Genomic DNA, 72089 nt, shown 5'->3' on the forward strand with positions numbered 1-72089 from the left:
GGGAATTACATTCCATGTTATTAGTTTTGTTTAGGAGCTAAGTTTAGCAGCTTAAATTGCTAAGTTGTAACAGTGGTTTTGTAGGCTTTCAAGATCTCACACGTAACATTTTCAGGCTATTTTATAGAGAGACCTGTTAATAAATATCTGTACTTTGAATCATTTCATCTGATTTTCCTTGTATACAATGGAGAAAGCTACAAAGCAGAGCAACTTAAGAATGAAAACATCACCGACGGTATGTAGGATTTCCGTGTTTGTCCATGCATGAGCGGAAATCCTAAAGCCGCTATCAGTTTCACCGTGTAGCGATGACAGAAATTGATAGTTTTTTTGCCGCTACATTTGCAAAATCTGAACTGGTGCCTAATATAGTCATGGTATGTAATGCGATCTCACAGAGTCAGCAGGTTTAAACCATTTGGTATTTTTATGCAATTGTTTACAGCATAATGACATGAAGCATGGAACAACACACAGTCTGATTGGTGACTATATCCATTTGTCAACTGGCTTGACTTTGCTGGAATAGTATTGATGGAGCCATGGCAATGCATGTAATGGTGTCCCTCAACACCTAATAGATTGATGGAACTCTATCACTATAGACGTACTATCTTGGGCGATGTTACTTTGGATAAAGAATGTGTGACCAGAACAAGTCACTGTTAAAGGGGGATATAATTAATAACATGTTCATGGTCTGAGTCACTGAGTGAAGAACTCTTGTGCCCTTCAGTCTAACTCGCCAAAGTACTAGTATTACACATTTTTGGAACTTTGTATTCCCGCAGCAGTAATCACTCCGGCAAGAATCTCATGACAAACCCAAATCACATTAAGAAACTGATTCACCAGAGCTTCTGGGGAAGTTCCTAAACAGAAGAAGGAATGCATGAAACATGAACAGTCATCTGACATACTCATCAAACGTGCCATTTCCTGGAAAATAAGAATCTCAGCCATTGCAAGGGTTTCACTGGTGGCTCCTCTGACTGTCCTTGTAACTTCACTGTTTAAGTCAAACACTCAGCACTTGGGCAGCAGCTGGTAAAGCTAATGTTTCACAGTGCCTGAGACCTGGGTTCGATCCTGACCTTGGGTTTTGTCTGTGTGTAGTATGCCCGTTTTCCCTGTGCCCATGTGGATCTTCTCCAGATGGTCTGGTTTCCACCCACATCCTGAAGATGTGTGGGTTTGTAGGCTAACTGGCCTCTGCAAATTGGCCCCTGGTGTGCGGGGAGTGACTGAATGAGAAAGCGGGATAACAGAACTAGTGCGAATGGGTGATTGAATTGTTGGCAGGAACTTGGTGGGCTGAAGGGTCTGTTTCCATGCTGTATCTCTACACTAAACTCACACATAGGTCAATGATAAATGGAGCAGAATGACAGAACAAGAAGAAAGAAAAAAGAAACAAGGAATGGAGCAAGAGATTGGGAAGTGAACGGTGAAAAGAGGATGATGGACAAAGAGACATAGAAAGACTGAGTCAAAAAGCTAAAATAAGATGGAAAAAGGAGGACAATGTCTGAGAAAGAAAGAAGAGATGGTTGTGGCATTCAAAGGGAAAGTGAAATTTAGCAAGCTTAGTGAGAATGGGAGGGATAGTCAAGAACCAGAAAGTTGGCAAAAATTAGGAGAGATTTGATCTATTTGAATTTTCTGAGCTCGATAGCTGCTGGGGGATTCTGGAGCGGATGTTTTCCTATAAAGTACAGGGATTTTGCCAGCTACTAGTGGGTTTAGTCATCCAGTATTATGCAGTTTGTCCACTGCACCCTGATCAGTGAGATGAGTGGCCTCAGAGCAGCCAATCAACAGAGGGCAGACACCCAAACCTTTTGGATGAAACCAATATTTTACAGCTGTGTGGACTGGGACTAGTTTTTACCTCACAGGGAGGCAAACAGGATACTGATTTTGGATGATCAGCCATGATCATATTTAATGGTGGTGCTGGCTCGAAGGGCCGAATGGCATATTCCTGCTCCTATTGTCTATGTTTCTATATTTCTAACAGACAGAAGGAGAAATAAGGGGCGAGACCAAGAGATGTTGAGAAGGAACATGTGAGTAGTAGGGGCATGCTTTACTGTAGATTACTTGGCTGGTGTACAAGACGTGCAGGTGCAGGTGAATCAAGGGGAGTTGATGAACATGTGTGAGAGAGAATACATTGCAGTGATACAGGGGAACGGGGAGTGATGGAAGGGACTAGGAGATGGCATGGTTCCAAGGCACTGAAAGGCCCCCTTCTCTGTTGTTGAAACATAAAGAAAGTTAAAGTTGACAACAGTGAAACCGAAGGGGTAGAGGAACGGGCGGGCAGGACAACGAGGAGAAAGAGCAGGAAAGAGACTTGTATCTTGGAAAAAATTCCTCTTCTCAGTTTTCCAGCGCATTGTGAGCAGGCGTGTCATGTTGCTCGGCTGGCTTGGGAACTGCTCAGTACTGGCCTGTCACTCACAGCCTTCAGTTCTTTGCCTGAACAATGACTCTTGAACTCTGCTCTGACCAGACGATAGCTTCGCATTCACCCCATCGGCTCGGTGAAAAGCGGGGGGCGGATCGCAGCAAAAGCGAGTTGTGTAGCATCACCCTGATTGTTCTGAACTATACATGCGCTTCTCAGATCACAGTGAGACTCTTTCAGGAGTTTTTCATGTGCACTGCCCCTCAGAGATGCTCTCGTTCTTCTTGAGGAGGTGGAGGGTGAACTTATTTGCAAAAGCATTCTACGGAGTCAGGACTATTCTCTGGAAGCAGCCTTCCGTTTGACAGCTGGATGTGTCCTGTGAATTCCCAGAGCATGCATTGCTAACAAAGTTTGCGGGCAAATGAAAAGCAGTTAAATGTCAGCCTCACCCCCTCCACAAGTTGCAAGACAAAGGAAACATTTCAGCAGCTTGAAATGCAAGCAATGCATGCTAGGAGCAAGGGCCCAACAGAAAGAAAGGGAGGTTCAGGGATACAGAAAGGCAGTGAAATTGAAACTGCCTGGTAGCTGGATTGCAGCTATTTTCCCATCTCTATAACATGGATGGATTTAGTTCTCAGGTACCCTGCAAAAAAGTCATGCAAATGTCCACAATCCAAGTTAAGATGGCATTAGGGTAATTTACACCCAGTACAAGCAGTAAAACAGAACCTTGCGTGATTTCTAATAAGACCTCAGGCAGTTTTTCAGGTCTCCTAACTTGCCATTGCACAGCATTTAGAAATGGTTCACAGCCCTTACATTTAAGGCTGCTTTGTGCTATATATTTGCTGGATCTGCATTCCAGTCAAGTAGTGAGTATTCCATTGCATTCCTGACATGCCCTCTGTGCATAATTGAAAGGATTTCGATGTCAGGAAGCGAGTTATTTGCTTCGGGATACCTGGCCTCTGGCGTGATCTTGCAACCAAGGTACTTATGTGGCTGTTTCAGTTGAGTTTCTAGGTGACTCTTCGGTCCCTGGGGTGGGTGATAAGAAGCTCTTTGTTTGGGGATGCTCATTGCATGGATGTTACTTGTCACTAATAGAAGAATAGAATAGAATGCTATTTATTGTCATTCAAACCTGGGTTTGAACAAAATTCCATTTCTACAGTTTTTTACATTACAAACACAATCCAAGACCCACACTTAACACAGTTTACATAAACATCCATCACAGTGAGTCTCCAACATCTCCTCACTGTGATGGAAGGCAAAGTCTTTATCTCTTCCCTTTGTTCCTTCTCCCGCGGTCCAGCAGTCCAACTGCAGTGTCGAGGCGAACTGGGGCTCTGATGTTAAAGCCCCCGGCGGGCGATGGTATGTCCTGAGGCCGCCTAAGCCACACCGGGCGATGTTAGGCCTCGGCTCCATGTCCTGAAACCAGCGATTCCAGCGGGAGAAGTCGCCGTTGCGGAGCTCGGAAAAGCTGTCTCCCACCAGGGACCTGCGAGCTCCCGATGTTCCCGTCCACCGGGTCTGCGGCCGGTGCCGCCGAACTCCAAAAGTCGGGTCGCAGCTGCGCGCCACCACAGCTCTTCCCGCTCCGAAGTTGGCCAGCTCCGCGATCTCAGTTCCGCAGGCTCTGCAACTGGAGCCCTCAGGTTAGTCCCGGCCGGAGGTTGCCGCCGGCTCCACGATGTTAGGCCCAATGACATCCGAGACCTGACAGGGAATATTCGGGTCCCCGCACAGGGAAGAGATTAACAGATTCCCTCACAACCCCCCCCATAATTAGCCCATGCCTGAATATTGTCTAAGTATTGCTGCTTTCAGGCATGGGCTGCCTCATTTGTCGAGAAGTTGAGGATGTAATTGGCTATTGAGCAATCATCCTTAAACATCACTTCTGGTCTTATGATGGATGGAAGGGTCATCGATGAAGCAGCTGAAGATGGTCATGTCTATAACACTGCTCTGGTGAACCTGCACGTCTGAAGAAGGGTCTCAGCCCGAAACGTCACCCATTCCTTTTCTCCAGAGATGCTGCCTGTCCCGCTGCGTTACTCCAGCATTTTGTGTCTATCTTCGACTTTAAACCAGCATCTGCAGTTCTTTCCTGGGGCAGGTTCAGACCTTGACATCAGCAGAGAGAACAATCCAAGGATGAGAGTGTTGCAGAAAGTTACAGTGATGTCAGCACCCCAATGCCTGAGGTTGTGAATACATTTGAATAGTCCCTAAGTCTACCTTGGTGAACAACCTTGGCGATTGGCTTATCCAACCTAAGTGAACAGCCTTGAACTCCTCCAGAAATAGATCAAGAATAGAAAATACCAGAAACACTCAGCGGGTCCAACAGCAAATGTGGAAAGAGAAACATGGCTCACATTTCAGGTTTGAAACCCTCTGATAGACCAGGAAGAGGAAAGGAATGTTGTCAGTGGCATCATCATTGGGGCCCCAGTAATTAAGTGCAGCAAAAATAACACTCAATGATTGTTTTAGTGTAATCTGTGGATTTCTTGCAAATCATTTCATGTCTTGCTTCAATTTTAGGTTTTTATTGTTCTAGTTTTAGAGATACATTGCAGAAATAGACCCTTCATCCCACCGAGTCCACGCCAACCATCGATCCCCACACATAAACACTATCCTACACACACTGGGGATAATATACATTTTTTACCAAGCCATGTAGCCTTTGTCTTTGGAGTGTAGGAGGAAACCGAAGATCTCGGAGAAAACCCATGCCGTCACGGGGACAACGTACAAACACCGTACAGACAGCACCCGTAGTCAGGATCGAACCATCAGTCTTTGGTGCTCTAAGTGCTGTAACGCAGCAACTCTACCTCTGTGCCACCGTGCCACCCTTTGTGCCACCGTGCTGCCCTATCTCTAATTATATCAAGCTCAAGTGAGACCATATCTGGAATACAATGTCTAGGGCTGGTCTCACTACCTAGGGAAGGAAGGTTCACTAGACTGATTCCTGTGATTATTTATTTGCTGGAATGAGGGATGAAGCAAACTAGGTCTGTACCTCCCAGAGTTTAGTGAGTGAGAGATGATCTCATTAAATGTGTGCAAAATGCTTAAGAGACTTGACGGACTGGTTGAGGATTTACTGCTGCCTCTGGTCAAAATGGGGTCTTTCACTCAGGATAGAGACTTCTTCACTCAGAAGCATAGTAACTCTATGGAATACACGATCTTGGTCTATTTCCAATGACAGTTCTTTAAATATCAAGGGAATCAAGGGATCTGTAAGAACTGTGGGAAAGTGGCATTTTTGCAAAAGGTCAGCTATAAACATAGTGAAGGGTGGAGCTGGTGTACTGGGTCAAATGGCCTATTTATATTTCTAACCCTTACATTGTTAAACAGCTTGCAGTCAGTTCCGAAACTTCCCAGTCAGCCTCCCCACCATGTCAGACAAATGCCCGTCATAATAGCAATGTAAGCAACAAGCTGATGCAATGTGCTTCTTGATCCACTGCAATTTTTCCACATGATCATGGACTAAAGCTTTGTGCTTATGTTGGCATGGGTGGAACCATAACTTTCAATAATACGGGCATCATTTGGTCTGTGTCTGCCAGGGAGAAATTATCAGGCACACTAACATAAACAGTGCTGGGAGGTTGGACCAGTTGAATTTCCCATTTGGTGCAATGTCACCTGGAATTGTTCTCCAGTTCGACCTACCCTGAGCAGTCAAGATTGAAGCCTAGAACATGATCAATGTTTTTGTCGATCCAGTTATGTTACAAATCCAGTAGGATAAATACAAAAACACCTGTGAAATAGTAATGTCACAATTGAGAATATAAATGATAGAGTGAGTGAATCATAAGCTAAAAAGACTGAATGTTGAGACAGCAAATGGTCAGAAGACATACCATAAAATGGAATTACATAGAAGTGTAGAAAGAGCAAGAGAGGTAGGAAGATAGACACAAAAAGCTGGAGTAACTCTGCGGGACAGGCAGCATCTTTGAAGAGAAGGAATGGGTGACATTTTAGGTTGAGACCCTTCTTCATACTCAAGAGGTAGGAAGGTCAGTTTTACGAATAAATCTCTAAACATGTGTTACAGCCCCTAACTGCTTTGACAAAATATTCTACCACCTATGGAGACACAAGAAACTGCAGATGCTGATTTTCAAAATAAGACACTGAAGACCGAGGAAGGGTCCCATCCCGAAACGTTACATATCACGGCTCTCTACAGATGCTGCCTGACCCACTGAGTTACTCAAGCACTTTGTGTCCTTTTATTGGGCAAACATCTTTTCCAAGTTCATGTCACAGAGGCATCATGTACTTCAGTTATTACCAATTTAGAAGTAATGGAAAATACATGGTCATGCCATCCGCCATTGTTATGCTGTCTCAAAACATTTCTTACCCAAGGTTTAATTAGTCTGCCTCATCCAAAGCAACCCAGCATGCACTATGATCTGAATGTTAATCGTTCTTGTAAATACAGATCATCGACAGGAATGAATAGGCTGCAATATGTCATCAAACTGCTGAAATGGAGATGATTACAGCCTTCGTCTGTTAGAAACATAGAAACATAGAAAATAGGTGCAGGAGTAGGCCATTCGGCCCTTCGAACCTGCACCGCCGTTCAGTATGATCATGGCTGATCATCCAACTCAGTATCCTGTACCTGCCTTCTCTCCATACCCCCTGATCCCTTTAGCCACAAGGGCCACATCTAACTCCCTCTTAAATATAGCTAATGAACTGGCCTCAACTACCTTCTGTGGCAGAGAATTCCAGAGATTCACCACTCTCTGTGTGAAAAATGTTTTTCTCATCTCGGTCCTAAAAGATTTCCCCCTTATCCTTAAACTGTGACCCCTTGTTCTGGACTTCCCCAACATCGGGAACAATCTTCCTGCATCTAAGCCTGTCCAACCCCTTAAGATTTTTTAAAGTTTCTATAAGATCCCCCCTCAATCTTCTAAATTCTAGCGAGTACATGCCGAGTCTATCGAGTCTTTCTTCAAATGAAAGTCCTGACATCCCAGGAATCAGTCTGTTAATATTAATATGTTAATTAATAATGTTAATATTAGGTTCTAACTCCCTCATTGTCTCCCATGCCCATGAGGCCATTGGAACCCAAATAATATTACCTGACCACCACACACTTGTTTAACTAATCTATATTATGCTCTGAATTCTGTTACTTTTAAAAAAAACGCACACGCATTCTCAGAAAATTGGGCGCATGGGTTAATTGCAACAACAATCTTGCTGACCTGACAAAATATAAATCATTGTCCTTCTTTTACACAAATGTTAGCGGAAGTCCAGCGTGATTTGGCCATAAAGAATCGATTCCGGTGTGGCTGCAGTCATTCTCTTAAATGATATGTGGTGAGAATCTCCGAGATCAGCAAATGATTCAAAAAGAAATGAATAATAAATAAAGCAGGAAGCAATTTAGAGGTTAAATGGTCAAGAAGATTGACTCCCCCAGACGATACAGCAGCGGTGCAGAGAATTCTCTGGTGCACAGCTGGGCACGTGGGATATTTTACTCATTCCACAGAGGAATCATCCGCACAGTATTCTCATGTCATCGTTCAGCTGTATTTACACAGGCAGTGGGCCTACATGTCTGTATATAGCAACTTGACAGGCAGGAATTCACAAATTAATAGGGTAAATATTTACTGATCAGAACCCTTTGATGGTTGGCTGCTTCATTGTGCTTGCCAATCGATCATTTCCTGTCCGGAGATTATCTTCCATCGCCTCTGCTTGCTGTGACATCATCAGTGTTCTTTACGCACCCTTTGAAGTAACTCGGCATCAAACTAGCCTTTCCTGACACTGCCTGGGGGAGAACTTGGGATTTCCTGTAACCTTCAGAATATGAATGGTATCCTTTACTCAGAACACCAGACTTGTTCACAATTCTTTTCTTGGAGCCGTCAGTAGTGTAGTATAAAACTATATATTTAGGAGATCTGGCATATTTACCTGATAACATAGCATACAATCTTAACCCTTAAGGCCCTGTCCCACTTACGTGTCCTTGGCACGCAGATTACGCGACCTCGTCGTCGCGTAGAGGCGCACGGGCATCGTGTGGCCGCGTGGGGGCGGTCCCACTGAGAAGCGCGGAGGGGTTTGTAGTTGTGTGCGGTATCGCGCGGAACTCCAAAATTTTGTAGAGAACAAAATCTTCGCGCGCCACCGGCCTGTCGCATAACTGACGGCCAAAGTGGGACAGGCCCAAGACCCTGGCGCGATGCAACGTCTCACCTCCAACAGCAGCAGAAGCAGGCAAGCCATTGTCGAACTCAGCCTGGGGCTCACGGCCGTTGCGGTCCGGATCCGCCCCCACTTCTACTCCCAGAGCGGGGCCAAGAAAATTGAAGATAGACACAAAATGCAGGAGTAACTCAGCGGGACCGGCAGCATCTCTGGAGATAAGCAATGGATGACGTTTCGGGTCAAGACCCTTCTTTCAGACTGAAGAATGGTCTCGACCCGAAACATCACGCATTGCTTTTCTCCAGAGATGCTGCCTGTCCTGCTGAGTTACTACTGCATTTTCAAATCTTCAAATGATGTCCATCTCCAGATGGCTGTGCGTACGCATGAAGTGGTGCTCGATCTTCGCGGGACCGTCGCGGCCCAATGCGACCACGTAAGTGGGACAGGGGCTTTAGACTCTGATGTGACTTTAGGCCTACGGAATAAAAAGTTAAAACACAAAATGCTGAAGTAACCCATCGGGTCAGGCAGCATCTCTGGAGAAAAGTAATAGGTGACGTTTCGGGTCGAGACCTTCAGACTGAGATTCAGGGGAAAGGGGAAGGAGAGATATAGACGGTGATATGGAGAGATATCGAACAAATGAATGAAAGATATGCAAAAAAGTAAGGATGATAAAGGAAACAGTCAGGCAGCATCTCTGAGATAAGGAATAGGTGACATATCGAGACTCCACTTGTCTCTTATCCTCTGGACCCTGCTCTGGGTTTTCTGATCTGGTCCTTCGTAATTAATGTCGTAAATTTGATACATCTGATTACTTCTTGTAATTTTCTTACCTGATTTTCTGCCGTTTGGGGGTCGGTGTCCCGGTGAGAGGACACAGCTCGGGCTGTGGGCGAACTGCCACTCGTCGCCGTAGCGGCCCATCGGGGAGCGGCTTCTGGTGGTCCTGATGTCTCTGGGATCTCCGTGCTTGCAGTGGGCCTGGGGGTCGGTGTCCCGTTGGTCCTGACGTCTCCGGTGACTGGTAATGTATGCTGGCATCGCCGACGGGAAGACAGTGCAAAGCCCCCGCGCCTCAGGCAGCATCTCTGAGATAAGGGATAGGTGACATATCGAGACCCCACTTGTCTCTTATACTCTGGACCCTGCTCTGGGTTTTCTGATCTGGCCCTTCATAATTAATGTCGTAAATTTGATACATCTGATTACTTCTTGTAATTTTCTTACCTGATTTTCTGCCATTACGTCTGGTGCCACAGGATGTTGTTATCCATATTTCGAGCAATTGCCTCAAAACAGGCAAAGTTATTTTTATTTTAACCGGTCTAATTTGCTTAACCTCTGTCTCAATTTTACTGGTTGTTTTTTCATACTTGTTTGAGGCCCAGGGTTACTTGACACATGGGAGAGGGCAAAAATAATTTAAACGACACTAGCAACAACTTTAATGCTATCAATTTAATGCATATTTCTGCCCTGATGTTGATAATTTTGTAGTCACTTTTGTGCTTTTGCCTTGGCTATTTGCTGTGAGGTTTGCCATCATGGCAGTATTTCACACAAGTTTACAAAAATTCTCACCGACAGCTGTTACTTTTGGAAAGTAACTATGCTCTCAGGCAATGGAAGGGTAGCACACCATTTATACTTGTGCTCCCAAACCAGGCTCCTGAGATCTGCTGAGCCTGTGTGGAAGATTACTTGATTTACTTCAACCTTCTTTAAAATTCAGTTGCAGGGCAGGGACAGAGAATCAGAGCAGGATGGAATTGATTGAATTAATTGAAAGATACAGCATGGGCACAGGCCCTTTGACCCATCGAGTCCATGCCAGCCATCAATTACCTGTTCACAGTAGTTCTATATTATCCACTTTCGCATCCACTCCCCACACACTAGGGGCAATTTTACAGAGGTTAATGAACCTATAAACCTGAACATCTTTGGGATGAGCACCCAGAGGAAACCCACACAGTCATCCGGAGAATGTTCAAATTCCCCTCCCGGTGCACAAAGGTGGACGGACGGGCGAGGCGAGGACGTTGGTTCGCTGGTCGATCCGCACATCGAAGGAGAGCGACAGCTTGAGGCCCGCAATAGCCTAGAGTTTGCCTGGATCAGTCACCTGGAGCGTGGACTGGACTGTGAAAATGACACCAAAGCATGGCACCTCTTTCCGTACAATCTGTAGACCATTTCTGCTGACTATTTCTGTACAATCTACTATCGAGGGATGTGCTTAGGTATGGCAATTACTAGACTGTTTGTAAGAAAAAAAATCACTATACATTTGCACACGTGACAATAAAAGCACCATTGACTACCATTGACCGAATATGTTGGCTGAGGAGTGGAAGGCATAGACCAGGGAAACCCTAGTTCTAGGAGGATGAGAAAGAATAAGAGCAGAAGTGTATGAAATGGAATGGCCATGATAAAGTAACGATTAAGCATGTTGAAGCGGAATGCTCATTTGGGGGAAAAAGAAGGCACATCACAAGCACTGGTGTGGAGAGCAGCATCATCAGAACATATGTAATTGAAACAGAGGGACAGTGAGAAAGGATTGTAATCAACAAATTAGTTAATTTGGAGTTCCAGTGCATCTGAGTCACAAGCCTATCCCCCCCAGAAAATTAGTTTTAGGAGGAGATCTTTGTGGAAGTGAATGAAATATTTGTTTTAATTTAGAGTGCTTTACCTAAGCCCACATTTAATCTCAGCGCAATGGCAATCACTCCAAACCCCAGTGCTCAGTCTCCGCTAACTCTGATTCCCCAACCCTGACCACAAGCCTTATTCCATTTCCTGGCCATCATATTCCTTCACCAGAGGGCTCATGTGCTGCTGGCATTAGCCCATTTTTGCAGTCCTCTTGGCCAGCAGCTTGCAGTGACCGATGGCCCAGCTGTAGGTGACAAAACCTTGGGGAGGTTTTAGATCAGTCTCTGCTTCTGGGCAGTGCAGGAAGCATTTGTGTGAGAGTCATAGCAACAGGTACAATGTAATTCTGGCAGATAGTAGCAGACAGTTTCACAACCTCCTCTCCAACTGCCCCCTCTCCGTGATCCCCCTGCCCTCCTCTCCTCCTCTCAAGACTATACATGCTCTCTGACTGCAGTTCTTTTACTGGTAGGAAGGAACTAAAAGGTGAAGTAACTCAGCGGGTAAGGCAGCATCTCTAGAGACAAATAGTTGATGCTTTGGGTTGTAATGCTTCTTCAGACTGAGTGAAGTCCCCCTCCTCTACTTTCAGTCTGAAAAAGTAGTTCCAACCTGAAACGTCACCTGTTCTTTCTCATCAGAGATGCTTCCCGACCCGCTGAGTTACCACACCTTTTCGTGTCGAATCTGCAGCTCTTTTTTTGTCATTCTCCAATGTTCATCCCAGAGTTTAAACATTCTCGGTGTGAGCAGCTCTTAGTGATGCTATTGTTTGTGTCAAATATTCCTTCATGCAAGGCCCGGTATCCATTGAGTCAGCCATCTGCTCCATGGCTAACAGAATGTAATTGTATATACTGGAAGCTATACCCACGTTATTAGTTGACTCCTCTGCTGTCTGGGATGTTGTAATGTATCTTATTGAGTGCTGATACACAGGAAGTATATTTAGTTTAAAGGATGGGTTATTGATGTCTGGATTAGGATGCAAATGGTGAACTATGGCCTGGAGTGTCCTTCATGCCCTTTCTTGCCCTTGATGATCATTTGGTTTCACAGCTCATTATTTATAATAGGCACATGGCAATTTCAGCTCTCGTGCAGGGGAGGTTTGAATAAATGACAGGGCACCTTCACATCCACTGCATCCACTTTTCACACAGAGAGTGGTGAATCTCTGGAACTCTCTGCCACGGAGGGTAGTTGAGGCCAGTTCATTGGCTATATTTAAGAGGGAGTTAGATGTGACCCTTCTGGCTAAGGGGATCAGGTATGATTATGTGAAAGTTGGATGATCACATGATCGAGATTGAATGGTGGTGGATAGCCGAAGGGTCCTGCACCTATCTATACAATGTATGATTTGTGAAATCAATTAGCCAGGGTCACAAAAAGACAATTAGTCACAAAAGTTTGGAAACGCGATATATTACCAGGCATGCGAGTGAAAAGTTATTTGATGGAGAAAAAACACTGAAAGACCCTACAGTATATGGTTTGCAGTCTTGTCATCTCTGACTGTGAGCGATCCCCCTCAGTCAACAGGGGCCTTGATATGGTCATATGTTGGAGTGACTGGGCCGGGCTGTTCAAGAAGGCAGCTTATTGCTACGTTCTCTAGGGCATGTCCAGGATGGGCAAGAAATGCTCAACTTGACAGTGAATTTAAGGCCCTACAAAGTAGTAAAGAAAATGCATGCTGCAAGGAAATTGGCAACACAAGATTGGGAGGCCATTCAGTCTTGTGCACATTCTCCACTTCAATAAGACCACGGCTGATATTTTCCCTCACTAACCAGATTTCCCTCAGCACCATTCCTGCACTAACCACATCGTAGACTTTAGGAGAGCTCCCCCACCCCTCCACCCACTCACCATCAACAACACCAAAGCCACATCTGTGGAGTCCTTTAAGTTCCTTGGAACTATCATCTTCAGGACCTTAAATGGGAGGCCACCATTGACTCCACAGTCAAAAAGGCCCAGCAGATGATGTACTTCCTGCGGCAGCTGAGGAAACACAATCTGCCACAGGCAATGATGGTCCAATTCTATACGGCCACTGTAGAGTCTGTCCTCACCTTATCCATCATGGTCTGGTTTGGCTCAGCCTCCAAGCACGACATCCAGAGGCTGCAGCGAATCATTCGATCAGCTGAGAAGGTTGTTGGCTGCAACCTTCCTCCAATTGACGAACTATAGACTGCAAGGGCCAGGAAGCGAGCGGGTAAGATCAACTTTGATCCCTCTCACCCTGACCACAAATCTTTGAAGCACTTCCCTCTGGAAGGCAACTCTGAACTGTCAAAGCTGCCACAACCAGACATAAAAACAGCTTTTTTTCCACGAGCAGTAGCTCTACTCAATAACCAAACATCTGTAGCCTCCTTGTGCTCTGGTATATTATTTCATTCACATGTTTAAACTATAATGTTTTATTTTTAATGTTTTAATGTTTTATGTTTAATTCTTAATTCTTTACTGTATGTTGTGTTGTTACTTGCGAGCGGAGCACCAATGCATATTCCTTGTATGTGTACATACTTGGCCAATAAACTTATTCATTCATTCATTCATTACTTCACTCTTTAAGTCTATTAAACTGACTTGAATATTTTCAGTGCTGAGCCTCTACTGCATTCTCAAATTAAAATATTACCTTGTTGAAGACACTGGAAGTTTTTGTTTGCAAGAAACATTTGAATTTGAAGCAAAGATTGGTTAATGTTCTTTCAGAGATCTCCGGATGGGCTGGGCAGCGAGGCAAACTGAGCACGGTGAAGGATCTTTGAAAAACAAGTTCTCTTTTTCTGCATCTTGACTGGCCTGCTAAACCCGGTTTAATTTTCTGCATTGCCACTAGTTCTTGGAAGAGTCTCCATCCTTGCCCCATCACAGTTCCCGACCAGTCTTACTGTCTCCGACAACATTTTATCTCTGTTTGCTTCGTGGTTAACTTCTCCAGCTAACAATGACCTATTCTACATTTTCCTTGATCTCCATTCCCTTTGCCCTGTTTTCACACCTTTGCACTTCCTTAGCTATCTATCTCCATCCCCCCCTGACGTCAGTCTGAGGAAGGTCTCGACCTGAAATGTCACCCAGTCCTTCTCTCCAGAGATGCTGCCTGTCCCGCTGAGTTTCTCCAGCATTCTGTGTCTACCTTTTGTTTATGTTTGGTTACCTCTTCCCATTGTGGATGATGGGGTTGCCTATACCCTTCCGACCATCAATGGTGAAGAAATCGTCTTATTAATTACTTGTTACTGAAGTAAATTAATAGCAAATAAATCCAAATTTGGTCCTCATCATTTTGTCATCAGAATACAGAAGTATTTGTTACAGTATCAACCATTTGCAATATATGGTTTAACTTAAATAATGGCATCTAGAATTCCACCCCATCCATTGGTGTGCTGCATAAAGGGTGGACAGTTATTACCAATAGCTTGCTCGGCGTGTTACAATATAAAAACGTCACTAATTTACTTGTGCAGGAATATTATCTACTATCATGGTGATATGCAAAAATTGACATCTTTGTCTTCGATATTTCTTATGTCAGGCAATTTTAAGCCATTTCTAAATTTAATTAATTTTGCTCTATTTAGAGTATGAAATTATTTTTAGCCCATGCTTTCCTCCAGTAACCTTTCTGATTGTTCTTGCAATTTTGCCAGGCATTATCTGTGAAGCTCAGCATCATTTCAAAAATAACTTCCTTTGCCCATATAATCAATTTAGTAACCACATTCCTTTAGTTTTATATTTAGACCTGGCTTCCTGCCTCTGATACTTCATAGAAATTGTCTCTTAAAATAATCTCACTGAATTCTTTTTTTTAATCTACTCTGGTGAGCTGTTGAGTCAGAAGTAGTAATACAGTCGTGTGTTCCCATCAAAACCATCTGGGTGTTCCACCGGATAAGCCAGGAGGTCCAAAATCTTCTAAGAACCAGATATCAGGGATTCTAGTCCTTGGAGATGATGGTTCCCAGGAACTTAAAATACTCCACAGATGTAATTTATGATTGCCACATGTATCAAGGTAAAATGAAAAGCTTTTGTTTGCATGCTATCCAGTCAAAGAAAAACAACTATACTTCAAGATAATCAAACCATCTACAGTGCACAGATAAGGATAAAGGGTACAATATTTAATGCACGATAAAGTCCAATAAAGACAGTTCAAAGGTCTCCAATAAGGTTGGTGGGAGGTCAGGACTGCACTCCAGCTCTAAAGTCTAGTTAGTAAAGTAAAGGTTCAGGAAGATGTCTCCATACCACCTACTCACGACTTTCCAACCATATCTTTGAATGGGTGAAAAAGGAACAAAGAACCAAACCAGAGACTTATTGAGAGGAGATATTTGTCTTCAAAGTAACTTATTGAATTTGATTCCTGGTTTAGTTGAATGTACCTGGACTGGTGAAATGGCACTCCAGTTGGTTTTGTTGTATGATGAAGTATAGGAACCAGGGCTGTATGTGCATTTGTTTCAAAGCAAATGTATATTAGCACTTGATGAAGACAAAAATAGCTTCTACAGTTGACTAGCTATCTGACACAATGCTTAAATGTTAGAATTAGTTGTTCATGGAGGTAAATGCTTGGACGTATCCATAAGTATACATATTAATTACTGCCTTTAAGATTAAAGGAGAAGGAAATGCTTATTCCTCATTCAGATTTTCTGCTGAAGGGGTTAAATATTTTCTACAAGGCACTAGTGCAATACTTGGTACTTTTATTGATTTATTTTAATATTCCCACTGCTGAGAGGCTTGAAATTTAATCTGGAGTTATGCACATCATGGATGCAAGACTGGGCTATCTGTGACGGTATAGATAGATGAGCCAAAGTACATACATAATGTTCCTGTGCCTTTTGTGTTCATCCACGGGGAACAAAATAACTCTCCTCCATCCACTCACGATGTTTAATGATCCATACATAGAATTTGTAGATTGAATAGGTGGAATGATGATAGCAAAAGGGAAGATTATGCATATTGTATGAAAGGACAGGTAAGAAAGGACAGCTTAATGCTTTGCTCTATATGTACCTAACAAAAGCTTTGTTTTGTTTCAATCTACACACAGACACTGCGCGACTCCGTAATTTATGTAGACTCGTACTTACATAAACAATTCTGCACTCAGTTCCTAGTGTAATCAAGGCAGTTTGTAATTTCCATAACACTGTATAATCACTCAAATGTACATTGGAAACAAGCTGGCAATGGTAGCAGTACTTACCCAGAATGCCAGTGAGCTGCAGAATGTGCTCCAATGGCGAGTTGGAATCAAGTCAATAATGGCGGCGGTTCTTAACCAGAAGGCGCAGAAAGTGCCCCTACACTTTTTTAAAATTTCAAAGTAGACTTTATTCAATTAATAAATATATACAATACATGAACCGTGCAAAAAAATCATCCGACATTTTCGGAGGCTATACAAACATTCAATACTGTTTACACACATTGCTCAAATTTCACAAATTTCTCCCCCATCCTCGCCATTCATGTGGCCCACTGGCGTGGAATCCCTTCTCTTATTTTGAGGGGCACCTCTGCCACACCCTGCCCCCCATGTCCAGCAGCTGAAAGACATTAGACTGTGGTCCTCCCCCACAGAGCTTTGGCTTTGGCTGCACCAAGCTTCAGTGCATCCCTCAGCACCACGTACTCCTGCAGTCTGTAGTGGGACAGTCGGCAACATTCTCCGACAGACACCCTGGGAGGTCAACAAAGCTCGGGCAGCCCCAACATCGGAAGTCAGTGATTCAAACGCGTAAAATCTGACTCAAGTTCATAAATTGGGAAGTGCCTGTATTCCTTTGGTGGACACAATTGGATCAATGTTGGATTACAGAGATGGGTTGAATAAGTTAGGTCTTTATTCTCTGGAGCGCAGAAGGTTAAGGGGGGACTTGATAGAGGTCTTTAAAATGATGAGAGGGATAGACAGAGTTGATGGGGACAAGCTTTTCCCTTTGAGAATAGGGAAGATTCAAACAAGAGGACATGACTTCAGAATTAAGGGACAGAAGTTTAGGGGTAACATGAGGGGGAACTTCTTTACTCAGAGAGTGGTAGCGGTGTGGAATGAGCTTCCAGTGGAAGTGGTGGAGGCAGGTTCATTGGTATAATTTAAAAATAAATTGGATAGGCATATGGATGAGAAGGGAATGGAGGGTTATGGAATGAGTGCAGGCAGGTGGGACTAAGGGGAAAAAAAGTTGTTCGGCACGGACTTGTAGGGCCGAGATGGCCTGTTTCCGTGCTGTAATTGTTATATGGTTTATATGTTATAATGTGAGTAGTACATGAATATCCTGTGGAGGATCTCACATTCTAGACTCATGAGTACTACATATTTCAATTCAAATGCATTAAAGATGAAAGTACAGAGTCTGCTTATCTGCCATTGAACAGCTGGGTCAAGGGCATTTCAGAGCTGACTACAAAACAGCTCACAAATTTTAATTAAACAAGAAATAATTCAGTCTTTTAATGGTAAGCCCAGTAAACTGCTCATGTAAGTTTGCAAACTGGTTTTCTCAAGAGGGTGTTCCATTATTGACAATACAACCAAGCACAAGTCGTCTCTCTCTCTCTCCGTCCCCTCCCCCTTCCAAGTTCTCCCACCAGTCTTACTGTCTCCAACTACATTTTATCTCTGTACCGCCCACTCCCCTGACACCAGTCTGAAGAAGGGTCTCGACCTGAAACGTCGCCCATTCCTTCTCTCCAGGGGAGGTATGGGCAAGGTTTAATTTTGTTCTTTCAACTTTGTTGCTCTTTCTGCATATCTTCACCTGATGAATTATTCTGCATTTCTTCTCCTGATTAATTAGTAGTTATATAACTTGCTGTTATAATTTCATAATTTCAGCATCCGTAATATTTTGGTTTGTCAGTATCTTTACTTCTACTGTAGCCATATTGAAAAACATTATGAAAGAGAACTATTGTGCAAAATGGAAATCATTTCTAGGCAGTTGCTTTATTAAAGAATATTCTAAGAAATTGTAGAGTCAGGTATAAACTGCATCCAATCAACATTGTATGTGATTTAGTAGCATTGGATCTGACAACATAGAGGTCATTTATATTACGGCTAAACTTCTACCTAACCTGTAGTGGGTGAAGCTTTCCAGCACCTTCTATTATCATAAATGGATTCTTTTTTTTCCTGCAAATATCCCCTTCTTCAACATAGGAGTTGTTAATTTGATCAGTACTGAAATTCACAGATTGCTTCAATAAAAAGTGTAACCAATTGGATCTAAGCCAAAAGTAAATTAAGAAACTGTCATGAATATAATAACATATAAAATATCATTCACTGTGTAATTTTAACGAGTCATTTGGATCAGTTAATATTGGTTTGGTTATTCTTCCGCCCAGTCTAGCAACTCTGAGTTTAGTTGCAGAACTTTACAACAACTTACAGTATATTTAAATAAAACATTTAGGGTAAGAAAAGTCCCAAGGTTTATTATAAGGATTATCATCAAGTAAAAATTGACATTGAAGTGGATAAAGATATATTAGGGAATGTGAGCAAAAACGTGGTCACTGAGGAATACTTTGAAGAAATGCCTTCCTTTCGGAAAGCAAGATAGAGTGGTAGTGGTTTTGAAATGATTTCTAAACTTTAGGCATTGAAGATGAAGGTATGGTGTAAAAAGCGACACTGAGGAGACACATAATTAGTTTGTGGAGTTAACACACTGAGGAGACATGATTAGTTTGTGACAATAGGTTTCTCTTCTCAATATTCGTTTGGTGGAAATGGAAATGGACATCAAACAATCTGACAGTTTAGAAACAAAGGCCGAGGTGGAAATAAGCCAGAGGGCCAGTACTCTGCTCTAGTAAGGAAATGGTCATTGCTAATACACCAATCCACTGGTAAGGAATTTAAAGTATTTTCAACTCTGAACAGAGGGATCAAGAAAATTTCTGGTGGAGTAGAACTGATACAATTTCTTGCATATCCATGGGACATATAAAGTATCCTAAACTGTTATCTAAGTGACATGAGACAAAATTGGATATCGAATCAGAGGAGTCTTGGAATGGTGTTAGAAATGGTAGTGAGTGCCCCAGCGGAGACTACCTCTGCAATGAGGGATCAAACCTGCATCCTGCTCTGGGTAAATAGCTCAGTTTCAAGAGTTCTTATTTCATTCATAATATGTTTTCTTCCCTGCTGGGCACTGTTGAACCTTTTACTGAAAGCAAATGTATTGGTGCCAGGAGTTTATCATTTACTGACTGCTGTTGGCCCTGTCTGGCCCATTTATCTCAGACACCAGCGAGTTAATCACAGCATCATTTCCTGTGAACCTCCACATTCCTTCCCACCACCCCCACACGAACCTGATTCACATCGATGAATGCAGATGACCACTCAGCCAGTTATACTCAGCCCAGATCAAACATGCCCACAGGATCAAGAAACTCCTCTTGGTTACACAAAGCATCAGACCAGGAAGTTAGTCATTCCATGGATTTGCTGCTCTTAGTTATTCCAAAAACGTCTTGATTATTCATGTGTGATTCACCTGCCATCCACGATTCAAAATCTCTGTTGATTCTCCTCCAGTTAATGCTTAGTGCCTTAGAAGCATATGGCTCATTCTAAACTTATCATTCATAATTCTGACAAATCATTCCAGCTGGATATGTTTTATATTACAACTTCAACTATTTTAGTGCCAATAGAAATACTTCAAACATACCATTATAGAGAATTCCAAATGTTTCAAATGAGCCTCAACTCTCCTAGCGATGAACGTTTGCTATTCTGTTTCGCTCATATATGTTACAAACCGTCTTATTGATGAATGGCTTCCTACATTGCAGTATATTTAGTCTTAGTTTACAGTTATTTTCCTTCTAGATTGGCCCTTCTCAATAATACATGCTGACACGCTTTACAATCCTGGAAAAAGCCACAGCTGAGTTTAATCTTCTATCAATCCAACATGTTCATGCACTCCAGCGAGGTTTACTGGATAGTTAACTGGAGCAAAACCCTGGGGATTTTTCTCCCCCTCAGCCCAGACACTACAGCCATCAATGGTATCCCGCTTGACACCTATCTGAGCTCAGCGAACTCAGCAATGACCCGAGATCAAACCTGGAACCTTTACATCATGTGGGACTTTGTCCCCTCACTTGCCAGGATGTTTATCGATATGGTTTGCTCTTTTCTATACTCACTCGTCCACAATTCTCCACCCATTAAAGTGGGTGGAAGGAAAACCGCAGCCTGGCAAGCACAGACATGGAAAATCTTGCCTGTTGATTTACTCACTTGTGGAGCCAACATTTGAAGAGGGATTCCTGATCCAGTTCAAGCATTCTGTAGAAACAGCATTGGCTAAAATGAGAATTAGAACCCAATTTAGTTTAGTTTAGTTTAGTTTAGAGATACAGCATGGAACAGGCCCTTTGGCCCATCGAGTCCACACTGACCATCCATCACCCGTTCACACTAGTTCTATGTTATCCCACCCCCTCATCCACTCTTTACATACTGGGGGCAATTTACAGAGACCAATTAAGCTAAGGACCCGCACATCTTTGGGATGTAGGAGCAAAAGCAGAGCACCCGGAGGGAACCCATGTAGTCATAGGGAGAACATGCAAACAGATAGTACCCAACATCAGGATTGAACCTGGGTCTCTGGCACGTTGAGGCAGCACCTCTACCAGCTGCACAACTGTGCTGCCCTTGATATCAATTTATGATATTAATATTGTAAGAATATTGCTTGATGTGAATTAAAGTCACTTTCATTCTCAACCATTCCATTGCTGATCTTTCAAAAATATCTTCTACAGTTAAATAAGATATTATAATATATTACACAATTAGCAGATATTTAGAGAAACTCAGCACAATTTTTCTATTACCTCATTTAGGTAGACATGAGAGATTCCTGCCCATATTTACACATTATCAGCTTGGAAAATACAAAAAAGGGCTAAAAGAGTGCATGAAAACATGCTGACAGCAAAATTCCAAGGCTGCTGTACGGAAAACGTTATAGTTGCATAGTGAGCAAAGGAATAATAAAGGGAAGATAGAAGGACATTTTAAATATATCATCGAGTCAACCTGCACAAAAAGCTGAAGTAACTCAGCGGGTCAGACAGCATCTCTGGAGAAAAGGTATAGGTGACGTTTCGGGTCGAGACCCTTCTTCAGACTGAGTCAGGGGAAACATGCATATAAAACCTGAATATAAAAGTCATGGGGTGGTTTTAATTGTGAGATACTACATTTGGAGAGGATAAATAACACAAAACAATACACAGTAAATTGTAGGATTTTTGAGCAATGTAGAGGGATGAAGAAATGTTGAGACACTTGTCTACAGATTTTGAAGCACACAGTACGCTGTATGAGTCCTGGACAGACCTGAATTGTTTTCACTGGAATGCTGGAAGTTGAGAGGAGGCCTGATAGAAGTATATAAAATTATGAAAGGCCAAGGAAATGGAGACAGTCAGAACCGTTTTCCTGGAGTCCTAGGGTTCCTAGAAATATCAAAGACTGGAGGGCTTAGCTTTAGGACGAGAAGGGCAATGTTTAAAAGTAACGTGTGGGGCAAGTTTTTTAGAGGGTGGTGGGTGTCTCAGTCTGCAATACCGATGTACCACATGGATATAAATAGAATGGTGGGATATCAATCTTATGCATACAGAAGAGATTACTTAGCATCATGTTCGCTCCAAACATGATGGGCCGAAGGGCCTTTTCCAATGCTGTTCTATTTTCCCTTCTAAATTATGCAAATTGCAATTTAGAAAATCCAAGACATAAAAACCTAAACCTATCACCACTACTTCTTAATTAATTGCAACTTTTCTTTTAAATTGCATGATGAGTATTTGCCCTTGTTACAAGTTCACATCTGCCTTAGTTACATTCCTAGGTTCGTTCATGTCAGACGTCCTCATTAATGGTCTGTGCATCTTCTATTTATGGGAGTTGACTCACATGGTCATACTGCTTCGTGTCTCCTTGAACAATATCTTAACTCAGTGACATAATTATAGAAAACCCTGGTGATCGAGAATGGATTTATGTGCATTATCCTTTAGGATATGAAGCCAAATGAAGTTAACAGATCAGAAGATTAGTTTGTAATAAGAGCTTTATTCATTCGAAGGGGCCTGCAGAGATGCACTAGGAGTTCTAATCATAAAGGGAACAGGATTACTATTTTAATGTAGTTAAATGCTCAACCCATTTATCATATTGAAATAAGTCCTAGGTGTTAAATTGCAAGGGCCCCATACTGGTGTTGTTGCGTTGCCATGGGGTTTAGAGTGCTCCTCAGCCTTGCAAACCTATCTTCACACACACACCCCCCTCCCCACCAACTCCATTTATTTGGACCCCGAGTTAAAACAGAGATTTGTATTTCCAGTTGCCAGCATTCACTCTTGTCTCTGTTCCATTTTCTGCTCTCCATTATCCACTCTTTGCTATCAAGTTCTGACCTTTTGTCAGTGCTTCAGTTACAGAGATCCATCTAATTAGTTGTGCTTAGCAATTTGTATCACTGCCAAAAAATGCCAAGAATGCACTCCAGCTTCCTGTTTTCCTGCATCTTGACAAGGTCAAGCCTGGCTGATAGCAGCCAGTGCACAATCTGTGTCTCACACTGGGGTCTTAACCCTTTCACCAGAGCACCGACTGATGATTGCAAGTACAAGTATTAGTCAATGTCAGATTAGTAAAACAACCAGGTATGACAGCTGTCCTTAGAGACTCCATTTCTGATATGAACATTGAATTTTATTTTTGTAATTAATCAGGTTCAAGCCTTTGTGATGACTTGTTGAGCAAGTACACCCCTTGTTTGCTGCACAATACATACCAGCACAATTCCAGGCATGATACATGGACAATGTTGCATTACGGATTTAAGATGGTGGTGGGGATATTACAACCGACCATGAACTCACTGTTCAGCTCTGCATGAGTCCACCTGGGCAACGTATGATGCACTAGGTCTGAAGAAGGGTCTCGACCCGAAACGTCACCCATTCCTTCTCTCCAGAGATGCTGTCTGTCCCGCTGAGTTACTCCAGCATTTTGAGTCTATCTTCAATTTAAACCAGCATCTGCAGTTCTTTCCTACATATGATGCACTAAGGTGGAATCAGATCACAGTGTATTCACCTTCAGCTATTTTGGCATTACAGTACAGTGCAGATGAAGAAAAATTGAGAAACTGCAAAGAAACTAGCAATAGTTGTAATCATTTACAATGAGGCCATTCTTGAAATGTAATATTTTGAATTCAACCACTTGAGTAAATCTGTTTTTCTCCCCGGACTAGCTCAGTTAAGCAGGATTGTGTACCTAAGGTTAATTGTTGAAGATGAGTCTAACTTGGCTGTACAGAATCATGCAACGCAGAAACAGTCCCTTCAGCCCACTTGGTCCACGCCGGCAATCATGCAACCATTTATATTGATGGTACACTGGTCCCATTGTATTTCCTCCCCATTCCCATCAATTCTCCCCCAGATAATAGCATTCACCAAAATACTAGGGGTAATTTAGTGTGGCCAATTAACCTACCAACCTGCATATCCTTGGGATGTGGGACGATACTGAAACCTCTGGTGGAAACCCAAACCATTACAGGCAGAACATGCAAACTTCAGAGTCAGAGTCAGAGTCAGAGTCAATTCAGAGGTCAGAGTCAGAGTCAATTTATTTTGTCATTTGGACCCCTGGAGGTCCAAACGAAATGCCGTTTCTGCAGCCATACATTACACACAAATAGACCCCAGACACAACATAATTACATTTAACATAAAACATCCATCACATACAGCTGTGATGGAGGCCAAATAAACTTGATCTCTCCACTGCACTCTCCCCCCCCCCCCCCCCGATGTCAGAGTCAAAGTCCTAGCCCCCGGCTGGCGATGGCGATTGTCCCGCGGCCATTAAAGCCACGCCGGGTGGTGCGAGGTCGCACACCGGGTCTTGATGTTGGAACCCCCGGTGTGCGCTCGCAAAGTCCGCGGCCATTCCAGCCGCGCGGGGCAGTGATGTAGGCCCCGCTCCAGGAGCTCTTCGACCCCGCAACTCGGGCGGGAGAAGTCACCGCCGCAGAAGCCCCGAAAAGCGGTCTCCCTCCAGGGAGCCGTGGGCTCGGCGCCGTCGTCCACAGACCTGTAGCGAGCCTCCGACTCTCCGGCAGCAGCAGAAAGCAGCAGCAGCAACAGCATCAGCAGCAGCAGCGCTCCTCCAATTCAACCTTGAGAAATCGTTTTTCTCCGCGACGGCAACGGTGAGTCGGCACCTGGGTCCCCGGTGTCTTCCTGTTGGAGGCCTGTCCTCGATGCGTCCTCAACGACGACGGAGTCCCGACGGGAAAAGGTCGGGTCTCCAGTGCAGGGAGAGATTTACAAATGGTTCACCCCCCCATCCCATTTTCTCCCCATTCCCATCAATTCTCCCCCAGATAATAGCATTCACAACATAAAATAACAAACACTACATAAAAACACAGACAAAAATAATAAAAACGCGGACAGGCTGCAGAGGCCGCTGCTGGCCAGAGCCGCGCCGCCTACCGGATCTTCACAACTTCACACATAGAGCATCAAATGTCAGGATAGAACCTGAGTTACTGGAGCTGTGGATAAAGTGGAATAGGAGGTCTCTTCCAGTTCATAGACGATCACAGTCTCCTGGAAATTGAATGCTGTATTTTTCTGTGACAGCCATTTTTGATTTGACGTAATGAATTCTGTACATTGTTACTTTTGTTTTATTCTTGCCGCTGTTGCCCATTATATTTAGGCAAACCTTTGATATCCACCTTCCGAAGCCACAATTCCAGCTATTTTCCAGCTTTGTCAGCGTTGCATGTGGTCAGTGAGATTTTATGGGATAGCAGGATTTCCAAAATCCAGGAAATATGGGTGCACATGGAGCCTCACCTTACACAATCCCACAACGAGAAGGAATCCCACACTGTGAAGGGTCCAAGTTTAATCGCCTAAGGCTGTCCCACTTGGGCGACCTAATTGGCAAGTTTAGAAGAGTTTAAAAGAATGACATGTTGAAGACCTCCTTTGACTATGTAGAAGACCTCCTTTGACTATGTTGAAGACTAGCTTTGACTAGCTACGACTACCCTCGATTACCTACGACCAACATGCCAACCTACTACGACCTACTACGACTAAACCTACGAGTAAACAAAGTATCGATTTTTTCCATGGTGACCTTTTTTTACTCGCAGGCATTTTTTAAAATATTGAAACATTCGACACAACCTAGCAAAGGCCTCAAGTACGCAAGACCACTCTTAAGCATGAAGGAGAGTTACGAAGACCTCCTCCGACCTTGTGTTGACCATGCTGCGAGTATGAGTCGAGGGCAAACTGGCCAGAATTCGCGGATTAGGTCGCCCAAGTGGGACAGGCCCTTTACTTACCTTGTATCTTTCTGACTACCCCTAAGCTGCACTGACCATCACCCTGCCGAGTCTCACAACCACCTCTCAATATCATTGCCAACACCCAACTTCCATGCTCCTACTCCCCGACCCTCCAATCCTTTGAGCACCCTACCTACCTTCTTATCTACATGACATCACAATCTTCAATTCTCCAGACCCCCAAGGCCAGCTCCTGACCTTCTGATCATCTGACCTCTGACCACCCAACCTGGTAAATCTGAGGCTCCTAATGGCAGCATTGATCTCCGACCTTTACCATCCTTCACTTACCTCATCACCGACCACACTCCGCAGTCGTTGGCTGCAAACATGGCAAACCCTCCCCAGTCATTGCCCTGCCTCCTTTTACCACAAGGTCCAATCCATGTCCCTGCTTGCTCCACCAGCATCTAGCAACGTCTCCCAGCTCAGTCACAGCAGAGGCTCTGATCAGCCCACAACCGCATCATGCTGATCTCACCCCACAACTCTCTACCCTCATCAAAAAAACCCAGCCTCTGCCTGACTCCTGGGAGCAGTCTTTGCTAACAAAATGTTTGATGCTGGTTCAGTTGCGTCCGTAGCCTTTAGACTCAGAGGCAAGTAAAGTTTATATCGGAGCTCATGACAAATTCCTGTGGTCACTGTCACCCATTGCTTTGCCCATCTTGCTCATCCTTTAAGTTAAAGCATTGGTGACTATTGGTGACTTGGTTGTCAGGGAAAGATACATTGCCTCCAGCTTAAGCTAATTGAGTGTCCCAGTTGTAACCAAACTTGAAAGAGAGAGGGATCCTTGTTGATGGAAGCCACACTCTGGACTTTAGTTTGATTACTGCATTGTTTGAGGATAACAACTTTACTAGACCTCAGAGGTCCATGTTCCACTCATTCATGAAAATTCATAATCTATGTGAAAAGCAGGAGTTCTGCTCCCTGCATGGATCTGATACATAGCTTGCCTAAAGTACCATGGAGTTTTTCTCTATTGTATACTGCACAGAGGATAGTCAGGAAGATGCTGGGGTAAGTAAGCATGCAGCTGCAGCAACAGAAACAACAAATGGATTAGGAGATGCCTGAAGAGGCTGCGGAAGAGAATCCTTTGCCAAATGCGAGAGACATTCAGCAAAGTCCCTCACAGAAGAGACCTTGTTCTAATTTGGAACCCTGCCCACTGCATTAACGGTCTTTTTTTACATCCTCCACATGTTTCTCCGCAAACATTCCTTCACCTACATTACTCTACAAGTCCCACTCGACATTCAGATTTCCCATTCCCAGCACCTGCTCAAATATGATACAAGACTGTCTGGAACACTGCGCACAAGGTAGCTCCAGTGCGACTGAATGCTGGTGCATTTGATGGATGTGTTGATGTTACCTTTTTTGTTGGTGCTTCCCATGACACTATTTGAAGCTCGGTCAGTATCCTCGCCAGCATTGATCTCTGTACCAACATCACAGGCATAAGTTATCCAGCCATCCATCTTAAGCCTGTGAGGCTTTGCTGAACAGAGAATGGTTGCTGATTTTGCCTACATGGTAGCAGTAACTGTATTTCCAAAGTATTTCTTCTGATGCAAGGCGGTTATATACAATGTGAGAATGTGAAATGCGCTATATAAATGCAAAACTTTATTTTTTCTTTGTCCCATTGAAGTCAGTGTGTGAACAGCTCTATTCTCCCGATGTCGGCAGCAAAGGTGTACAACAGCCAGATTGCTCCTCCACACAATCAGCACAGTGGCATAGCAGTAAAGTTACTGCCTTAAAGTGCCAGACTCGGGTTCGATCCTGTTTACAAGTGTTGTCTGTAGCGTTTGTACATTCTCCCTGTGACCACGTGGGTTTTTTTCCCAGCTGCTCTGGTTTCCTCTCACACTACAAAGACCTTTAGGTTTGCACTTTAATTGGCTTAAGTAAATTGTGATTTGTCACTAGTATGTAGGACAGTGTTAGTGTACCGGTCGTCGCGTACTCGGTGGGCCGAAGGGCCTGTTTCCATGCTGCATTTCTAAAACTAAAATTAAATCGAATACATACAAGGCTGTTAGTAACTCACTGAGTCATTGCAAATATTTAGCAAGTGTTAATAAATCGAAATATATTTCACTGAAACGCATCATTGAGAAAGATAGCAACTGTAATGCAATGTGCATGAAAGAAAGCTTGTGGGGAATATAAAAACTGACTGTAAACATTTTTTAAAGATGTAAAAAGAAAAAGATTAGTGAAGACAAATGTAGGTCCCATAAAGTCAGAGTCAGGTGAATTTATATTGGGAAACAACAAAATGGCAGAACAGTTAAATGAGTACTTTGGTTCTGTCTTCACTTAGGAAGACACAAACAATCTCCCAGAAACACTAGGGAACAGAGGATCTAGTGGGAGGGAGAAACTGAAGGGAATCCACATTAGTCAGGAAATGGTGTTAGGTAAACTGTTGGGACTGAAGGCAGATAAATCTCTGATGGGCTGTATCCCAGAGTACTCAAGGTGGCCCTAGAAATCGTGGATGCATTGGTGATCATTTTCCAATGTTCTCTTGACTCTGGATCAGTTCCTATGTGACAATGTAACACCACATTTTAAGAAAGGAGGGAGAGAGAAAACGGGGAATGATAGACCAGTTAGCCTTACATCGGTAGCGGGGAAGATGCTTGAGTCGATTGTTAAAAATGTTATAGCAGCGCATTTGGAAAGCAGTGACAGATCGGTCAAAGTCAGCATGGATTTATGAAGGGGAAAACATGCTTGACTAATCTTCTGGAATTTTTTGAGGATGTAACAAGTAGAATGGATAAGGGAGAGCCAGTGGATGTGGTGTATCTGGACTTTCAAAAAGCCTTTGACAAGGACTCACACAAGAGATTAGTGTGCAAAATTAGAGCATGTGGTATTGAGGGTAGGGTATTGAATGGATAGAGCACCGGTTGGCAGACAGGAAGCAAAGAGTAGGAATTAACAGATCCTTTTCAGAATGGCAGGCAGAGACTAGTGGGGTGCCGCAAAGCTCGGTGCTGGGACCCCAGTTATTTACAATATATATTAACGATTTAGACAAGGGAATAAAATGTGACATCTCCAAGTTTGCGGATGACACAAAGCTGGGTGGCAGTGTGAGCTGCGATGAGGATGCTATGAGGCTGCAGGGTAACTTGGATAGGTTGGGTGAGTGGGCAGTGGGCAGATGCAGTATAATGGGGATAAATGTGAGGTTATCCACTTTGGTGGCAAGAACGGGAATACAGATTATTATCTGAATGGTGTCAGATTATGAAAAGGGGGGATGCAACGAGATCTGGGTGTTCTGGTACATCAGAAGCAGAATCAGAATTTATTCGCCAATTATTCTTAATTATTTTCTTTGCTTCCTTCTCTAATTCCTTCCCTAAGGGGTTCTTTTCTCCCAACACTTTCCTGCACCTTCACGATTCTTGCTTACTTTTCTTACTTCTTTTATTTCTTTCTCTTTTAAAGCTCAAAAAATGAAGTGGTACAACATAATGTAATAAGATATATGCAATGTATTAATGTGATTTACTGTACTGCTAATAAAAATAAAATAAAAAAAAAAAAAAAAGAATTTATTCGCCAAGTATGTTTTGCAACATACGAGGAATTTCACTGGCCAGGTCAGTCATACAATTAAAAGCAACAGTCTGAAAAACACATTTTAACATGAACAGTCACTGAAAGTAAGCATGCAGGTGCAGCAGGCAGTGAAGAAAGCTAATGGCATGTTGGCCTTCATTGCGAGAGGATTTGAGTTTAGAAGCAAGGTCCTTCTGCAGTTATACAGGGCTCTGGTGAGACTGCACATGAACTATTGTGTGCAATTTTGGTCTCCTAATTTGAGGAAGGACATTATTGCTATAGAGGGAGTGCAGCCTAGGTTCACCGGGTTAATATCCAGGATGGCGGGACTGACATATGATGAAAGAATGGGTTGACTGGGCTTGTATGCACTTGAATTTAGAGGGATGAGAGGATATCTTATAAAAACCTACAAAATCCTTGATGGATTGGATAGGCTAGATGCAGAAAAAATGTTCCCGATGTTTTGAGTATAGAAGCTGGGATGTATAGAATTGGGCATTGGTGAGCCTAGTATGGGGTACAATTTTGGGTCACCAGGAAGGATAAAATATCCGGGGAGATGGCTAGAATGTTGCCTGGGTTTCACATAAGTTATGAAAGAATAAGTTAGGTCGATTCTCTGGAGCGCAGAAGGTTAAGGGGGGACCTGATAGAGGTCATTAAAATGATAAGAGGGATAGACAGAGGGACAAGCTTTTCCCTTTGAGAATAGGGAAGATTCAAACAAGGGGACATGACTTCAGAATTAAGGGACAGAATAATATGAGGGGGAACTCTTATAGAAAAGTGGTGGACAAAATTGGTATCTTGAAGGATTTATGGCTAGTGCAGGCAGGTGTGGACTAAGGGGAAAAAAAATTTGTTCGGCATGGACTTGTAGGGCCGAGATGGCCTGTTTCCGTGCTGTAATTGTTATATGGTTATATGGTGTTATATGATGTTGGGGGAGTCCAGAACCAGGAGTCACAGCTTAAGAATAAGGGGTAGGCCATTTAGGACTGAGACGATGAAAAACGTCTTCACCCATAGAGTTGTGAATCTGTGAAATTTTCTGCCACAGAAGGCAGTGGATGCCAATTTACTGCATGCTTTCGAGAGTTAGATTTAGCTCTTAGGGCTAAAGGAATCAAGGGATATGGGGGGAAAGCAGGAACGAGGTACTGATTTTAGATGATCAGTCATAGTCATATTGAATGGCTCGAATGGCTGAATGGCCTACTCCTGCACCTATTTTTCTATGTTTCTATCTATGGATTCTGAATTGCTGTCTTAGTGCCTCGACCATTTTGAGGCAAAATCAAAATCTCTATTCTTGTTGTGAAAACTGTATGTATGTCTGTTATAACTGTACACAGCTGATGGAGCCACTCCTTTGATCTTTGCATTACAGTCTTATCCCCTCCTTTCTAACAGAAGCCCTCAACCACAAGGTGCTTCACGTGGTAGCTCTCTAAGGAGGCCAATAATCCGCCTGCTTTATTTCATGCACTCTGCTTAATCATTGATTGATTTGTTCTTTGCTAAATATACAGTGCAGTGCACTGCTTGTGCAGCAGAGGATTAGTTACAGTATCTGATAAAATAAGAAACCTACTGCTTTAATTTACTGAGCACTCATTTGCGGGAGGATTCATCTTTTCACAACTAAAATGAAGTAGATTATTCCACAGATGTTAATTGGAAATGTTGCAGTTTAGTGAGGAGTCAGCTTGCTGCTAAATACATTAGAAGTGGTAATTCATAGTTAATACCATGGATTAACATGTTTAGCCCGGTGATAACCAAGCGACGTGCTTTCAATCTCAATGATACTGTAGGAGGAGATAACAAAGAGCAAACTGGAATTTTATTACTAAGAGTTTGGAGAGAATTTGTATAAAATGTCCATGGGTCACTCCCACACATCTCATGTCTTAATAAATAGAAAGGTCATTGGCACTGATATCTATCCAAAGCATGGCATACATGCAGTAAGTTGTTTGGTAATGGACTTTATATCATGCCATGTAGGAGCAGGTCCTTGGCAATCACAAGGTTGAACATATTGGTGTCATAGGTGTCATTCACTATTAGCTGAGCAGCACCGTGCAGTCTCCCAACCATGACAAATCAGGTCTGATTTTCACAACTTTGCAACTTTCAGATGTTTTTGTGTCTATGGCTTACAGGAGAAATGAATAGTTCAAAAATGCTGCACAAATTGAAAGCGATGGAAGATCCATAAAACACAAGCTTGTATGCATTAGTCTCCCCAATGTCTGTCCAAATACACTCAACAACATTTTGTACATTTTATTTTTCACTCTTATCCAGTGAAGTTGCTTTAGCTCTGGAATTTGAGTATTTTTCTATCTGGTGATGTTTGCCATGGATCAAGCTCAACCCACTAAGTTTGTCCTTTTGATAACCATTTCCCATTCTACCCCATTATGTATTCAATCATATCCATTCAATGTCCTCCATACATTACGTAAACATGCATCCGGAATTGTACAAACTAGCCCATTAATTCCCACCTCTTGATTCAAGATCATTTCCCTGTAGCTTCCAATCATCTCCAGCCCCATTCGATGTTAAACATTATAAAATAGACATTTTTTGGATTAAGTAATTCAATTTGGAATAAGTAATTCAATTTGGAATAAGTAGGGTAAACGTTTACCTAGAATAGGGGAATCAAGAACCAGAGAACATAGGTTAAAGGTGAGAGGGGGAAAAAGTAATAGGTACCTGAGGAGCAACTTTTTCCACACAGAGGGTGGTGAGTATATTGAACGAGCTGCCAGAGGAGGTAGTTGAGGCGGGTACAATCACAACATTTAAAAGGCATTTGGATAGGTACAGGCCAAATGCAGGCAGGTGAGACGAGTGTAGAGGGGGCATCTTGGTCATCATGGACAAGTTGGGCGAAATACCTGTTTCCAAGCTGTATGACTGTGACTTTATTAATGCTTTCTGAGACGCACTTCCAAATATCTACCATGTTTCTGGCAGGCAAACTCCAATATCAGTAATAGACTGTCAGCCTGCTTCCAGACCTTCAAGATTCTACATGCAGATAAAGTTAAATACTTCCATTTTATTGACCATCTATGTTCCCTTATAGATAAACGGCCAGGAAAATTTATTTCATGGACTTTTCTTTATATTGTATACCTCATACTTCTTCCTGGAGGTTATTTAAGTTTCTGAGTCAAAGAATCATGGTCATACTGAAGATAGACACAAAATTCTGGTGTAACTCAGTGGGACAGTCTGAAGAAGGATCTCGACCCGAAACGTCGTCCATTCCTTCTCTCCAGAGATGCTGTCTGTCTCGCTGAGTTACTCCAGCATTTTGTGTCTATCTTCGATTAAAACCAGCATCCACAGTTCTTTCCTTCACATAGTCATACTGCGTGGAAACAGGCATACTCCTACTTATGGACTAATTCCAATATTCTGCCTTTTAAATTCCCATTACCCATTTTGATCTATAACTTGTCAGGTTTTGTTCATTCTGACTATATTTCACTTGAAATTTTTCCTCCATTTTACTCTGATCTCTTGCACCTTGCGTGATACAAATTAATAGCTTCTGGTGACCCCCCAATGCCTCCCCTAAATGGCCTTTCTTTATGTATGATCAAGCCGGCAGGAAATGCGGTAAAGGCTGCGTATTTTCGAGCAGGTGTCATCAGATAGTGATCAGATGCGGGAACAGTGGTTAATGTTGATCATCCCTGGCTCAGGGACCTGTAGCCAACTGCAGAGCAGCTCAAGGCCTTTAGGCAATGAGAACTGTTTGACTATTTTCACTCAGCCTTGTTTGTTATTCCAGTTCCCGCTTCCCTTGGCTGGTGTGTGGAGTTGGCACAAGACCAGCCAGGATCTGAATCAGTCCATTCAGTGCAATATGACTGAAATCTGCTTTAATTGGAGCCAACTTGAAACTGGCATCAGTGGTGGGAGTTCTTACTCTGAGCTGACATCACAGTTATTCAACCCGATTGAAATGATGATTCCTTTTCAGTGAGAACAGCTGTGAATTACAGATCAGTATTCACGGTGCTGGTGTTCGCAGGGTGAGGTTGGGATCATTTACAGCTCAACGTAGTCTTTGCACTAAATCTCCAGGGATATGTGTCCTCAGTGCAGGAGTCTGCTTCTTTTACTCTTGGTCGGAGGTTCCCACTGGCTGCCTGTAAGGCTTTCTTTCTTCCTTTTGTGTCCAGTGTCCAAGGGTTTTGAGTGACAGTGCTATAAATGGGCAAGAAAGTTGTACGGGGAGAGGATTTTAAGCACTGAATGGCAACACTTTGGCTGAATGCCAAAAGTCCTTTATTGAGGCTTTTACTAAAGTGAAGAAGCTATCTCTGATCTTCTGACCAAGATCCAGCAGATCATTTGTCAAATACTTATGGACTTATTACTCCTGGAGCTCTGTGGTCTCCTCAATAAATCTCAGCTGCATTCCCATTTTGTCAAGAATCATTTTATAAGGGCTCCAATGGACAGATTGAACAGATAAAGATTGGAGGTTAATCGGCCACCAATTGTGTGCAGCTGAGTGATAAAGTTTCGGGAAGTTGAGGGAAATGTGGGAAGAATAAAACTGAATGCTTGATGGTTAATGTACTCAGTGGACTGAATGGCCATTTTCTATGCCTCTGAGTATGTGACTCCTTGACTCTAATAGCTGATCAAGTTGAGACTAATAGCTGCTAATATCCATCATACATTCCACACCTATTCCTCCTCATCAGACAATCAAAGTTAATATAACAACAGATCTTAAGGTTTGTTCTGAAAAGTTAGCTTTATTTCCCTCATCACAGAAGCTGCCTGAGATGTTGGGCATCTGTAACATTTTTATGATTTATTTCAGATTTCTGGCATCTGCAGTTTTTTTAATTTCAAAGCCAAGTTAAAAGATTGGTCACCATCCATTTTCATTGCTACTGGGTGATACATAATCGTATACTAAAAATGCAAAAGTAGCAGTGCTTGGAGATATTTAATCCTTTCACTTTTTGTTGGATAACTTGTAAGATGAGAGTTACCCCAATGATATAGCTGAAACTGAAACAGTGCTCGTCAGTGGAGAGGCATCCACTTTGTTCCAAAGTAAAAATATCAAGGAGCTACCCTCTTGATTCCTCTGTAAGTGGAATTATTCTAGATCTGCTACAGAGGAAACTGTCGGGTTTTATAATCAACATTGAAACAGGATTTTGCATTCCTGTTTGCGTACATTTTTGTATATATGCACATTTATAAACCAATGTACATTTACAACCCAATCCTGGACCAACATTCTTCTATCAACCAACACAACTAAAAATAAATTAAACTGGTCGAGACTTCTTTTCACAGTCTGGAGGAATCGGCTTTAACATTTTTTAAACATCATCAATGACCACTGTTAAAAATGGAATATTTGCCAGTGAATATACATAGTCATAAAGTCATGCAGCGTGGAAACAAGCCCAGCCCAACTTGCCTATGCCAAGCAACATACCCCATCTACACTAGTCTCACTTGCCTGCATTTGGTCCATAGCCCTCGAAACCTACCCTATTCATAAAGTTGGTAAGAGAAGTCAAGATGTATGAAAGGACAATCCATATTCCAACATTGTCAGCTGAAGCCACAAACATACAACTAGTTTTGAAAGTTCAATTCACTAGATCATTACAAACATACAGTATATTAGCTTTGTTTTTGATATTCTTGAACTATACTTCATTTGCCCCTTTACTTTTTACTACATTTGGTTAAGAGTGAAAGCATTGGTGATATAGGGAACATTTGGATATGTGGAAGGGCATTTGGATACTTTGATAGCTGGGCCAGAGGGACATTTCTGATCAGGCTGTAAGTTGGTTGATGGTTCATTCTGATTGGGCTGCTAGAAGGAGTGAAGTAGTGTTGCAGTGGGAGATTCAGTTAGGGAGGAGGGACAGGGGGAGTGTCATAGTACCAATCAACAGAACGACGAACAAGGGTGTTTGGTGATGCTGTGATATTATGGTGTTTTTGAACATGAGAATGGCAGGTTCTGGAGTTAAGTACAAAGCATGTATGGAAACAAATTGCATACATCAACCAAGTAGACGGAAATAGTATGAACTGAACTTTCTTTAACAGTAAAAATTACAAACTATATATAAATATTTAACCATATTGTATAAAGAGACAAAGATTTTTACTTACGGATGAACACCTGGATTCAATCATACCTGTAAATAACTGTTGATTGAAGGAGGTCATATTCAGAGCAGAAGCATCTGAAAACACATTTGTTTTGGAAAAAAAATAGAGTACTAGACTAAGTGGGACCCGTTGGGTCTCATGTTCACACAGGAGGGCTGGTCCCCCAACACAATAGTCCTCCTCTCCAACAATTCCAATATTGGTGGCCAGTGGGGGGGGGGGGGGGGGGGACTTTCTGGAGCGCAAGTATGGGTGTTGTGGGCTGAAGGGACTGGTTTCCAGAGGGCTAGTATGGACATTGTGAACCAAATGGATTCTTGGGGTGGCAGCACCCCAATAGAAATGGATTCTATAGGTGCAGTTTCCTACCACTTCAAGCAGGGTGCAAGGCCACCGAATTCACATGTGCAGTTTCATACCACTTCAAGCAGGGTGCAAGGCCACCAAATTCAAGTGCAGTTTCCTACCACTTCAAGCAGGGTGCAAGGCCACCAAATTCAAGTGCAGTTTCCTACCACTTCAAGCAGGGTGCAAGGCCACCAAATTCAAATTCTGTTTCATACCATTTCAAGGAGGGTGAAACGACCATAAAACCTCACAAAATACCACAAAACAACACATAAACACCACACTTAGTTCAATAGACATTCAGTGTGTTCAGTTGATTCACAGCTCAGACACAGTCGTGGCCTCTCGCTCCCCCAGCTTGCAGAGACTGGGCCACACCCATACTTCCGGGCTTTACAATTCCTCCCCCTCACACCGGAAGGGGCGTGGCCTTCATGGCGTGATTGACAGGAGATAGATTCTCAACATTTTTTAAACACTAATAACACTTTTATGTTTCATTGATGGGAAGAATCCTCTGCACCTGATGAGCAGAGGGGGACTGAGTAAGATGGCCAAAAATCACAGCCAAAAGTGGTAGTGTTTTATCTAAAATCAATATACAGTGCAAACAGGAAGTTGTCAAGTTTAGACTTTCAACCATTTGCTGTGCTTTATTTCAAACCAACCACCACCACCATCTGCTGTGCTTTATTTCAAACCAACCACATTTTCATTTTCAAATCACATTAAGGGCACTCAAGGTCAGTAAAACCACAATCACAGTTTAGTAGACATGTGTTCAGTGTTATTCACAGCTCAGACTGAGAGACGTGACCCTCTCACTTCCCCCATCTTGCAGAGACCGACTGAGGCACTCAACACTTCCGGGTTTTATAGTCCCTCCGGAAGGGGCGAGGCCTTCAGGAGAGAGAATTTCAACATTTTTTAAACACTAATAACTCTTTTATTTTTCATCAACGGGGAATAATCCTCTTGTCCTGCGCAGCGGAGGGGGACAGAGTAAGATGGCCAAAAATCACAGCTGTAAGTGGCAGTGTTTTTTCTAAAATCAATATACAGAACAGGAAGTGATCAAGATCAAACTTTTAGTACTATAGATAAAACAGTAACACAATGCTGAACATGATACCAAAATAAACTAATCTCAGCCTGCAGGTTGAAAACCTTTTCATTGTACCTCAGTACGCCCAACAATGTATTATAATAAAACTAAACAGGTGAGCCATATCTCTTCATTCTCTGTATATCCATGTGCTCATCTAAAAGCCTCTTAAATGCCACCAGCATAGTTGGCTCACAACAAACCCTGAAAGTGTGTTCCAGGCATCCACCACTCTCTGTGCACAAAATCTTGCCCTGCACATCCCTTGAAACGTTACCCCTCGCCTTAAGGCTATGCCTTCTAATCTTTGGCATTTCCGCCGTGGGAGAAGGTGCTGACTGTCTACCCTGTCTTTGCTTCTTATAATGTTATATACTTCGGTCATTTCTCCTCTCAATTTCCAGTTTTCCAGAGAAAACAATCCAAGTTTGTGCAACTTCTCCTCATAGCAAACACACCCTAATCCAGAAAGACGCAAAAAGCTGGAGTAACTCAGCGGGACAGGCAGCATCTTTGGAGAGGAGGAATGGGTGACGTTTCGGGTCGAGGCCCTTCTTCAGACTTCAGACAGTAAATGTTTCCACCTCAAGAACACATCCACCCACTCAGGTGGATGTGAATGAATAAAATTATTCCTGATGTCTTGGCCAGTATATGTCCTTCAACCAAATTACAAAAACTATTTTATTCATATTTTTTACTTTCTAGGATCTTGCTGGCTGGCTCGTTAACCAGACATCCGAGGTGCTTTATTGGTTGAAAGTGCTTTGGGACATCATGAAAGAATCTACATTTATGCAGGTCTTTCTTTTATGTTGTCCTACTTTTAATTCAGATTCTTAGTGTTCTTTGTATCTGATCCAGCTACTGGTGTTTACTTTGTTCATTCTGACCCTCCTTCCTGCCAAAAGTCTCCTTCATCAAGTTTTTCACATGATATTCAAAGCTGCCCAGAAGAGACCTGGAGTTTAGTCATGTAAACATTGGGGTCATGGGACCAATCACACCAAGGTGCAGCTTCCCTGAATTCAGATTTAAACTGCAATAGCTGAAAAGCAAGGCGAGAGGGGAAAGAAAAAAAAAACGCAGGTCCTGTCCACTCAGAATGTAAACAGGAACTAATTACAGACAGCTAATTGAAAGCATGCCATATACACTCAATATTGGAGAAAAAGCAGGAAATATGCAGAGGTGTTAAATGAAGAGGCCTTCTGCTGTACTCAGTGAGTTGCTCTTCTTTGGCTGGTTCTCTATGAGGCAGCATAGAGCTGCTTGTTTGCAGCTGAACAGTGGCTGCCAGGCATCCTGGTGTGAACAGTTTCAATGAACTAACAATGGAAAGGAAATTGCAGTGCTTCACATATTATTGCCATGTGATGAGAAGTGGCAAGAAAAGCATGATGGTTTATGATGGGTACACAGAGAGAGAAAAAAAAAGCTCAAACTAAGAGGCACCCTTGTATGACCCCTTTTCATTGGCATATGAAGGCAGGAAGCAGAAAGAGTCTTCACTCACTTGCAAAGTAATAATGCCAGGCAAGAACAGTTTTCACAAAAAGCTGCGAAACAGAATGGCTGGTAATTGTTATTAGGTAAGACTGAACAGGGGTAGTTTGGGGCACAGATGTTGTGCATATGGTTCTGCAATGGAAATGCTTTTCTGAATGAGATTGTTTGGACTGAAGACCAGTCAAGTTATTTAAAGGGATATTCTAGGCTGTGCACAATGTGTAATGAATGCATAGACATACAATTAGACCTGAGGTTTCAGCTGCAGCTTATTTTAATCTGCTTTGTAAAAGGATGTTTCTGACTGAATTGTTGTTTCATTTACTGAAAGCAGCCAGGAACCAAATCTCAGATGACTGATCCCATTTTTTTTTACTTTCACAGACGTGCAATAATTTTTCTCCATCAGCAGTTTTTCACTATGCATGTTCCCTTAGGACATCGGGGAGTGTGTGTTTATGTGCATATGTTTTCCTGAGTTTCTGTATGTGTTCCTGAGTTTCACTCAGTTCTCACCCTCACTGTATATGGATGTGGCTGTGGTCATAACTGTAGCTGTGATTAGTTAGTCCTCTCATTGTCCATATCTATGATGTAACACTACAGACCTGTTAACACGACTGGAAAGCATCACAGATCATCTTAGTAGATTTTTTTTTCCGATGCTGATATCTAACTGACCAAGAATATAAATTTACCTTTAAAAATCCGTCTTTGAAGTTTGCCATTCTGCTTCAAAAAATATAAACAGAACATAAAAAAGATCTCCTCCAGCAAAGCAGAGGGATATAACAATTAGCTTTCACCTTAGGCCTGGCCAGATCTTTTTGGCTTGATGGCTTTTCAGTGATCATTGCTAGAATCTGTTTAAGAAGGAACTGCAGATGCTGGAAAAATCGAAGATAGAAAAAAAGCTGGAGAAACTCAGCAGGTGAGGCAGCATCTATGGTAATCTCAGCATGTTTGGATTTCATGTGAGAAAGAGATGTGATGGTCTTCTGCATCACAAATTAGCCCACGCTCATCATTTAAAATCACCCAAGGAATGGCATTCATAGAGCTAATGGAGCTATCCTATAGAATTTTGTCTGTGGTGTTTCCTACTTTTGTCCTCATCGTGCAACAGGTCACAAGTTGGAAACAACACAGTTTACACCCTGACAATCCATTTTTCGATGTATTGACCAAATGGACGGGTGCATTGACTTGCTGAAGGGTTAATGATGGAGATCTGGCCATTGCTCTATTTTGATGATCCAGGTGAGGCTGAGCAACCCATGCTACCCATAGCAAACCAATCCCGATCTCCCACCTTTTATAATTCAGCTGTAAAGTTTCCTCTTCCTTTATCATCAAGGTTTATATCACCAAACATATTGTATATTGAAGAACTCTAAGGGTAATGGAGGTTGCGCTGATTATTTCTACAGTTGATGCCATCTTCATGACCATTCAATTGCTCACAGTGATCAGTGGAACCCCATTTTGGCTTTCAAAGATCCCAGATCATTTGCTGAGCTCTATTAGGCAATTCCTCCATCAAACCTTGGTCTTTTTTTCTCCGCTGCTTAATGGGCAGAAAGTTATGTGAATCTTTCATCAGTTACAGGAAGTTAAATCATTACAGAAAACTAATTTTCCCTCTTCTGAGCAAATCAATTACCTGATTTAGGAAGAATTGAGCAGGGTAACAAGTGAACGTAGACAAAAATTCTGGAGAAATTAAGCGGGTGAGGCATCATCTATGGAGCGAAGGAATAGGTGATGTTTTGGGTCGAGACCCTTCTTCAGACTGATGTGGAGGTAGGGGGTGGGGGGGCGGGACAAAGAAAGGAAGAGGTGGAAACAGTAGGCTGTGGGAGAGCTGGGAAGGGGAGGGGAAGGAGGGAGAATGCAAGGACTACCTGAAATTGGAGTGACAAGTGAATAATTTCAGGTGGTGGATGTTTGTTCTTATCATTAATTAGCCAAAGAGTGGAAAATCTAACCCCATGAATCAGAAAGCAATTTGATGGAGGGTCCTGATGCCCAGATATACATGGAACATAGTACAGCACAGAGCAAGCCCTTCGGCCCACAATTTTGTGCTGAATATGATGCCCTGCTGACTGATCTCATCTGCCTGCAAGTGATCGATATCCCCTCTATTCCCTGCAAATCCATGAGCCTATCTAAATGCTTCTTAAAGCCACTATCGTATCTGCCTCCACCACCACTCCTGGCAGTGCGTCCCAGGCACCCACAACCCTCTGTGTAAAAAACCTGCCCCGCATATTATATTTTCCACCTTACAGCTATGCCCTCTGGTGTTGGACATTTCCACCCTGGGAAATGGTTCTGACTCGCTATCCTATTTATGCATCTCATAACTTAATATATTTCTATCGTCTCCCCTAACCTCTGGCATTCTGGAGAAAACAATCCAAGTCTAGCCAACCTCTCCCTGCAGCTGAAACCCTCTAATCCATGCAACATGCTGGTAAACCTCCTCTACAAAGCTTCCACCCAAACCCATTTTATTCTACTCAAATTCCTGTCAACTCCCTCCAGATTCCACTCATCTGCACATCACGGATAATTTACAGTGGCCAATGTACTGAATAACCCACCTATTCTTTAGGATATGAGGGGATACCAGCGCAACCAAAGGAAACCAACACAGTCTCATGGAGAATGTGCGAACTCCCTATAGACAGCAATGGATTGAACCCGGGTCACCGGATCTATGCGATTGCTGTGCTAAATACTGCACCACCAAGCTTCTCAATCCACCACCCACTTCAATCCATCATCCTGTTCTTAGCTTAGGTACAACTAGAACAACTGAGGATCAACTTAATCGGAACAGATCTTTGTTGCTGTATAATTCAAGATTAAGATTGCAAATGAAAAGCCACAAACAAACGAGATGGTGGGAAAGCAAGATGGGTTAACAAAAAAAGGAAAGAGAAAATGTGATTCAAATAAGCCACCACGTTAAAAAACGGTCAGAATTAGTCAAAAATAGTCAGGCTGAGATTGCGAATTATTTTACAATCCATCATTTATCATCGGTGGAGAAGGCTGTGAAGCGACCCATTTTGGGTTTCAGCATTCCACAGTATTAAGACGTTATTGGTTTCTCCACACCACCAACCTCCACCCCCTGCCAACCCCTTGCTGCGTCACTTCCTTCCTCTGATCATTACATGTGTTGGGAAGCTGTGAGATTCCGTCATTGACTGCCAACAACCCTTATTTTATTTCAACTGCTCATACGCACACAACCTATATTTAGCTCGCTACATGCTGACACAACTAATGCGGATATCATGAAGTCCAAATTGGACAGGAAGGAATAATTCCCCTTCGTGGTTGCATGATAATGGTTCCAGAAATAGGAACCAACCTCGATCATTTTTTATGCTCCACGATGTTGAACCAACTCAGAATAATGGGTGCCTCTGAGTCATGGAATCACACATGTTTGTACAATATATTCACTCTGAATGACTACTGTTTACCTTGGTAAAGCCGAACATTTAGTCACCTGGGTCCAATTCTCCAAGTTATGTTGGAACTAAATATTGACGTAAGCCATTAAGTTAAAAAGGTTACTATAATCCCTCACTCCCACTGGGGAAGCCACACTCAGGCATTGCAGGTCAGGCAATCTGGGCTAAAATAATGTAGCTCCATCTCTGACCTACAATATAAATGAATGCTGATACTGGTACCTGTCAAAGTTAAAGAAAGGCCACATATCATAAAAAATAACATGAATTGAACTTCTTTAGCAGGCAAATGCCCCAAAAGAGTTGGGATGGTTTGGTTTTGATCTGTTTTATGTTACATCACCTCACAGCCTAGAAAGGAAGATTTGGCCAGAGTTCTGTTCACTGCCACTATCCAATGGCAATGGGAATATACATTCAGTGATTATAGGAAGCACCGTGCTCACTTGCAAACTTATGGACCAGACAACTGAACCAGTTAACTCTGAATCACAGCCCACTGCCCATTAAAACAATTTAGCAGAGAATAGCAGGGAAGATCTTTTCTTTTCATGACGTTGAATGAACATTGGATAGTTATGGTTGCAGTGCAGATGGTCAACTAGAAGAGCTATTTTGTTATGATATTTTCGTTGCAACCCATGTCAAAATTCAGGCCACGGATTCAATAATATCTGTTACCTGACCACTATCAAAGTAAGGTCACCAGTTGCAGGCAATAGTCAATGATATAACAGAATCCAAGGACCTCAGGAAGACAGTCCATAAAATATACAAATAGATAAACATCAGTGAAAGGCACTTGCACACGCACAAGTGCATGCAAATGCATGTGCAGATGAAGTGCCGAGAAAGGCTTCAGGTGCAGTGTAGAGTCGCACAGCATGGAAACAGGCCATTTGGACAAACCTGTTATTGCCGTTTGACCTGATTGTTAGTCCCATTTGCAGGTGTTTAGCCCATATCTCTCTAAAGTGAGACAGATATTCAGATCTCCCCCAAGACATCCCCCTCTTTTTCTTCCCCTCTTTTTACTCCCCTTTCCCTCCCCTGTACCCACTTGGACTCCCACCTATTTCTCTGCTCCACTCATCCTCCCTCCCCCCATCCCCCATCCCCCCTCCCCTCTGCCAACCAATTACCTCCCTTTGGCTTTACAGTCGGCAACTCTTCAAACCGGTTCCATACCTTCCTTCCAATCTTATCTCTGGCCTTTATTCCAACCATCTGCCTACCAAACCCCACCCTCACCTATGTCACTCTATTACCTGCCATGCCTTGTCCTGCCCCTCCCCTTTTCCAGTCTATTTCCATCTCTAGCTTTCTTCTCCCCCCTATCATCAGTCAAATATGTGTCCCAACCCAAAGCATCAACTATCCATGTTCTCCAAGGACGCTGTTTGACACGCTAACTTACTCCAGTACTTTGTGTCCTTTTATGTATTAACCACCATCTGCAGTTCTTTGTTTCTCATCTTGGGTGGAGTAGATGAAGCTTAGATCCACTCAATGGCTGTGGCCACCTTCCTCTTTCTCGACCATAGTGAGTCATGCCTCCTAGCTGACAGCGGTCAGCAACAGTACCGTCGAAAACAATTGGCTAAGAATGAGCCTGTGGTCACTTTATCCACGACCACATTACTCACAGGAAATGGACTCAGAAGGAAAAATTAGATTTGTCCAGCTGTTTCAGTGGGAATGTTTCTTTTGGCATCCTATGGCTGACCATATTTCCATTTGGCCACATGGACTACTGTGAACGTGGTCCCGTTCGCTGGTCATGCACTTCCTGGCCAGATGACCTTGCAGAGAGATCTTGAACTTTGACCCGCATAACCTGCTCAGCTTAAAACAGTCTGAAGAAGGGTCTCAACCCGAAACGTCACCCATTCCAGAAATGCTGCCTGTGCCACTGAGTAACTCTAGCTTTTTGTGTCTATCATCTAGAAATAACTGAAGACAGTTTAGGTTCAGGCTGAGATTATAATTTATTTAAGCATGGTGGCACAGCGGAAGAGTTGCTGCCTTACAACGCTTGCAATGCCCGAGACCCGGGTTCGATCCTGACTACGGCTGATGTCTGTATGGAGTTTATACGTTCTACCGGTGACTGCATGGGTTTTCTCTGAGATCTTCGGTTTCTTCCCACACTGTAAATATGTACACATTTGTAGGTTAATTGGTTTGATGTAAATTGTCCCTAGTGTGTGTAGGTGCGTTAATGTGCGGGGATCATAGGTCAGTGCGGACTTGTTGGGCCAAAAGGCTTATTTCTTCACTGTATCTCTAAACTTAACTAAACTAAAATAACAAACACAAAACTTCTTTTCTGCACGGAGGCAGTTTTGTATTGACTATAATAAGGCTCTATGGTAGAGGTTGTTACTCAACATACAGGGGATATGGTTGGGGTGAATCATTTGTCACAGTATATCATCATACATGTGTGAAAACAGCAACTTTGATACATTAGCTGATGTGTTTGGATTCAAAGCTACTAACCTACCATGAATATCCATGCCTACCCCTTTATCTACATCATAGGAAGGTTGCCATTGCTATTGGCTTGAGAACTGTCACTTGAACACGCTGTATCTATTTGTCACAGAGCAACGGTCTATCTTGGCGTTTCACACTAGGGTCTGTCCTTGTGTGTAGATCAGCTCTGTCAGCTCAGAAAGGTGGACTGCAAGTGCAATGTGTGCTTTGTTGGTAGGGGGCCCTCCTGCCATTTACTATCGTGTTCAGCCATCCAAGAATAAGAAAGGACACTGCTTTAGTGTGATTTTTTACATTGACTGTGTTGGTGCCAAATTTGTATCGGATATTGGTCAATGTTATAATCCAACTGATCTGCATGCTGCCAGCCACCATTGTAAATGCTCAAGTGTTTGGGTGGATTCCCTGGTGCACCCATCCCTCCACACTCATTGCCTGGCACTTTCCTCTGCAACAATCGGAGGTGTAGCACCTGAAACCAAAAAGACAATGTTGGAAATGCACAGCAGATCAAGCAGTGTCTGTGGGGAAAAAGAGCTAGTATTACAAATGGATAACTTTACAGCAGAATTTGCACATTCTAATGCAGTCAGAAGAAAGAACATTTTACTTGAAATTGTTGAATTTGAATATTGAGTCCCCAAGATGAGATGTCATTTCTCAAACTTATCTTGGAATCTACTCCATGAAATGCAATGTGAGGTAGTCTCCTCTACATCAGAGAAAGCAAATGCAGATTGGGTGACCACTTGCCGAAGACTTTAATTCAGTCCAGCATCCACTTTCATTTTCCATCCCACTCCCCATTGTTATTTTCAACATGTGTAGCTTTGTTTTGTTTTTCAATTAGAGCAAATTATATCCGCCTATTCTTTATCCCCATTCTAAGGCAAACTATCTCAGTAACAGTTGTCAGAATGGTTAGTCTCGCTGACTATTGACCAGTTCATTCCTCCAAATCCCCTTCAACCGACAAAGGATAAAAGGAAATACTAATATCACAGTATTCATTCACAAAAGACAGTTAGTTGACAATCTGCGTTGACAGAGGAATTGTGTGAGCTACTTCAAAATCGCTGATGTGTTGTTAGTCTAACATTCTAATGACGGCTTAAAGGTCCAAACATGTCCTGAAATATATTTTTTTCTAATAGATCTGCTTAAAGCTGTACAGCTTTATAGATTTCCTTGTCACTGTTGAATCAAACAGTGATTGCACTGTAATTGCAGTAGAGAGGAAGTGCTCAGTAATAAAAGGCTCTTTTACATGGTCTGACAGGTTGTCAATACCCTAAGGAAATGGATATAATCTAGCAGCCCTCTTCCATACATAAGTACTGACCCTGCAATTCATCCTTTACCACACATCCTGGGAATTTCCATTTGTAATTTCTGTAGTAACCCTTGTACAGTCTAACAATTCCGTTCTGCATTCAGAATTCTAGAAATGTAATGACACAGCCATTAACTCTTGTTGTACACTGAGAGTACTTTAATGTAATTAATTGCATCTGAATTACTTTGGGGAGCCCTCAGAGATGTGATAAGGTGCTTTATAAATGCAGTGCTTCTTTTTACAGAACCTGACAATTCTCCACTTTATTAAGCATTCGCTAAATGTAATTCACCCTAAACGTAATCCTGAGAATACAGATAGACTGATGATTAACTTCCACCTTTCATACTTACGCCAGGGAATCTTGAGTTGACCAGATTCTAAAGTCCCTTATAACGCAAGAAATTTAGTAGCATTTAATATAATAGTTCAAAATCAAGATTTAATTTTGCAATGTAAGGCAGGTTGCAGTAAATCATTCACAGTACAGCTGATAACATTGTGCTCACCAAAGGCAAATATTAGTGGGGACTCTTGGACGCCTGGTAACATGCAGTACTAATTTTGACTGGGCGGTGATCGTGGGCACTGGTAAGGAGTATTAACTAGATATTAATACTTTCATGATACACAAATATATTTTCGCAATTTCTTATATTTCTTAATTTCCTTCCTCTCACAACATTATCTCTGATGTGGCAGAAGTAAACATCTGTTACAATTAAACAGCTGGGATTGTTACAAAATGGATAGTGGAGATAACACTTTCCCATTTGTCCTGACTGAGCTCTCTGCAGTCTTGGATACTGCCACCACATTATCTTCCTCCAGATCATCTCCTCCACTGTCCAGCTCAAAGAAGCTCCCCTGACTTGTCCCCAAAATGACGACATATATAATTCTCATGTTTCAAAATTCTTTCTTTTCAATGGAAAGTTATTAAACACAAGTTATTTTAAAATGTCTTTTGTGCTGAGTCTTAGTTTAAAGGGATTAGTTTCTCAAGTCAACCCCGCGTCTAGCTTTGAAACCAAAGTCAGACACAAAGTGGCCAGTATGCTAATTGCTAGTTGCTTTTCCCTGATAATGAACAATAAGTAATTCATTGGCTTGTCTGGGTCTCAGAAAGACCCCACACTCTATGGTTTTGGAATCCACTTAGGTTTCTGTTAGTCTGGGTAAGAGCCTTAGAAGGGCTGAACCACAAAAGGCTAGTTTTGGAATTAGATAGTCAGCCAGCAAAATGCTGTGAGGAGAATGAAGTTTAGTCCAAGCAAGGCAATGTAGAATGCTGTCAGATTAACTGTTTAAGTTAAATCGGATGGCTGAGTGGAGTTCTTTTCTTTAATTCATCACCTATACATAACATGTATAATTTAACTAAATAGCTCATCGCCCTTGTTGACATCTACAGTATATGTCTCATTATATAATGGAATAAAACAATATTAAATGCAAAACAACTGCAGAGTTAACTACATCTACCTTCAAAGACTGGGGAAACGGTGTGCATTTGACACATAAAACCACAAGAAAGCACAAAATGCTTGCCGCAGCATTCCCGGATCCCACCACCACATAAACAGATGGAGGCACTGGGAGTTAATTGTCAGAAGAAATTCTAAATGTGCACGACATCACGCTTAAAAAAATAACCTACACCAGACCCATATTTGTCACAGCAATAATTGTTCTGTGGCAATTTCACACATTTGCAAAGTTTTCTTTTGTGGAAAATAGGAAGGAAATACAAGCGGACAAAAATCAAACATAATCATTAGCGTGGAACTAGAAGCACTTTCAGTAAATCCCAGAAATAATTCTGGTTACTTGCCTCTTCTTGACTTGACTTGAAGACCTGGCCGTGTTATACAGTACGTACATGGGTTCAATAAGTTAAAGGCGATGGGAATTAGCAAAGGGACACAGATGCATCCAACACCTGCATGACATCCACTTCCAGATGCGGAAGGCATTTACCCATAATGTTTCACAAATGTCAGTTCAATGTATCCTCTGAGAGCGTGATTGGAATTGAATCGCCTTGTACGTCAGTAGAAAAAGCTTTAAGGACTTAACTGCCACATCGCATTTTCATCTTTAATACCTGCACGCATTTTTATGGAAAAAATCATGGACAAATTCAAGCTGTTTTAAAGCTATTCACTAATTGAGGCACAACCATTAATTTGCATGTGTTGTGCAACAATAATTGCGACCATTACTGTTATATACTCTCTTTAACTGGCGAAATGTTTCGGAAGGAACTGCAGATGCTGGTTTAAACCGAAGTAGACAGAAAAAGCTGGAGTAACGCACTGGGACAGGCAGCATCTCTGAAGAGAATGAATGGTGATGTTTTGGGTCAAGATCCTTCTTCAGTCTCAACCTGAAAATGACCCATTCCTTCTCTCCAGAGATGCTGCCTCTCACACCGAGTTACTCCAGCTTTTTGTGTAAATCTTCTCTTTAACAGGCTAATGGGGATTGTTTATTAAAGTTTTCAAATATCATTCTGGTGGAGGCAGAAGGAGAAAGAATGGCTTCTTAATACATATAGATTCCAGATGTATGCCTGACACAAGTGTTGCTCCACTGAGCTCCTGCAACTGATTTATGGGTTCCAGCAATGAGGCAAGAAAAGACTCAAGGAACTCCAGATGCGGGAATCTTGCATAAAACACAAAGTGCTGTAGTAACTTATCAAAATACCATGTTTACATATCAGATGTGTTGCTACAAATAAGAATTTCATTGTCCCATTTTGGCACAAATGACAATAAAACACTCTCGACTCTTGACTTAGCAGGTCAGCCACCATCTCTGGAGCTCATGGATAGGTGACGTTTCAGATCAGGACATGTCTTCAGACTGATTGTGGTGGTGGGGGGGGGGAGGAAACTCGAAAAGAGGAATGGGCAGGACAAAGCCGGCTGAGTGATAGGTGGATGTAAGTGAGGGGAAGTTTGTCAGTTGAGGGGACCGTAGCTAGTGATGAGAAGGAGATAAATGGGTTTTAGATAAGGAAAGGAGGAGTCGAATGAAAAGCCAGGGGGGGGGGGGGGGGGGGGGGGGGGGGGGGGGGGGGGGATATGGGAGGAAGATGATGGGGAGGGGTGGGGGGAAAGGGGGAGGGCTAGTGGGGAAAAACGGGTGCACACTGGGTTGGACGGGACCATGATCCCACGACCAGTCACATCTTCTCATCGCCACCCTTTTCCGACCTTTTCGCAGAGCACTTGAGCTCGGACCACCATGGCCGGATGGATCTCTCAGTTGCTGACTATTTCAACACCAATTCACATTTCTATAGTGAACTTTCTGTTCCAGACCTCATCGAAAGCCAGAGCAAGGCCACATGCAAACTGGAGGAACAGCACATATAGTTGCAACCCAACGATATGAATATTGAAACCTCCAATGATCCCTCTTCAACCCTGCCCAAATCCCTGCACCGCCCCACTGCCACCCCTTTCTCCCACTATCCTGCCCCCTTCTCCTAACACCCCTCAACCCCTACCACCTATATTCCTCCCACTGGCTTTACAATCCACTCCTCTTCTCTCCTTATCTGACCCCTTTTGTCTCCTTTTCATCTCGAGCCTTTGTCCACCTGTCTGCCAAGCACCCCTCCCCCCCCACCCCCGGTCTCCTGTATCCACCTGTCACTTGTCATGTTTCATCCCACCCAACCTCTTTTCCAGCTCTCTCCACCTTACAACAATCAGTCCGACGAATGGTCCCAACCTGAAACGTCAACCCATCCATGTCATTCAGAGATACTGTCTGACCGGCCTAGTTGCTTCAGCACTTTGATGTTAATGAAGAAACACAGAAACATAGAAAATAGGTGCAGGAGTAGGCCATTCGGCCCTTTGAGCCCGCACCGCCATTCAATATGATCATGGCTGATCATCCAGCTGATCATCCAAGAAGTCTACAACAGGTATTGGATTGCATCTGGTGCTCCAGCTGTGACCTCCTTCACATTGGCGAGACCAAGCTAGGATTAGACGACATTTCCTCGAACACTTGCAGTCTGTGTACCAAGGCCTGCTCAAGCTCTAGGGTTGCTCCCTATTCCAACTCCCCTTCCCATTTCCATACTGGCCTTTCCATACTTGTCCTCTTTCCCTGTCAGAGTGAGGCCACATGCAAACTGGAAGAACAGACCCTCATATTCTGTGAGGGTAATTGCAGCCTAATGTATGAACACTGAATTATCCAATATCAATTAATAACACCCCTAGGCCTTCTCATTCATCTGGCCACCCACCCCACCTTGGGGCGTCACATGACTCCCACCATCTCGCACCACCCCAGTCACCCTGCTTCTTTACCCTCCTCCGTACACTTATCCCTCACCCTGTGTCCAACATGTGCCCTTTATCTCCCATAGGGGCTCTAGTTTTCACTAAGATTCAAGGCAACACGATGCTGACTCAGAGGCTGGTGAGCCATGGCTGACCGTAAGAAACCTTTCAATTGCCATTTAGCAAGATGAGTCATCCAGCCAGTCATTGTGCAGAATAATGTAATGAATCTATGAATCTTAAAAACTTCCAGCTCAGATGTAGTAATGAACGGAGTTAACTGTTTCCCATAATCATTCTTTCATTGAATGCAGGCATCAGAAATTATTTATAAATGGCCCTAGTTCTCGTTAGAATACAAACGCTGCCATTCAGTTGATGAACTGATAATTAGTCATCAGAACTCTCTCCATTCACCAATAGGAATTTCTTTATGTTGTTGCATTCAACTACAATACAATGACTGATGCTGAGTTCCATTACCATCTCGCATTTAAAATGCCCCTTTGGTTTACTACTGTACAACATCTGGACCGGATGATGACAAAATGTTCATCATTTAGACGGGCAAGTCTGAACTTACTCACATTCAGACAACCCTGCTGATATTCTCATGTATTCTCCTTAAATATTTACACACATTCTGTTCCCAAATGCATTTGACAGTTTCATAACTGGCTAGGTGGTGGAATGGATCAGACATTTTCCGGTCCATAAACCGAGACAAGTGGAGTTTCATGCCTCCAGATTCACACAGTCCATGAACTCATAAAGTACAAATATGCTAGTTTGCATCCAATTTTGCAAATACTGTGACTCTTGCACCAGCTGCGCTTGGATAGGGTGGGGCGGGGGGGCAGTGGGAAAGGGAGGGAAGCAAACCATATAAAATGTATCACCTCTCTTCACCCTGATCCTCGTCAGAATTAACACCCTGGCAATGCTCGACTTCAAGTGTCTACAAGAAAAAAAACAGGAGCCTTATTCTGTAAGATCACCACCCACTTTGAGTTATGATGTTTTGAACCTTTCAACTCTTGAATCAGGTGCAAATGAGGGTCAACACTCTGAAGAACATCCCAAAAAAAAGGACAAAGGACATGTATTGTCACATACACCAATTGGTGCAGTGAAATTTGAGTTACCACGCAGCACACAAATAAGATACACAAATAAGATAAACACAACACTATAGAATTTAACATAAAACATAAAAACATCCCCCCACAGCGGGTTCAACGTTTCCCACTGAGAGGGAAGGCAACAAAGTTCAGTCCTCTTCCTCTTGTTCACCCGCCCGCAGTCGGGGCCTATTTGAGGCCTATTTGAGGCCTCCGCAGTCGCCGCAACGGTGGCCTGATGTTTCAGGCCCTCTCGCCGGGATGATGGAACTTCGGCGTCGGAACAGAAGAAAACTCTCAACGGCTTGGAGTTTCTGAATCAGCCACTTCCTACCGGAGACCGCAGCTCCCAAAGTCCACAGGCCGAGCTGGGCGGAGCTCCAACACTGGCGATCCTCGGCAAAAGATCCCAGGCCTCCATGATGTTAAAGTCAGCGCCGCCCGCGGCTGGAAGCTCCGCAGACCACAGCTCCACGGGTTCAAGTCAGCAGGCCCAACACTCCAACACGGTGGTCCGGGTAAGGCATCGCCCGCTCCACGATGGAACCAAGTGCTGCGCCGCTGCTGAAGCTCTGGCCGGTCTCCGGCAGGAAAGGCTGCGCCAATCCAGATGGTAGGCCGCGAGGAGGGGGCGAAGATGCGGCTCGGAGGAAATACCAGGTAGTGACTGAGAAAAACAGTTTCCCCCTTCCCCCCCTGCCCCCACCTAAAAAAGACTAAAGGGACTGTCCCACTGCGGCGACCTAATCCGCGAGTTCAGAAGAGTGTCTTCGACTTTCAAGCTCGAGGGCACTTGCCTGGAAAATCTCGAGCTGGATCGACCGTCGGCAATGAAACCGCGAGCTGGATCGATGGACCGCAAGCTGGATCGATAGGACCTCCGAGGACCAAGTGTCGACCATGCTGCGAGTTTCAGTCAAGGGCAAACTCTTCTAAACTCGCAGCTTAGGTTGCCGCAGTGGGACCTCCAAAAACAAACTTTTAGACAGACTGAAAATAACAAAAAGGATGAAAGGACAGACAGCTTCTACCAGGTTTAACTTGAAGGGGCACTTTTTTAGAGGGACAGAAAGTTACTTAAAAACTACATTATGCTTTTGTGCGATCCAATTTCTGTGAGAAATAAAATGTTAATAAAACCAGGGACGTCATGCAGGTTGTTTGAAGTGTGATTTCCATTCTTGAACCATTCTTTTTATCTGATATGAAAAACACTATGCAAGTTAGAGGGAGAAGTGGGAGTCAACAATTTACAATCCATGCATGGACACGACAGGGGATTTTCCGTGATCTTTGAGTGGCCTTTGACGTTCCTGGTCCACACAAGCAAACACCGGCTTTCAATGCGGTTGTCAAGCCTGCTTATCTTCCACTATAAGGGAACCCTCCTTCGGAGACATCCCTCACCCTAGGAAAGGCTCTCATAGGATCCCTTTAAGCAATGTATAACTTTACAAGCTCTACTTTGGGTCCCCTCCTTCCCTCTCTCATCTCCTGCATCACCTCACAGCCTTTGCCTGACACCAACCACCTCCCCCCCTCCCACCACCTTTCACAGTATCCAGCAATGTCCTGAACTGACTAATCCCAATAAAACTCAAGATACAAAACTCATCCCCTCAACATTGACTCTCCCAATTAACCCAGAAATTGCAATCTCCAATTCACCACCTCCAACCAGGCAACTGAACCATCCCACCAACAACTAGAGAGCAGCCCTGAGCTACAATCTACCACACTGGAGACTCATAGACTATCTTTGATTGGACCTTACTGGGCTTTATCTTGCACTAGACATTATTCATGTTATTGCCTTTATCCTATGCACTGTGTATGGTTCAATTGTAGCTCTGACTGGTTAGCATGCAACAAAAGCTTTTCAATGTACCTCAGTGCACGACGTGATAATAAACTAAACTAAACTGTGACTCTCGAACCACACAGACACGGAGCAACCAGTCCTCCTCCCACCATCACCATCAAACCACATCAGCTATCATATCCCTGTCACCTCTAGCGAGGGGCCTCCTTGGAACTACTCCCTCCCCAATTCTAGGCCTCTCTCTCATTTGAAACCTTGGACCTCATCCACTAATAAATTCCCTAGTAACAGATCCACGAGGAAAAAAAAACCTTTTATTGGGCCACCATGCACCAGCTGCTTAGAAAGGCCTTCCTAGATGCTGTGTTGAAGGCACCTGCCTTTAAACCTTCCCCGAGGACCTTTGGATCGGAAAGTCCACGGAGGCCCCAAGATTTTTGCTGCAACTGGCGGCACTGCAGCTGCAGCCCTTTAATTGTCTCTGTGCTTCACTCACACTTTTAGGCAATTCCCTCTTGCAAGCAGCTCTGCACCAGGACACAATTAAGCTATTCAAAAGAAAACTCATCCCATTAAATTCTGACATCTGGATGTGTGCAGGAAAATGAGTAATTAGGGGATGTATCTCTGTCTAGTGGTTTGATGACAGAAAGGCTAAACCTAATCAATTGTGGTGAGCAAGCCTTATAAAGAAACAGCAAGGCAGTGAAGTATCGACAAGGAAACTGTCCCGGTACACAAATTCTTTCAACGAAGGCAGCTGAAGAACTTGAATTCATTTGACTGAGACGGTCCCAGATGTTCATCCAATTGAGACAGTCCAGAGCTCAAACTCAGGTCACTTGGCACTCAACCATGCCCTATTGAGCCAAACTTCAGGCTCAGGCGCACTTAACTTGAATGGCCCTGAGGTTTGAGCTTGATTTCTTTTGCCTGGCGTTTAAGACTTCGAGGGGTCAGGATGCAGCCAGCTGCCATTCTGGTATGCTGGTGTGTGTTAAACAAGAGTTTGCTCCACGAGCATGAATCTTATTACTTCCATTTGCCAAATTGTATGCAGTCAGATTTGGAAAGTAGATTCTCATAAATGCAGCTGTTGATTGCATGGCACAAACAAAACACGGCCAAGGGATCAGGAAGTCTTTCCCTGTCAGAAACGACCAGCCGCATAGTCCCTTGGAATGTAGTATCGTCCACCGGTCTGTGTACCGATGGGCCAGCCTTTAACATTTTCTCCACCAGAGTGGACACGGTTGTCCCTGCAAGTAATGGATGTTTGAGAACATTGGCTCAATGCCAAGAATTTCAAAACTGCAAGTTGAGAATTCCTGCAGACAAAATCCTGTGTTGATTACAGAGTACTGGAGTAACAACAGGTCAGGCAGTATCTCTGGAAGATATGGATAGGCGATGTTTTGGGTCGAGGGCCTTTTTAAGGCTGATTTTTGGAGGTGGAAGCTGGAAAAGAGTTGGGGGTGAAACAAAGCCCGGTGAGTGATAGGTGGATACGGGTGAGAGGGCATTTGATTGGCAGATGCATGGACAAAGGCTAAACATGAAAAAGAGTCAAAAGGGTGACAAAGGATAGTGTGTCGGAGATGTTTCCTGACCCTCTCCCGGAGATACTCCAGCACGGCTGGTGCTGGAATCTTGCTTACAAATACAGTGTCTTGTGTCAACAAACTCCTGTAAATGCATTATTGGTAAAGCTGCATTATTGTAGTGCGTACCACGTACATCTTCAAAAATACCTCAGTTCTGTGACTTAATTTTACCAGCCGGAATACCAAGAAATAAATCAAGAGGTATATCTCAGAGGTATGATCTGAAGCCATACCTCTGATCTCTGACCCCAAAGGCGCAAGGAGACAGTCAGTTGGAGCACCCTTTCCTCTTCCCTCAAATCCCAATTTTGACGTGATTGCATCTTTAGGAAGGAACTGCAGATGCTGGTTTAAACTGAAAGACACAAAAAGCTGGAGTGACTCAGCGGGACAGGCAACATCTCTGGAGCCATTCCTTCTCTAAGTTACTCCAGTTTTTTGTGTCTATCTTCAGACAAAAATCTTTGCCTGCTTTAAATCTTACAGCATTCAACTGGAAACTAAAACTTTGACAGCCATCATTGTGAAACCTTGTCTGCTTCTTCTAACCAGTCTCAAGAGGTTCTGCATTTCTGTTTACCTCCTCATGGGCTATACTTATGACTTTCCCCAACATATAGACTCTTCATCGCATTCCCAGTTCCTCCTCATTGTTAGTTTGGATCATGCAGGTGCTTTATCCATTATAAGGCTCCTCTCAAACATCTGAAGATGGAAAAAAAACATTATTCCTAATAGGGGTATGTTCTCGAGAACTCCAATAAGTCTTACAGGATCTGAAGAACCTCACAGATGCTCATCCTGGTGGCTCGTCTGATAACTAGGGCTGCTGACAGTGGTTTGGTCTCAGACAGTTATCCAAGGTTGGATGAGTCAGGTTATATTGTGAATTCTTGTGTGAATATTATTTGGACACTTAGGCTATTTAAAAATGTTAACCTTTTCGTAAGATATTGATAGATGTTTAGATCTAGTAATTGAATTTTGTAATTAGCTACAATTAGGTAACTAACTAATTATATGCTTTAATTTCAGGTAATCCAAGTAAGATTGTTTCATATTTGTTTCAGAATGCTTCAATCTATAATAACTGAAAGTTTCATTCAGTTCTCTTAATTTTTAAGAAAGTTATGAGCTTTTGACTGTTCCTGATCACAGATTTTGAGTTAAGTCAATGGAAAAGCAATAGGGAACAAGATGCTCATTTCAGAGTATGAAAATGGCCATAACCTTTTTAATACTGAAGATATGAAAGTGAATTAGGTGTCAAATTAAACTTCTTTTTATGCTTCATCTGATGGGATAAATTGCAGACTTGATTTTTAAAATCTCAAAATTTTGTAACATGAATGCAATGGAGTGTAGCCTGGATATCCCTGAAAGGGTCAACAAACAAATCCACCTTTGATCTGGACATCATATGCAAATCCCTGGATGGTGAAGATGGAATCCTCTCGATGGAAATTATTTCTCTCTGCAATCATCATTTAGGTCAATGTACTTATGGCATGGTGAAGCCTTGTTTCTGTGACCTTCTGATCAGACTATGGTGCTCAATTGAAAGTATTCACCGAGAATGGAAGGAGACTGTCCTCCTCTCTTCATATTAAAATGCAGGTTTTTGAGATGAGAAAGCAGGTTTTGAACCCACTATTCCACATTAACTCTTTTGCCATCAGGTGTGGAACACGGAAACAGTTTAGGATGGATTCAAAAAATGAGATCCTTGAAAGAGCGGCATGGATATTCAAATGTATTTTAATTCCTAATAATATTTTTTTAAAGGGAATGTTATGATTAAGTGTATTAAAAGTTTTTCTTTTTTTCAAGTAATTTCAGAACACATGCTCTATGCTGCTTCCTAATAGCAAATGTGTTTCCAGTTAGCTCAGCAGCCTCCTCTTGTTTATTACAGGCTGCAGCTGAGCTATTTTCGGATCGAGAAAGTTGAGACCCACGACAAGGCACTGGCAGCAGCTGCCATAAGGTTAAGTTAAGGAAGCACAGTTCAGGATTTCCAGGAAGAAGCTCACTGCTGAAAACAAAGAGTCCCGCCCTGCCCGCAGTCACTTTGACTCCTTCCTGGTTTTTTGTTCAGTGTCCAGAGAGACACACACTTAAATGCTTTAAAACTCTGCCTGCACATAAAATGCGCTAGCGTGCACTTGGGTAAAGGATTGTGATGTGGTTCCCACACTAAGGCCTCATTAAAATGAAACAGGAGTCAGCCAGCAGCACCATAAAAGTTAACAATAAATGACACTTATCGCTTCTATTTACTTCAGATGCAGATGTGCGAGGATGTATTAGACTCCCTCCCAAAAGCGTTTTTTTTATTTTGGCCTCCACCATTTCCATAACTTACACTGACCAGCTTAATTGCTGGCACAAATATGATCTATTTTTGTTACTGAATGAGTGAGTCGATGATGTTGTTGTGCTGTGGTCTTGGTAACTTGGAACCTCATTGTGTGACCCATCCAACTGGTCTCTGGAAGATTTCTAGTTTTCCCAGCAACAGCTTCCCCTACCCCTCATCTTCATAGTCAACTGGATCATAGGATGCAGTTTGCTGTTCTAAATTCTAAAGTGATTAAAGACAATTAGCCAACCATACAAAATTGCTTGTTTTGGGTGGCGGTTTCAGTGAGATGGGCAAAACCAGAGAAAGACTGTAACTTTCATACCTGTATCATTGTTCCACTTTGAGGTTGAGCATCTTTTCAGCAACTGGAGACAATGTGATCATGAAAATAGATTAGGAGGGATTGTAATCTCCAAAAATGTTTGGACTGTGGTCTGAAAGGAAGTAATAATAGGGAAAGTCTTTAACCTGAACCCAATCCACTTCAAACCCACCCTTAATAGAGACTATGGGGATATGGGCAGTCATGCTTGACTAATCTTCCAGAATTTTTTGAGGATGTGACAAGTAAAATGGATGAAGGGGTGCCAGTGGATGTAGTGTATCTAGACTTTCAGAAAGCCTTTGATAAGGTCCCGCACGGGAAACTGGTGACTAAAATTAGAGCACATGGTATTGGGGGTAGGGTGTTGACATGGATAAAAAATTGGTTGGCAGACCGGAAGCAAAGAGTAGGACGAACGGTCCTTTTCAGAATGACAGGCAGTGGCGAGTGGAGTGCCGCAAGGCTCGGTGTTGGGACCGTAACTGTTTACTATATATATTTCTATGTTTCTATATTAATGATTTGGAAGAGGGAATTTGGAGCAACACTAGCAAGTTTGCAGATGACACAAAGCTGGGTGGCAGTGTGAGCTGTGAAGAGGATGTTAGGAGGTTGCAGGGTGACCTGGACAGGTTGAGTGAGTGGGCAGATGTGTGGAAGATGCAGTATAATATAGATAAACGTGAGGTTATCCACTTTGGCGGCAAAAACAAGGGGGCAGATTTTTATCTCAATGGGGTTAGGTTAGGTAAGGGGGAGGTGCAGCGAGACCTGGGCATCGTTGTACAACGGTCACTTAAAGTTGGCACAGCAGGCAGTGAAGAAAGCTATTGGAATGTTGGCCTTCATAACAAGAGGATTTCAGTATAGGAGTAAAGAGGTTCTTCTGCAGTTGTATAGGGCTCTGGTGAGACCACATCTGGAGTATTGTGTACAGTTTTGGTCTCCTAATTTGAGGAAGGACATCCTTGTGATTGAGGTAGTGCAGCGTAGGTTCACGAGATTGATTCCTGGGATGGCGGGACTGTCATATGAGGAAAGATTGAAAAGACTAGGCTTGTATTCAATGGTTTAGAAGGATAATGGGGATCTTATAGAAATATAAAATTATAAAAGGACTGGACAAGCTAGATGCAGGAAAAAAATCCCAATGTTGGGCGAGTCCAGAACCAGGGGCCACAGTCTTAGAATGAAGGGGAGGTGAGAAAAAACGTTTTCACCCAGAGAGTTGTGAATTTATGGAATTCCCTGCCACCGACGGCAGTGGAGGCCAAGTCACTAGATGAATTTAACAGAGAGTTAGATAGAGCTCTAGGGGCTAGTGGAGTCAAGGGATATGAGAGGAAGGCAGGCACAGGTTATTGATAGGGGACGATCGGCCATGATCACAATGAATGGCGGTGCTGGCTCGAAGGGCCGAATGACCTCCTTCTGAACCTATTTTCTATGTTTCTATGTTTCTATGGATAACCAAACTTCTACCAAGAGGTGAATCGCTCCACAAAATATTTTATGGAGATTGCATACATTGATTTGTTTTTAACTCTGGCTAGTTGAGTTTCCCAGGACTTGGGGAACAACAGCATCTAAATGGAAGTGAAAACAATTGCATGGAAATGATAAAATGTTGTGTGGGAAATGCCTGTGCGCCAGGAAAAGCAGGAATACCAACCTCAACTTAACCCTACCATAACCCTGACCCCCACCCCACCCACACACAGCAAGCCCATTAACCACTTCATTGATTGATCCACATCCACCCTGCAATTCGATGCCTTTCTCATATCATTCATAGGCCTGAATCTCCTCCAGCTCACCATTATTTTCTCATTATTTTCATCAAATGTCATTATTTTCACTGATAATATAGAAACACACAGAAGGTAAGACAGCATTTGTGAAAAGAGACCAGCGATAAGCAGTCCTTCCCTCTTCTGCTAATCTTTCAAACCTCCCAGAAATCATCTCTCCTCCCCTCCCAATCATTCCTTGTTCAATACTGCCACAAAACTATCACTATCTTTCTCTAATACATTCCCTCTCTGGGCCTGAAGCCCACTTTGGACAACAGATAGACTGTCAATTTAGTTGGCTGCAAATGAGAAATTCAGCCTGAAACCAGTAATCAGGTCCTGATGTTAAATTCTGCAGGTTTTTGCACTAAACTCTCATTCCGCACTCTCACCATGTCTCCCTATTAATATGGGGGCCAATGTGTTTAATAAGAACTTTTACTGCCAGGAAAATGACAGTCAGGTATTTAACTTGGAAGTTTTGTGCTGCAGTCTTCACTGGCCATATCTAAATACACTGATTAGTATATCCTATCCAATGTTAACTGCTAAATTGAGAAACACCCAAAACACTTTTTGCAGCTACACTTCAATAACATATCATGTAGCCATCTGGATTGCATAACAAAAGCTTATCAAAGAATTATAAAGCCAGCAACATACTGTAAATGTTCAATAAGAGAGACTGAGAACTGCCATCACATAGAACTCCAACTTGCAAAAAAGCATTCACCCTTTCCCCCAAACTCTATTCAGGTGTGTGAATTTAAATTAAATAAAAGAAACCAGAATATAAATGTTAAAATTTGATATTAAATAAGTCTCAGTGATTCACCCAATATGGAAAGAATAGGCGTATCACATTTTTGAGGATACATTGGAGAATATTAGGAGTTTTTGCTGAGTACCGTGTCAGTCTGAGTTTTCAAATGTAATTTGCTCATAATTGTCTTAGAGGCAGCATTGAGATTGAAATGGATGAACTGCTCACACTCGTGCATGTGCCTGTTTTGTGCACAGCAAAACTGTCAATCAGAAAGATCAAATGCGGACCAGAACCATTTGTACATGACAGGAAAATGCGGAGATGAAAATGTAAACACACACTGGAAAATCGCTGCTGCATCCATGCATGTGTGTGGATTCGAGCGCACTCCTATGCACAGTGGGAAATGTTTCTCGATATCTTCATCAACCACACAATTAGCCACTGAAAGCTTGTGAAGTGAGATAGTTTTAAACCTCATCATTATGAAATGCTTAAGTCTTGAGGGGCCTCTTTAATTCAGGCATAGAATCGCGATTTGAGAAGGGAGTGTGAATACCCTTTGATATGAAAGACAGCCATATTCTTCTGGCATGACACCACTTACTATTATCAACATGCGGAGGATTAAAAACAACTCATTTAACTGAGGCAGACTAAGAAGAGTGCAGCTGGGTTGTCATCTTGATTGGGTTGCTATTTTCTGTTTGTCACCTTTGCCTTTCCATTGAGGTAGGCCACTGACCCCTGTCCATTTAGCACAGGGTATAGGTGGAGCTGTGGGTGAAGAGTGTCAGACCCCCTGGAGGTAAGCTGGAGACCCATGGTCCTCAACCCCGAGCTGCATATGATTGCTGTGCCCGCACAATGTCCTTCTGTGAAAGCCAAGAGAATGAGAGGGCCAGTCCCGTTAGCATTGTGAAAATAGGCCATCCTGCTTTGTACAGGGGGCTGTGAGTCCCAGCAAGATGTCAGGGCCTCAGTCGCTAAAAAGAGAAATAAAAAGAGACTAAAATCATGACATGCCTACAAAGTAAACAGGAGAATCAAAGAGGGAGCTAAAGTTCATGATGATCATTATACTTCTTGCTTTTATACGACTGAATTTACTTGGGGCTGAGTGCAAGGGTGTTTTTTTTTGGTGCTGGGGAGTACAAGTTTGCTGGCTTGGCCAAAATCTTAGAAATGTTACCATACACTGAGCCCATGTTTATGAGGCAGACTGCATTTCAACTCTGGTTAAAGAATGAATTCTGCGAATTGCAAAATAAATGACTGGCGTGCTGTAACGACAGGTTTGTTCACAGAAAGAACTTTGCTCTGTTTAACTAATAAACACATGAGAAACAAGAACTCACCTTCTGCAGCTAAGTATATTCAGCACAGCTCAAAGTGAAATTGCTTTGTATGTAATTGTACTTCACAAAACTGATTCCCTTAGAAGTTACAGATAGAAGCGGCCTTGGACAAAAGAGTTCTGGTTCCTTGGTCACCTGACCAAAGAAAGCAGGCAGGAAGTAGAAGTGCTGAATAAGAATGATTGCCAACAAAACCCTAAATTCCAATTAATCCAATTGATTTCTGCTTCCAGATATTACTGACATTCAGTTCCAACCTGATTAAGTCAATCAATATACTGGACTTTAATTATGATACTTTTACACAATAACATATGGATTTGACCCAGATATCTGATATATGTTCAGCTTTACTCCATCATAGGTTGATTGTCAGACCAAATATGTTTCAATTTTTATTTATTCATTTAAAAAATATTTTAATCTTCTTCGGGGCCACCAAATATTTTCCTGTTAAGCCAGCTGACTAAAAGGGTCTCAACCCGAAATGTCACCCATTCCTTCTCTCCAGAGATGCTGCCTGTCCCATTGAATTACTCCAGTTTTTTTGTGTATATCTTCGGTTTAAGCCAGTATCTGCAATTCCTTCTTACACGTCAATGTGAAAGGCTTGTATTTGAACCTTGACCAGCACCTACCTTGATATCCCATGTAGTTTTGACATAGGTGAAGTCTCCACCAGTTCAGAGGTTTATTGCATTTAAACAGAGGAGGCAGTGCTGTCTCCCAAAGTTCCAGTCAAATGTAACCACTGTCTGGAGCTGATGAAAAGAACTGCATTAGGGGATTCCACATTCCACATCATGTCTTTCTGCCCCAAACATTAATGTTCGTAACTTCTCAGAATTCACTTCAAGGGGAAATTTCATTTTCATTGGCACATGCTACCTCTTGTTGGCAAAGCATATTAGATCATCAACCCACTTTTAACATCAGTATATTTAACCAATTTGATCATTTTTAAATTAATAAAGCTGATTTCTGCATGGTCAGCAAATACACCACATATTTCCAAATAGTGTTGCTTACCTTGGCAGCCAGTCTTTAAATAAAGTCTTCTCACCATCTAGCTGAGTAAACACACATCTTAAAGCAGTTAATCCTGCCCTGGCTCATACCATGAAATATCACAAGTGGCAAGTGGGCATCAGTCTGGTAGTGTATTGTGGTGATGATGATAGGTTGCTGCATGGACACTACCCGAGATGATTTAACTCACTTCAGCTGTTCACTCTGCCCTGGCCCAACATCATGATGGCCATTGCATTTTAACCTTTATCATTGAAATAAGGATAAATGCACCGAGGTTTACATGATAAAATCGAGTCATGAACAGGATAACAGAGAATTAGAAGGTAGGATTAGCGTAGGGAGAGGACATCATGGTCAGCATGGGGAAGTTGAGCCGAGACACCTGTGCTATACGACGGGTATAAAATTAGAGGAAAACAGTAAGATACAAGTGCATTTAAAATAGAAAGGAAAGGATAATGGTTAAACTAATTAAACAGACAGGATAAACACTTGGTTTGGGTGGATTGAGATTCAAGATTCAAGAGAGTTTATTGTCATGTGTCCCAGATAGGACAATGAAATTCTTGCTTTGCTTCAGCACAACAGAATATAGAAGGCATGAATACAGAACAGATCAGTGTGTCCATATACCATTGTATAAATATATACTCACATACAGTGAGAAAGAAGGAAGTGATAGCAAATACATTTTAAATGTAAACTCATTGGAAATTGGAAGAGACAGAGAAATGATTGACAATAATTTGTTTCCTATAGTTAAAATTGGAGATAGAACAATCCATGAAAATATAGGACAATTTGTTTATTGCTGATGCCCAGAACAATAAATTAAATTCTTTGTCAGAAATGTAATTATTAGCAGCTGAAAATTGAATTAAGAATAGTCAACATACATGCAATGAAATGGATAGGATTAACAATTTTATTGACCTCCACAACACACCGATAACTAGATGGATAGACAAGGATAATACAATAGTATTTATTTAACCAAATATTTGAAAGGTTCTCAACAAGATGCTGCCTAAGATCTACATATCCTTTCGAAAACATACAGAATAGTGAAAGGCTTGGATAGTGGATATGGAGAGGATGTTTCCACCAGAGGAAGGGTCTAGGACTAGAGGTCATAGCCTCAGAATTAAAGGGTGTTCTTTTAGCAAGGATATGAGGAATTGCTTTAATCAAAGGGTGGTGAATTTGTGGAATTCTTTGCTACAGAAGGCTGTGGAGGCAGGGGGGGGGGGGGGGAGGAGTTGACAAATTAGGAGACAAGGATGGAGTTAAAAGGGAAGAACAATAAAAGTTACGGAGGACACCGAATTAATGGGATGGAAAGTTCAAGAAGGGATAAGAGAGTAAGGCCAGGTGAAATAAGAACCAGTTTGAGAGGGGAGGTGAATACCGAATAAAAGTGTTATACTGTACATGAATGCGCACAGTCTAAGAATTAAAGTGGATGAGCTTGAGGCTCAGTTAGAAATTGATAAGTATGATGTTGTGGGAATTACAGAGACATGGCTGCAAGAGGATCAGAGCTGTGAACTGAATATTCAGGGGTATACGTCCTATTGAAAAGACAGACAGGTGGGCTTGGTACCCGGACGTGGTGTCGAAGGACGAGAAGCTGAAGCAAAGAAATGGAAGTCAAATAACCGAACGGAAACCAAGTCAAAAAGCCAAATAAGCCAAAGCGTCCGAAGCCGAAAAGCCAACTAACCGAAAGGGGGACACCTAAAAGCAAACTCACCGAAAGGTCGCCATGCCGAAACGCCAACTCACCGAATGGCCACTCTGCCGAAAAGTCAAATAACGGGCATGACTTTGGAGCCAAGAACGGAAGGCAGATTATTTTCTGGATGGTGTCAGGTTAGGAAAAGGGGAAGTACAATGAGACCTGGGTGGCCTCGTGCATCAGTCACTGAAAGTAAGTATACAGCTACAACAGGCAGTGAAGAAAGCTAATGGCATGTTGGCCATTATAAAGAGAGTATAGGGGCAAAGAGGTTCTTCTGCAGTTGTACAGGGCCCTGGTGAGACCACACCTGGAGTATTGTGTGCCGTTTTTTGGTCTCCTAATTTGAGGAAGGACATTCATGCTATGAGTGCAGTGTCGGTTCATGAGGTTAATTCCCATGATGGCTGGACTGTTATATGATAAAAGAATGGAGCGACTGGGCTTGTATTCATTGGAATTTAAAAGGATGAGAGGTTATCTTATAGAAACATATAAAATTATTAAGGGATTGGACACATTAGATGCAGGAAACATGTTCCCGATGTTGGGGATGTCCAGAACCAGGGGCCATAGTTTAAGAATAAGGGGTAGGCCATTTATTTTTGGGGGATTTGGCGATGATTTTTGGGGATTTGGGGATGATTTTTTGTCTGTAAGTAATCCTGTTAGACTTTGTCCAAGATGGCTGCCGTGAAGGGAGAGTGGACGCTGGCGCGCTTTAGCTGCCGCTGCTCTCTCTTCACATTGTGTTTTTGATTTTTGTTTTTGGACTGAATCTGTTTTTAATTTGTGTTTCTGTGATGTCTTTATTATTTATTTTATTCTGATTATATGTTTATATTTCCTGTTAACCTATGTAAGGTGTCCTTGAGATGTCTGAAAGGTGCCCAATAAATAAAATTTATTATTATTATTATTATTATTATTATTATTATTATTATTATTATTAAGAACTGAGATGAGGAAAAACTTTTTCACACAGAGAGTTGTGAATTTGTGGAATTCTCCGCCTCAGAAGGCAGTGGAGGCCGATTCACCTGATGCATTCAAAAGAGAGTTAGGTAGAGCTCTTAGGGCTGGTGGAATTAAGGTGTATGGGTAGAAGGCAGGAACGGGGTACTGATTGTGGATGATCAGGCATGAACACATTGAATGGCGGTGCTGGCTCGAAGGGCCAAATGGCCTACTCCTGCACCTATTGTCAAGGTATCTATGTATCTACTGTATGTCAGTGAATATATTTAAGGCAGAATCGATAGATTATTGATTAGTACAGGTGTCAGAGGTTATGGGATGAAAGCAGCACAATGAGGTTAGGTGGGAGAGATAGATCAGCCATCTGAATGGTGGAGTGGACTTGATCGGCCAAATGACCTAATTCTGCTCCTGTCACATAATCTTATGAAACTGTGGTGACAAGAAGTGGATTTAATGCCTCACTTCTGATTTATAAAGGCCCACCATAATCTACCATTTTTTGTATACTATGCCTCTATTTATAAAGCTCAGAATCCCATGGGCTCCACTAGTTCCATCCTTAAGTCCTACTATTTTCAAACCTACCATGCTTCTCTATATCTTTAGGAACTGTATAAAGTGGTGTATACTGTCTCTCCTCATTCTTTCTGCACCATCACCCTTGTTTATATTTGCCATTAGTCTGCCCATTCTGCCAGACATGCAACAGACTGAATACAAAACTGGATAGAAAATTAAAAAGACATTTAGAATCAAAATAGAAGTTGGCTGACTGTATGACAGGACAAGAAGATAATAATAATTTGCAAAGTGGGAGTGTCATTGGCAAATGAACTTCAATATGGATGGCACATTTAGTAAGGAAGGATGAAGTGTCCAGGTATCCCTTATAAATGGGGTAGCAGAGCATCTGAGGTGACAGAAACATAAATCATTAAAAACTGATACAAATTAAGAAGATCAATAATCACATACAAACCACTAGGGTTTATTTCCAGATAAATCTTTTGAAAAGCAGAGAATTTTAAGTTACATTTATGCAGAACCTTGGTTAGACCACACTATTTTGTTTTCATTTATTCATTTGTGGGATGTGGGTGTCTTTGGCAGAATCAGCATTTGTCGCTTGTCCTCAAATGTTCCTGGGAAGGTGGTGGTGAGGTGTCTTCTTGAACCACTGCAGACTGTGTGGTGAAGCTACTCCCACACTGCGGTTAGGTAGTTCTGTGAAAGCTTCAGGATCATAAATATACCGTGGTCACTAACAAATACACAAGGGAATTCAACAAAAACGTATTTACCCAGAGAGTGGTATGAATGTGAAACCCATCAGCACAAAGAGTAGTTCAGCCAAATGGCTTTAATACATTGAAGAGGAAGCTATAGTATAGAGACCCAGACGTGGTGTCGAAGGGCGAGAAGCTGAAGCAAAGAAGTGGAAGCCAAATAACCGAACGGAAAAGCCAACTAACCGAAAGGGCGGGATGCCTAAAAGCAAACTCACCGAAAGGCCGCTATGCCGAAACGCCAACTCACCAAAAGGCTACAACGCCTACAAGCGAACTCATCGAAAGGGCGTCTCACCCTTTCGGTTATTTGACTTTTCGGCTTTGTTTCCGTTCGGTTATTTGGCTTCCACTTCTTTGCTTCGGCTTCTCGTCCTTCGACGCCACGTCCGCACACTATAATATGGAGAAGAGAACAATGTATTCCTGGGAATAGTTGTAAAGATAGGTGGGGATATATAGTCAATGGAGCATTGGCCCTGTTAGACCAAGTGGCCTGTTTCCGTGCTGTAAATAGTATGTAATATGGACGGACCAGTTAATGAATTACATCATTTCTAGAAGAGCAACCTCTGAATTAGAGGAAAGTAGAGCCATTGATTGATGACTCTGCAGATGAAAAGACAGATGAAAATTTTTGATTCATGAAGGAGAGCAACACTAAACAGGTTACGGGTGACACTAAAACGCACTGGAACAGATTATCAAGGGGGATACAGTGGGACTTTGTAAGTGAGCAAAGAAATGGCAAATGGAGTTCAATTCAGACAGGTGCCAGGTGAACATGGTTTTCCTGAAAGTGGAGTCACAGGTGAACAAGGTGATGAAGAAGGCTTTTACTATACAAACCTTTGTTAGTCAGAGGATGAGTATGGAAATTGGAGCATTATGTTGCAATGTACAAGATTTTGGTGAGGCCACATTTGAACTACTGTGTTCAGTTTTGGGCACCTTGTTAAAGGAAAGATGTACGTTTTTTTGCGTTATTTGTACGGCAGAAAAAGAAAGGTGATCTGGTTTAAGTAAGGGTCGAGATTTTCTTATCTATGTGACCTTTTTCTTTTCTATTTTCCCACAAAGTTACTTCATGAGACCTTTCTTAGCTGCTGTCTCTTGCTCCCCTCTTCCCCACCTTACCCTTCCCCATCCCTTGTGTACAGGAATTGGATCGTTCCTGTCTGGCTCAAAAAAGTTATAAAGCTGGAAAATATGCAGAAAAAGATTTACAAAGATGTTGCCAGGACTTAAGGAACTCAGTCTAAGGGAAAGGTTGTGCAGGCTGGGACATCATTCCTTGGAGCGTAGGAAACTAAAGGGTGATCTTATAAATGAATATAAAATCAGGAGGAACATAGGGTGAATGCATATAGTCTATTTCCCAGGGTTGGCCAATCACGAACTACAGAACATCGGTTTATGGTGTGAAGGAAAAGATTTAATAGCAACCTGAGGGGTTAACATTTTCACTCAGAGGATGGTGGGTATATGGAATGAGTTACCAGAGGAAGTAGTTGAGGCAAATACAATGACAACATTTAGAAGAAATTTGGTCAGATACATGGATAGGAAAGGTTTAGAGAGATACTAAACTCAGTGAAACCCGTTGGGTCCCATCATCACACGGGAGGGCTGGTCCCCCGACGCAATAATCCACATCTCCACCAATTCCAATATTGGTGGCCAGTGGGGTGGGTGGCTTTCTGGAGCGCTAGTATGAGTGTTGTGGGCTGAAGGGACTGGTTTCAAGAGGGCTAGTATGGACATTGTGGGCTGAATAGATTCTTGGACTGGCGGCTCAGTCACTCAAGCCTGGTGTGCTGGCAGCTCACTCACTCAAGGCTGGTGGGCTGGCAGTTGACTCACGGCTATTCCTTGAAATTTCATTTCAAGCAGGGTGCAAGGCCACCAAATTCAAGTGCAGTTTCTTATCACTTCAAGCAGGGTGCAAGGCCACCAAATTCAAGTGCAGTTTCATACCATTCCATGCAGGGTGCAAGGCCACTAAAGACAGCGAGTCGTGACCTCTCCCTCCTCCATCTTGCAGAGACTGAGCCACGCCCACACTTCTGGGTTTTATAGTCCCTCCCCCCTCCAACCAGAAGGGGAGTGGCCTTCATAGCGTGATTGACGGGAGAGAGAATCTCACCATTTTTAAAACATTAATAACTCTTTTATTTTTCATCGATGGGAAAAATCCTTGGCATCGGATGAGCAGAGGGGGACTGAGTAAGATTGCCAAAAGCCACAGCCATACATGATAGCATTTTTTCTAAAATCAATATAAACGCAAACAGGAAGTGGTCAAGATTAGACTTTTAATTATATAGAAGGCAAGGTTACTTTAATTAGGCAAGTCAACTTGAATTAGGCAAGGCAACTTTAATTAGGCATGGCAACTTTAATTAGGCAACAAAGCTTTAGCATTTCCAAACCAAAGGGAACACAGCTTTAGCATTTCCAAACCAAAGGCCACACAGCTTTAGCATTTCCAAACTATATTTTCAAATCACATTAAGGGCACAGACAGGTCAGTAAAACCACTTACAGTTTACTGGACATGTGTTCAGTGTTATTCACAGCTCAGACTGAGAGGCGTGACCCACTTGCTCCCCCATCTTGCAGAGACTGACTGAGGCACTCAACACTTCCGGGTTTTATAGTCCCTCCGGAAGGGGCGTGGCCTTCAGGAGAGCGAACCTCAACTTTTTTAAACACTAATAACTTTTATTTTTCGTAGATGGAAAAATCCTCTTGTCCTGCGCAGCGGAGGGGGCTTTTAAGATGGCGAAAAATCATAGCCATAAGTGGCAGCGTTTTCTAAAATCAATATACAGAACAACAGGAAGTGGTCAAGATCAGACTTTTAGTAATATAGATGGTCAAACGTGAATAAATGTGACTGTTGCAGATGGGTATCCTGGCCAGCATGGACAAGATGGACCAAAGGGCCTGCTTCTATGCAGTTGAATTTGATGGCTCTAAGCAAGGTCAAAGAGGATGTCTGAAAGTATTTGTAAAGCTACAACAAGAACTATATGTAAACACTAAAAACAGCATGCCCCTAGCCAACTATGCAATCCTTCAATTATCATTCTAGTTCAAAGTTCTGGAATCCTGCCACATCCTGTCATGAAGGGGGGTTGACGATTATATAAACAAAGCAGATGAATTCTAGTGCAGTGGTCAAAGTCACTGATCTCTGAACTGGGTGGGTGTAGTATCCAGATGTCCCAAAGAATACTGAAGCTAATGGGAAACAGGGAGCACAGAAATGGTTGCAGAGACCTACTGTGAATAGTTGCAGGGCCCAGAATATGAGTGTAAAAGATTATGCTGAATACCTTTCAACCATAATATAATGGGATGGCCAAGTACTGAATGTCAGATCCATAACAGAAGGAAATCCTCAGCCAATTCATTTCACTTCAGAGGATATAGCTAAATTTCACAGAATAGCGTAGAAAAGAGTTACAGACCCAACTACAGTACTGCTGAAAAAAGACACAAATTGCTGGAGTAACTTAGTGGGTCGGGTAATTTCTCTGGAGAATATGGATAGGTGACGTTTCGGGTCGCAACCCTTCTTCAGACTGAAGAGTCTGAAGTACGGTCGTGATCCAAAACTTCACTTAGTCGTTAGAGTCTGAAGAAGGGTCCTAACCCGAGACATTTCTCACCCATGTTCTCCAAAGATGCCGCCTGACCCATTGAATTATTCACGCACTTTGTGTCTTTTTTTGTAAACCAGCATCTGCAGTTTCTTCTGTTACATTCTACCTGCATGACTGAAGACTTGGACTCCAGAACCATCGGTGCCCCTAGCAAAGCTCAGTACAATTACAACAATGGCATGGACAATGAGCCAAGTATGCTCTGTGCTTAGAGGCAGGACAAGTCCAAACAATAATTGCCGAATCAGTTTACTCACAACCATTAGCAACATTTATGAAAGGAATGGTTGATGTGGTCATAAACGGCAACCTTCTCATTCACTGATAACTTGCTCAATGATTCTTGGTTTGGATTCTATTAAGACTTTATTACAGCCTTAGAAATGTGGACAAAGCAACTAAATACTAGTGCAGAGGTCGGAGTCAATGCCTGTGGCATCAACAGTGTGTTTCAATGGAGTGTGGTTTCAATTGGTCTTAAAGCATATTAATGGTAATGAGAATCGGGGAGCCAAGAAATTCTGGGTTTTACAGACTTCTGTTTAGCACAAAGCAGAATGGGTTTGGACATCAGACACCCCAGCCCCAAAACATTGTGGTAGGCGATCCTCAAGGTATTGTCCTGTAGGAGGCGCCTCAAGGACTCAAGGGTGGTCAGGCAAGGAGAGGGACTTTGGTTCGCAGGCCAAGCACGTCAAGCACATCAAGCATGATGGAGAATGTCCTGTAGCAGCCTGGGGTATAACTGGATTGGGGGTGCTCCAGTACAACCAGCATGTGGACCGGATTATGGTCTTTGAACATTTTCTTTTTGTTAATAGTGCCAAAAATATGGCGACTGTGCATCTGTGAGCTATGCAAAAAGAATGCCACTATGCAGTGCATACGTGACAATAAAGAACCATTGAACCACCTATGCATTGCACCTAGAGGATATACTGGGCATCTCACCATCGATTCTTCAATGGCATTGTCAACTGTACAATCAACAATGCAAGCAGACTGCTCACCATCACATTCTCAAGAGCAACATGAAGCAAGGGAGTACAACAACAGCACTATATGTTGCATCTTTTACAGCAAAACATTCCCAGACACATTACAAGACCATTGTCAAACAAACATTATGACCAAATAAAAAGGCATCAGGCCAGATGAATATTAGTTTGGTCAAAGAGTTGGGATTTAAGGGTTGTGATTTCATCCAAAATAAAACAAGTATGGTTGTGAACACAAGTTTTATGAAGGAAATTCTTGAACTGCAATCTCAACAGCAATTAAAATCAGCAATGATTAGTGTCAAATTAGAGGATCACTTACCCTTAAACATTAGAGGGTTGCTTAATCACTTATGCTTGGTCCACCAAGGCCTGAAGGATCCCCCAATTATGGTTGCCAACTTTCTCACTCCCAAATAAGGGACAAAAGGTCAAAATAAGGGACAAATTCCCGACGGCAGTTTGTTGACTGACTCGACCATGGCCGAGCGGGGTGAATGATGTGTTGGCTCGGATGCTGGACTGCACACAAAGCCCAGCCGGCAGGCCAGCTGAGGAGTTTTGGCACGCGCGTCGGACTTTGCACGCGACTTCACGTGCAAAGTCCAGCACCCCATCCATCTCATGAACCGATGATCGGCCATGAGAAGAAGGGGTGGCGGTGTCGTTAGTAAGCGAAGGTCCGAAGATCGGGCAGCTGGCCGGGCTGCCGTCCGACGGGGCCACGGGCAAGGTGCGGCTGCTGCACTCCATGGGCTGCAATATGTCGGGCCTGATGAGGCGGGGCCGGACGCGGAGCTCCGACCTGACAGCCCCCTCGGCCCAAGTAGTAGCAGTCAAATACGGGACAAGGGCTGTCCCATTATGGGGCAACCCAATATGTTCCAGCTCATACGGGACAGTTGGCAACCCTACTCCCAGTTGCTATCCATTTTAAATCCTCTCCCCATTCTCATACTGCCCTGGGCCTCCTCCATTGCCAGAGTGAGAC

This window comes from Leucoraja erinacea, chromosome 12, assembly GCF_028641065.1.
Source record: "Leucoraja erinacea ecotype New England chromosome 12, Leri_hhj_1, whole genome shotgun sequence".
NCBI classification, from domain to species: Eukaryota; Metazoa; Chordata; class Chondrichthyes; order Rajiformes; family Rajidae; genus Leucoraja; species Leucoraja erinaceus.